General features: G+C 47.6%; 2 protein-coding genes across 2 annotated transcripts in view; one reads left to right on the top strand and one right to left on the bottom strand.

Moving 5' to 3' along the window:
• Nucleotides 1-13,364: 13,364 nt before the first annotated feature.
• GDAP1L1 (ganglioside induced differentiation associated protein 1 like 1) lies at nt 13,365-46,901 on the top strand. Its single transcript, XM_008016737.3, has 6 exons — nt 13,365-13,607; nt 23,574-23,766; nt 24,929-25,102; nt 29,713-29,810; nt 30,948-31,062; nt 45,502-46,901. Exons 1-6 carry the CDS (start codon nt 13,428-13,430, stop codon nt 45,843-45,845), a joined length of 1,104 nt encoding a protein of 367 aa, XP_008014928.1. The 5' UTR covers nt 13,365-13,427; the 3' UTR covers nt 45,846-46,901.
• An 18,835-nt stretch (nt 46,902-65,736) lies between these two features.
• FITM2 (fat storage inducing transmembrane protein 2) overlaps nt 65,737-71,403 on the bottom strand; it is a 7,391-nt gene continuing 1,724 nt past the window's right edge. The window contains exon 2 of the mRNA XM_008016738.3: nt 65,737-70,110. Coding sequence (XP_008014929.1) covers nt 69,495-70,110 — 616 coding nt within the window. The 3' untranslated portion in view covers nt 65,737-69,494. The remainder of the gene's footprint in view (nt 70,111-71,403) is intronic.

Here is a 71,403-nt window from a genome sequence, read left to right as displayed (position 1 = left end):
AAACATCCGGATTTCCAGGTTCGTGAAAACCCAGAATCGCTGGCACCTGGGTTTGCATTCCAGTGGCTGGACGAGGAGCGACTGTCGTGTTGAGAAGAACTTGTGCTCTCCAGTTTGCCACAGTCTCCACCACACAGCATTGCTTTACGCCTGGCTTGCCTCATTCATGGCACTTCTCCCATGCCTGCAGCTTCTCGAGTCAGTGAACCTATAGAATGAGACCACCACTTCTCCTGTTGTCCTTCCCAGCTTTTCCCCATTTCCCCTTTTCCCTAGTTTATAAGACAGGAGAAGGGGGAGAAAGCAAAAAGTTGGAAAGAAACAGAAGTAAAATAAATAAATAAATAGCTAGATGACCTTGGCACCACCACCTGGCCCTGGTGGTTAAAATAATAATAATAATATTAACCCCTGACCAAAACTACTAGTGTTATCTATAAATTCCAGACATTATATGAGAAAGCACTGTAAAACTTTTTGTTCTGTTAGCTGATGCATGTAGCCCCTCGTCACGTTTTCCACGCTTGCTTGATTTATCACGACCCTTTTACATGGATCCCTTAAAGTTGTAAGCCTTTAAAAAGGCCACGTATTTCTTCTTCAGGGAGCTTGGCTCTTAAGACGTGAGTCTGCCGATGCTCCCGGCCGGAAAAAAAAAAACCTCTTCCTTCTTTAATCTGGTGTCTGAGAAGTTTTGTGTGCGGCTCGTCCTGCTACAAACCCTGATGCAATAGATGTAGAAGTGATGCGTTAGCTGTTAAGATTTGTCACAGCAAAATTCAAGTGACTTCTTATTCTCAGGAAAGCCATTCTTGCCCAGAATTTGGAAGCAAAATATTCTGGGTGCTCCTTACAGGCTGAAAGATGTTCCCCACCCCAACCCTACCCATATCTGTGGCCATTTCAGCATCCACTATATGGAGGCAGAGGTAAGAGATGGGACAAGCTCAACTGGATTTGGGGGTCAGATAGCCCTGGGTCCCAACGCCAACTATGCTTGCTTCCTAGCTGGGGATTGGGGGCCAGGCATTTCTTGTTTTCCTTCTTTCTTTCTCTTTCTTTCTTTCTTTTTTTTTTTTTTTTTTTTTTTGAGATGGAGTTTCGTTCTTGTCACCCAGGCTGGAGTGCAATGGCGCAATCTAGGCTCACTGCAACCTCCACCTCCCGGGTTCAAGCAATTCTTCTGCCTCAGCCTCCCAAGTAACTGGGATTACAGGCACCCACAACCATGCCCAGCTAATTTTTGTATTTTCAGTAGAGACAGGGTTTCACCATGTTGGTCAGGCTGGCCTCGACCTCCTGACCTCTGGTGATTCGCCTGCCCCGGCCTCCCAAAGTGCTGGGATTACAGGTGTGAGCCACAGCCCTGGCCAGCATTTATTGTTTACTGAGTCACTGTTTCCATCTGTCAAATGTGGACATTAATGCCCTTTCCATGAGATTTTGGTAACAGGTCTAGCTCAGAAGGACACTCAGACAATGTGAAGTCCCTTCCCTTTTCCTGCAGTGTGAGGACCAGGACTGGCACGGGGAAATCAAGCAGTATCTTTTATTTTTTTTTTTTTCTGAACAACTTAGATTTTAAAAAATTTTAAAAACAATGGAATAATGCATGTCTACAATAGGTATATTAGTCAGCTTGGGCTGCCATAACAAAATATCACACCCGAGGTGGTTTACACATCAGAAACTAAATGAAAGAAGTAGACAGAAAAAAAAAAAATCAGAAACTCATTTTCTCACAGTTGTGGAAGCTGCAAATCCAAGATTAAGGTACCAGCAGGGTTGGTTTCTGTTGAGGCCCCCCTTGCTGACTTGCAGACAGCAACCTTCTCATTGTGTCCTCACAGGGCCTTTCTTCTGTGAGCACTCCTAGGTCTCTTCCTCTTAGAAGAAAAAGAGTCTTGTTGAATTGGGGCTTCGCCCTTATGACCTAATCTAACCTTTATTATGTCCTCAAAGGCTCTATTTTCATATGTAACCACATTAGGGATTACTTCATCATATCAATTTTGGGATGCACAATTAAGTCCATAACAGAAGGAAAACCAGAAACTCCAATTAAGAAAAATAAATAACAGGCCAGGTGCAGTGGCTGTAATCCCAGCACTTTGGGAGGCCAAGGAGGGTGGGTCATTTGAGGTTAGGAGTTCGAGACCAGCCCGGCCAACATGGTGAAACCCTGTCTCTACTAAAAATACAAAAATTAGCCAGGTGTAGTGACATGTGCTTGTAATCCTAGCTACTTGGGAGGCTGAGGCAGGAGAATTGTTTGAATCCAGGAGGTGGAGGTTGCAGTGAGCCGAGATTGTGCCACTGTACTCCAGCCTGGGTGACAAGAGTAAGACTCCATCTCAAAAAGAAAGAAAGAAAGAAAGAAAAATAAACAACAAAAAAAAACCCACTCATGATCTCTTCTTACCCTTGTCTCTACCCATCTCAATATAACCACATGACTGCTATTAAACTTTTATTTATATGTCTTAAAAAATTGAATTGTACATACATTTTTGGTAACCTGCTTTTTTCCTCTTTACATTTTAAAGGTTGTAATAACCTAAGCTAAATAGAATTTTTAAAACACCTTATATAATCAATACCTGTTCTTAAAATTTAAACATATCATGAAATCCTTCCTTATATTTAGTGGATATGAATTATTCCATGGTGCAGTATGATGACTCACACCTATAATCCCAATAATTTGGGAGGCCTAGATGGGCAGATTGCTTGAACTCAGGAGTTCAAGAACAGCCTGGGCAACATGGTGAAACCCCATCTCTATAAAAAGTACAAAAGTTAGCTAGGTATCGTGGCACAAGCCTGTTGTCCCAGCTACTCAGGAGGCTGAAGTGGGAGGATCACCTGAGCTTGTGGAAGTCGAGGCTGTGGTGAGCCATGATTGCATCACTGCACTCCAGCCTGGGCAACAGAGTGAGACCCTGTCTCAATCAATTAATTCATCCAACTGTGTTATAGATATACTCTAATTTTTAAGTCAAATCCCCTATTGTCTGGACACTTCAAAATTCATTTTCTATGGACTTAGTGTTCATTAGCTCTTGACTTTAGGCTACTACCATTCATATCCAGATGAGTCTCAGTTTCCCGATGTATATTATCAGGATAATAACAATATCGCAAGATAATGTCCATAAAGTGCTTAGCGCACTGTCTGGCACATGGAAAACCCTCGTAGCTGTTATTATGATTATTATAAATTTGTACAACCTTGTATACCTAGTCAATAGTTTCTATAGGATAAATTCCTAAAAGGTAAGTACATTTGACAGATTTTCTTTAAATTTCACCAAATTTTCTTCCTGAAAGGCTAGGCAAATCCACAATCTCTTATCTGAAATGAATTTTTGAATTTGGCTTTTGTGGGATTTTAGAAAGGTAATGTAGTGCTATACTAAATATTAATGAAATTCCCAGTGGGGGCTGGGGCAGCACCCCATAATCAAATACATTAATGTTTCTTTAGAGAAAGATAAATAAAAATCATAGTCTCATATCAGTTCAGTGCAGATGTTGCCACTAAATGAGTTTGTCTTAAACTTGTAACTTGTAGTGGGGATAGAGAGAGAAAACTTTTGATTTTATAACTTTGGACTTTAAAATTGCAGTTAGCAAATTATTGGCTTTCATAACTGGCAAGTTTAGTGGGCTGGAGCTGCAGGGTTGCTTAAGACAGCAACTCAGTTATTTCACCCAGAGGTCATTTGCTTCCAGCTCAGTACCCTGTCATTTGGTGTCAGCTTCATTCAAGCCTGGCTCCCCTCAAGAATGGCTGCCAGGAGCAGTGGAGGCTACAGGCTTCCTGGCCAAAGTTTAGCAAAAAGAGCAGCCACATCCCATGACTGGGTGCAGTGGTTCATGCCTGTAGTCCCAGCACATTGAGAGGCCAAGGTGGGCAGATCACCTGAGGTCAGGAGTTCAAAACCAGCCTGGCTAACATGGTATAACCTCGTCTCTACTAAAAATACAAAAGTTAGCCAGGTGTAGTGGCACATGACTGTAATCCCAGACACTTAGAGACTGAGGCAGGAGTAACTCTTGAACCCAGGAGGTGGAGGTTGCAGTGAGCCAAGATCACATCTCTGCACTCCAGCCTGGGCAACAGAGTGAGACTCTGTCTCAAAAAAAAAAGAAAGAAAGAAAAAGAAAAAGAAAAAAAAAGAGCAGATACATCCCACAAGCACTGCACAAAAACCTGAGCTTTGCACTAACAGGACCACCCCTGGACCACCACCAAAATGCTCTGGGCTGACTGGCTCACATATTAGAAACAATCACTGGAACAAGGGAGGATGAGATTAACCTGATTGGCTTTGACCACTGGGGCAGAAGTCAAGGTAAGCCCCACCCTAGTCCCTTGGCTGCAACATGAAGGGGTGGGGTGAGGGGAGGTAGATGTGTGTAGAATGGATGTTGGACAGATAACTACAGTGTCCACTGCAGATTTTAGCATGAATTGCTTGTTTCTAATTTTAACTACTACTTATTGATTTGCAGGAACTCTTTATGTATGACGAATATTATGTCTTGATATGGTTTGGCTGTGTCCTCACCCAACTCTCATCTTGAATTATAGCTCCCATAATCCCCACATGTTGTGAGAGGGACCTGGTGGGAGGTAATTGAATCATGGGGGTGGGTTTTCATGTGCTGTTCTCATGATAATGAATAAGGCTCATGAGATCTGATGGTTTTATAAAGGGCAGTTCCCCTGAACACACTCATCTTGCCTGCTGCCAAGAGAGTACATGTAAGACATATCCTTGCTCCTGTTTCACCTTCACCATGATTGTGAGGCCTCCTCAGTCATTAAATCTCTTTTTCTTTATAAATTATCCAGTCTCAGGTATTTCTTCATAGCAATATGGAAATGGATGAATACATGTTTTTATGTAAATTGTGAATATTTCTCCCAGTCTATTGCTTTTCTTTTAACTTTATTTTATAATTTTCATGGTACAAAATTTGTTAAGCTTTGTGTATCAAATCTGTCAGCCCTTCCCCTACTCTTTTAGTCCAAGCAGGATTTAAAGTGTTTTGGGGTGGAAGGGAAAATGATGGGGAGTAGCAGTGCCCTTCAAGACCTTGGAAATAATGTCACCTCTGGGAATTAAAATGATACCCAGTGAATGCGATTAGTGTTCTGAAAAAGAGAATTGACAGATTGCGTAAAAGTGTGGAATGGAGACTTTAGGGTCACGGCAAACTTCCGTCAGGCTGACCAGAGGTCATCTCCGGGGCAGGCCAGGGGTCATTCATTGATTGACTTGTTTATTTAATACTGGGCACCTACTCTGTGTCAGGCTCTGGGCCAGGAGCTGAAGGCAGCGGTGAACATTACCACGTCCTTACCCTTATGGAGCTTATATCCCTATCAGAGAGGTAGATAATAACTGCACTGCAGGCCAGGTGCAGTGGCTAACATTTGTAATCCCAGCACTTTGCGAGGCCGAGGCGGTGGATCACTTGAGGTCAGGAGTTTTCGACCAGCCTGAGCAACATGGAGAAACCCTGTCTCTACTAAAAATACAAAATAAGCCAGGCAAGGTGGCGCACACCTGTAATCCCAGCTACTTGGGAGGCTGAGGCAGGAGAATGGTTTGATCCTGGGAGGCGGAGGTTGCAGTGAGCCGAGATCGAGCCATTGCGCTCCAGCCTGGGTGACAAGAGTGAAACTCCGTCTCAAAACAAACAAACAAACAAACAAAAAACAAACAGAAAAACCCTGTGTGGCAGACCCCCTGTTGGTAAGTGCTATGGAGAAAAATAAAGTCATGTAAAGGAGTGCTGGGTCAGAGTAGCTACCTCTTTTACATGGGCAGTCAAGAAAGGTTTAGCTAATTCTTTTTTTTTTTTTTTTTTTTTTTTTTGAGACGGAGTCTCGCTCTGTCGCCCAGGCTGGAATGCAGTGGCCAGATCTCATCTCACTGCAAACTCCACCTCCTGGGTTCACGCCATTCTCCTGCCTCAGCCTCCCAAGTAGCTGGGACTACAGGCGCCTGCCACCTTGCCTGGCTAGTTTTTTGTATTTTTTAGTAGAGACGGGGTTTCACCGTGTTAGCCAGGATGGTCTCGATCTCCTGACCTCGTGATCCACCCGTCTCGGCCTCCCAAAGTGCTGGGATTACAGGCTTGAGCCACCACACCCGGCCAGGTTTAGCTAATTCTAAGCTGGCATTTACATGAGCAGAGAGATGAAGGTGCTGAGGGAGACAGCTTGGGGAAAAGAAAAAAAAAAGAGCATGGCAGGCAGTGGGAACAACAAGTGAAGAGACCCTGGGCAAAGTGTGGAGTGGCACCCACTGCCTCCAGGGAAGAGTCGGGAGGCCGATGGGCTGGGGCAGCTGGCAAGGGAGGGTGAAAGGAGATGGGGAGGTGTGATGGGGACCAGATGGGGCCAGATTGGGACCAGACGGGGCCAGATCGGGTAGCACCTTAAGTCATTAGGACTTTGGCCCTCCTCTGTGTGAGATGAGGCACCACTGGAGGATTGACTGTGAGTCACTAAACACCCCTGAGATCTTTGTATTAAACCTGCCTGGAAAAAGACAGGAGACAGAGTCAGTAAAAAAAACTTGGAAAGGCGGCCCCAGAGAGCCAGAAGTCAGCCATGTGTCCTAGCCATGTTCAAGGAGGAGAGACACTGGCTGGGGAATCCCAGAATGGGCCAACTGAACCATCCATCCTCACATCAAGGTGATAACAGTATCGACCTCAATGAGATAATGGCAGTGGGGTGCTTAGCAAGGTATTGAGCACATGGAACATCCTCCTGGCTGTTATTATGTCATGATAACATATGATCATATGTGTTATCAGACATTTTTATTATAGTCTGCCAGTATAGGTCTGGGTGAGATGTTCCCCAGGTGTCCCATCTCATTGTGCCCTGAGTTCACATTCAGTGGCAACCACTTGGTGGCTGAGTCCATTTCTAGGTGTCACAGAAGGAGGGGAGGAGTAGTCCCACCCTGTGAGGAATACGTACTTCAGGACTTTTCAGATTTCTGACACCCAAACTGGACAATAATTTCACCGCTTAAAACTCTCTAGGGGGCTGGCCATGGTGGCTCACACCTGTAATCCCAGCAGTTTGGGAGACCGAGGCAGGCAGAACACCTGAGGTCAGGAGTTCAAGACTAGCCTGGCCAACATGGTGAAACCCCATCTCTACTGAAAATATAAAATTAGCCAGTCATGGTGGAGCACGCCTGTATTCCCAGCTATTCAGGAGGCTAAGGCAGGAGAATCGCTTGAACCCAGGAGGTAGAGGTTGCAGTGAACCGAGATGGCACCATTGCACTCCAGCCTGGGCGACAGAGCGAGACTCCATCCCCCACCCAAAAAAAGAAAAAAACTACTCTTCAGGGACTTCCCAGTGCCCTTGGCACAATGTGATGACTCCTACAGGTGGCCTAAGTGGCCTAACAGTACCATTCAGCCTCACGTCTCCACTCTGCCTCCAGCAGATGAGTGGGCATCAGCCTGTCAAGCACTCCGCCCTTGTCCCACCTCTGGGCCTGTGTCTCTACCTGGAGCATGCATCCTTTCCACCTCCTTCTCCCCAGCTGGCTATGTCCCCCTCATCCCACAAGCCTCTGCTTCAAGTCCCTGAGCAAACGCTGATGATGCCTGTCTGGACGACCCACTCTTCCCACTCAGTGCACATCAGCTGACCCCTAGCTCGCAACACTCATGTTTATTGCCCGAGGGCTTTCTGTGGCCACTGGGAACCACTCTGCCAACTGCAGGGGAGGCCTGAAGGGCCAGGGAATTAAAACTTCTCTCAAGAAGCAGCCCTCAAACAACGACTGACAGGACTTTCTGTGTAAATACCCCAGCTCTCTCCCTCCTTGGGCAGGGTAATGCTGAGGGCCTTTATGCGGCTCTCAGAATTTCCCTTTGGAATTAAGCCCTGGTCACCCACAGTAGTAACTTGCTTGGCAATACACCTTCCTTGGCTGTCTTTCCTGTCTGCCCCACTTGCCTCCCAGGATGTCTTTTTTCTCGAAAGTTAATTATGTGCTCTTGAGTACTTGTCTTAAGGTCTGCTTGGCAGGAACCCATACTGAGAGCCATTACCTCTGAAAAGCCTTCCCTGGCATCACCAGTGCTCAGACGGGGGATCCAGACGTCCCTTTCTGGCTCTACCACACCCCTTTCCTATCCCAGTCACAGCACTTATCACACAGTCCTATCATTGTCCAGGTCCCCACGGAAACACAGATGATTCACCAGGGAAGAAGTTAAGTTGGCTTTTATTTGTTTGTTTGTTTTGAGATAGGATCTCACTCCAGTTGCCCAAGTTGGAGTGCAGTAGCGCAGTCTCAGCTCACTGCAATCCTCCCATCTCAGCCTCCCAAGTAGCTGGGACTACAGGTGCATGGCATAACACCCAGCTAATATTTTGTATTTTTACTAGAGACGGGGTTTTTCCATGTTTCCCAGGCTGGTCTTGAACTCCTGGACTCAAACAATCCACCCACCTTGGCCTCCAGAAGTTCTGGAATTACAGGTGTGAGCCACCACACCCGGCCTGGTTTTTAAACAGTTGAAGGTATGGTGAATTTCACTCATAATGAATGAAATTCACATAAAGAATGCCAGCTGACAAATGCCAACAAAAGGACAAAATTAGAAAATCAGCGTTTTCTAATGATAGTAACTGATTCAGTCACAGACCATCAATGAATGAGGAACTGGACACCCACAAGGAGCTGGTCAGAAGAGAAGTGGACATTTACCTAGAGAGGTGTGGTCACCGCCTGAAGCCCATAATCAAGCTTGGCATTATAAGCAGTGGGACAGTTAGACATGAAGTGAGGTAAAATGGAGCACATAGCACCACTCGTGAAATATAATTACTTTCTTACCCCAAAATGTTCCACCTAAATCTAATCCATCCATTGGATGTAAATACTAGTTTTTGGGAAATATAGGAGAGAGTACAGGAAGTTAAAGGACACCACAGCAAAGCAACGTGACAGATCCCAGAGAGGAACATTGTCCAAGACAACTGGCCCAGTCTCTTCATGAGTCACTGCCATTGGGGGTCAAAAAAAAAAAAAAAAAAAATAGAGTGAGAACCATATTAGATTAAAATAGACTTAAGACTGCAGGAACAAAATCCATTTCGTGGTCCTGGATTGGATCCTGGTTGAAACCACCTGCAAAGACATTTCTGGCAAAACTGGAGAGATTTGAATATAAATATATTTTTTGAGACAGGGTCTCACTCTATGGCCCAGGCTGGAGTGCAGTGGCATAATCTCAGCTCACTGCAATCTCCACCTCCCAGGCTCAAGCAATTCCCCCCGCCTCAACCTCCTGAGTAGCTGGGACAACAGGCACATGACACCATGCCTGGCTAATTTTTTTTTTTTTTTTTTTTTTTTTTTTTAGACAGAGTCTCGCTCTGTCTCCCAGGCTGGAGTGCAGTGGTTGGATCTCAGCTCACTGCAAGCTCCGCCTCCCGGGTTTACGCCATTCTCCTGCCTCAGACTCCCGAGTAGCTGGGACTACAGGCGCCCACCACCTCGCCCGGCTAGTTTTTTGTATTTTTTAGTAGAGACGGGGTTTCACCGTGTTAGCCACGATGGTCTCGATCTCCTGACCTCGTGATCCGCCCGTCTCGGCCTCCCAAAGTGCTGGGATTACAGGCTTGAGCCACCGCGCCCGGCCGCCTGGCTAATTTTTGTATTTTTTGTAGAGATGGGGCCTCACCATGTCACCCAGGGTGGTCTTAAACTCCTGGACTCAAGTGATATGCCTGCCTCGGCCTCCCAATGTGCTGGGATTACAGGTGTGAGCCACCATACCTGGACTTCATATTGCTAATTTCTTAATATGAAAATTGCATTTTATGTAAGAAAATTACCTATGTTAGATACAAATTATATTGATACTTTATAAGTATCGAATACTGATATATTTAGTTGGAGAAATATCATGATGCCTATAATTTATTTCAAAATACGGCAAACTTTTCGCAATGCTTATACCTAGGTGATAGATATATGGATGTTCACTGAGCTACTTTCACATGTTTGAAGTTGTTTTGTAATAAGAAGAAAACAAAAAAGCAAACTAAAGACGTACCATTTTCTACCCATAGATTCACAAAGAAAAAGTTTTAAAATAGGCTGCGTTGGCAAGAGTGAGGGAAATGGGCACTGTGGTACAACCTCTTTGAAGTGATGTTTGGCAAAGCCATGCCCTTCAATTGCTTCTAGGAATTTAGCAAACAGATTATATAGAAATATGGGCAAATATATATAAATAAGGATATTCCCTGCAGCTTTATCTTTATTATAAAAGATTAGAAACAACACATATGTCCATCAGTAGAAGTTAAGTAAATTTTTTGTGATCTATCCATATGGTACAGAGTCCTACAAAGTATAGGGTAGACCTGTTGTGCTGATAGGAAACTCTTTCCAAGATGTCTTGCTAAGTGAACAAGCCAAAGAGCAGGCCAGTGTCTGTCTGTCTGTCTGTCTGTCTTATTGCTATATCTCTGGTGCCTAGCAACGCACCTGGCAATGAACACGTATCTGAGCATGACTGCTGTGAGTCAGGCTCCCTGAATGCCACCAGTTTCAAGACATTGATAGGGGCCAGATTTTCCATACAATCAAATTTCCACCCAACAGGATGGCCGCTCCTGGTCCAACTGCTGGCATGCAAACCCAGGTGCCAGCTATTCTGGGTTTTCATGAACCTGGAAATCCAGATGTTTGCGTGAAATTGCTCATTTTAAAATTTGTCAATAAAATAACACTGGGGTAGGCATAAGAGAACATATCTGCAGGGTGGGTCCAAGCCAACACATTGTCAGTTTGCAACTTCTGCATTAGCGTATTTAACTTTTGCCACACTGCTGGAGGCAGTATGTTCAGTAACACAGCACTTGTTGCTATAACAGATACAAACCTCAGTGACTTCACACAATAGAAGTTTATTTTTCACTCATATAAAGTCCATTTGGCAGCAGGTGTGGGGAGGAACAAGGAGTTTTATCAACTTTCCCTTGGGGCTTTCAAGTTCCTCCAGGCATTGATATTCAATAGGTAGATGGGAAGAGAGAGTGGAGGATCATGGGGGTTTTATGGGCAGCAGCATTCCTCACTTCTGCCCACATTCATTGGCCACAACTCAGTCATGTGGTTGCCCCACCTCAATGCAAAGTGGAGTAGTCCCTGGTGAGTGGCAGCCACTTTCCAACAACTACTGTGTCCTATGGACTGAGAACACTGGGTGACAGTGATCCATCTCTGCCGCGTGCAGTTATCATCATCTCTACTTCACAGATGACGAGTCGAATCTCAGAGAGGGTAAGTGACCTGTGAGAAGTCACCCAACCAGGAGCCCTATCTTACTGCCTCCAATCCAGGGATCTTTCCTCCATCTCAGTGTTTCCCAACTGTGTTAGACCATTCTCACATTGAGATAAAGAAATACCTGAGACTGGGTAATTTATAAAGAAAAGAGGTGTAATTGGCTCATGGTTCTGCAGGCTATATAGGAAGCATGGCACTAGCACCTGCTTGGCTTCTGGTGAGGCCTCAGAAAGCTTCCAATCATGGCTGAAGGCAAAGGGGATGTTGGCATATCACATGGTGAGAGAGGAAGCAAGACAGAGTAGGGGAAGATGTGCCACATACTTATTTTTTTATTTTGCTTTCTTAACCTGTTCCCGACCACACACTTCTAGACAATCAGATCTCACAAGAACTCACTGACTATTGCAAGGACAGCACCAAGCCAAGAGGGGTACACCCCCATGATCCAATCACGTCCTACAAGGCCCCACCTCCAGCATGGGGGACTACATTTCAACATGAAATTTGGTGGAGACACAGATGCAAACCGTATCACCAACCTTGCGTCTCATGAGAATCGCCTATGGCACTTGTTAAACCTGCAAGATTTTGTTAAACCCTGGGAGCATACAGGATTGAATTTTCCTTCAAGATATACCATGCCCTTTTTTGCAAAATCGAACAGTGAACAACAACAAAAATTTCACAGAAGAGTGACAAAAAATGTATGCTGAACGAGGGAGGCTAATGTAGCAACTGAGACTTGATAGAAAATGTAGCTACAGGTTTTGTGGCAGCCAAGGCAAAAGGGAAACCCAGGGGCCACAGAACATCTGTTACCTGGTAGAAGGAGGTTCACTGGTTCCTTTTGAGTGGGGCTTACAGCCTGGGGGATGAGGTACCCAGGAGTCCTTAGCAGCATGATGGATGGGGATGGGTGGTTGGGGGTAAGAGGGAGGACTGAGCTTATCTTCCTAGTACATCTATTTCCATCTGTTGTCCCAGGGTCTGCTTCTGTATTTCCTCAATGGTAAATAAATTAAAACACAGTATTTATAGTAATGGAAGTACAGGTGTATTAAGGAACTTTGCTGAAGTTCTTATGAATGTTTAGGGCAGACTTTGTGACAGCAAAGGCATTATGGGCTTTCTTTGGGCTCACCTGGTTATGCCTTGGTAGAAGAAGCGACCTGGAACCAATGACTTGACATTTCTGAGCCTCACCTTTCTCATCTGTGAAAAATGATGATTGTGCAGATGAAATGAGATGATGCATGTAAGGGGCTCAGGTTGATAAATGGTTGCTGTGCCGTTGTTTATATTCTTACCATATTTTCATGACCTTATGGCTAGGAGCACAGACTCTGGAGCCAGACTGCCTATGTTCACATCAGCCTCAACACCTACCAGCTCGATGACCTTGGGCAAGGTCACTTAGCCTCTCTGTGCCTCAGTTTCCTTCTCTGTAAAATGAAGCTAATAGGACTATTGTGAGAGCTAAATGGGCTGATAGTTGTAAAGCTCTTAGAACAGTGCCTGGGCATACAGTAAGTGCTATGTAAGTGTCTGTTAAATATATCATAGTCTGTTCCCTCTACCCTTCGAGGCCCTTCAGGGGAAAAGTTAGAAGATAACAGCTTCAACGCGAGACAAGTAATTTCCAGACACTAATTTCTAAAGGAACAGATCTCTAGAATCCCAGTTAAGAGGTATTTGCCCCTTAGAAGACCGAGAAGCAGGAAAGCGTTGATGATGGTGGAATCTTTGGCAGGTGCCTGGCCCCACACGCTGAGCTGTTTGGGGGGCACGACCTACTTCCTCGGGTTCCTTCCATCCTTTCAGGGAGACTGACACTGAGGGCTGGCGGCTTTTCTGGCGCGGGCCAGGGGCGGGTCAGGGGGAGGAGAAGGAAGGAGCTCCCGGGATCCCCTTGCCCCCTCCCCCAACTGCCCGGTGAGTAATGACATTCACGGAGCGGGGAGGGAGGGAGGAGAGGGGCAGGCTCGGCGAGGCCATGTGATGCTGGGCGAGAGAGAGCCGCCGCGCCGGAGCCTCCTTCTTTCCTGCCTCTGATTCCGGGCTGTCATGGCGACCCCCAACAATCTGACCCCCACCAACTGCAGCTGGTGGCCCATCTCCGCACTGGAGAGCGATGCGGCCAAGCCGGCGGAGGCCCCCGACGCTCCCGAGGCGGCCAGCCCCGCCCATTGGCCCAGGGAGAGCCTGGTTCTGTACCACTGGACCCAGTCCTTCAGCTCACAGAAGGTAGAGCCGGGCCGGGAGCCGCCTGCGCCGGTGGCCGGGAGGCTTGGGGAGGGGAGCCCCAGGGCTTGAGGGATCTGACGGCAGCGAAAGACTGGAGGGGGAAACCTGGGGTCTGGGGGTCCCGGAGGTCGGGGGACGCGGGGGTTCCTTCCAGGGCTGCTCACCTGGGAGGCGACAGGCCCTGCCTGGGCCCCAGGAGCACAGTTCTCAATTTTAGGAGCATCCATTCTGCCTCTTTCCCTCCCAGAAACAGCAGGTCTGTCGGGGTGCGGGGCGCGGGCGGGTGGGGGGGGGTGCTGAGAAAAGAGACAAAGGCGAGGGGAAGAGAATGGGCACTGCTGGGAAGACGGCCTGGTGGGGTGGGAGGTGCTGCTGCTGCAGGGAGGGAGAAGAAGCGCTTCCTGGGGTCCAGCCCCGGTAGCCCCCTCTCAGTCCCTCCCTGCACGCTGCCTTCCCGGACACTGCAGCCCCCCAGGTCACAGCTCCTCTGCCCCTCTGTCTGCGGGCCTTCTTCTGGCTGGGGTTTGGAGGGTCTGTCCCCAGTCGTCGCCCACCCCCCACTCTGTGTCTTGGGCTGAGAAGGAAGGAGTTAAACTATCCCCTCACACCAGCTCAGCTCAGCCCATCAGGTCTCTGTTTTGCTCTTAAAGGCACAGAGTGGCTTCAGCCCCTAAAATGCTTCTAGGACCTAGGGGAGCTGAGGGGCAGTTGGAAATCCAGTCTTATGCTGGATTCTCAGGGTTCCCGCTTCCTGGGGGTGAGGCAGTGAACTGCACCCCTCAGACAGGGGCGCCTCTAGGGGCGCAATCTCCCATCGGAGGCGGTTGTCCCGTCTCTGGGCCACGGATTCAGCACCATGGCCAGGGCCCAGAGGCAGGTCCTGCCGAGGCCTAAGCGGCACCACTGCCTGACACTCTGACTCCTGTTCTTCCTGGAAGATCCTTTTGTTCCACTCGCTTCTTTTCCCAGATGGAAAAACAGATTCCATGAAGAAAAAGGGCCTTGAAACCCAAAGACTTGGGTTTGAGTCTTGGTCCAGGCTCATTTCATCATCTGGAAAGCCGGATAGTGATAATAACAATAGCTACTTCCAATCCCAACCCCTTCTCAGGGTTGCTGATAGCGTTGTTGAAGAAGGGGTATAACTTAGGAACTTAGTGTTATAAACTGGGACTACTCAAACTTGAGCGTGCATTAGAATCCCTGGAGGATCCTGCTTAAAACTCAGACTGCTGGATTCTACCCCAATGATCCTGATTCAGTGGGTCTGGAATGGGGTCCAAGATGCTGCTTTTCCAACGAGTGACCAGGTGATGCTGATGAAGCTGGTCCACCAATCATATTATCCACTGACTCACTGTGGCACTGTGGACAGGTCCCTTTGCCTTTCCAAAGCCTCAGATTTATAATCTGTAAAATGGGGTGAATGCAGTAACTTCCTCGGAGGGCTATTGTGAGAGTGAAATGTGATATGATGCACAAAAAGTACTGATGGCACTGCCTGGCGAGGGGTCAAGACTATTGATAATGAGTGTTATTATTATTATTATTTTTTTTTTTTTGAGACAGAGTCTTGCTCTGTTACCCAGGCTGGAGGGCAGTGACACAATCTCGGCTCACTGCAACCTCTGCCTCCTGTGTTTAAGCGATTCTCCTCTCTCAGCCTCCTGAGTAGCTGGGACTACAGGCACACACCACCACACCCAGCTAAATTTTTTGTATTTTTGGTAGAGATGGGGTTTCACCATGTTTGCCAGGCTGGTCTCGAACTCCTGATCTCAAGTGATCCACCCACTTTGGCCTCCCAAAGTGCTAGGATTACAGGCATGAACCACCACGTGCTGCCATTATGATGTTATTAAAGCACTAGGTAAAGGAGGGGTCAGAGTTAATTAAGGTCATACTGGAGTCACACACAAATTCTGCACATGCTTGCACATGCCATGTCTCGTGCAAGGAGCCTGGGGATGGGGGCTTTGGAGATGAATCAGACTGCCCTTCAGATTCTAGAATCTCCTTCCACCTAGAACAACAGGAAGTGGGCCCCAGCAGCTGGGACCAGAGGGGGGCAGGGAGGTGGCATCTCCCATAACCATATCATGAGGGAGTCTCCTGTTCTTTGCCCCATGAAATATTTCCTATGTAGCCTGAGCTCAGGGCTGAGGTGGCCCCTGAGTCAGGATGAGACCATCTGCTACAGCCCCACTTTTGACCAAGTCTCTGGCCAAGCTAACCTGGGCATCTTTCTGTCTCCCATACCAGGGCCTTCCCCCTACCCAGGGGCCCATGGTGGATTCTAGAAGCAGTGTAGCTTGGCAGAAAGGGCATGGGCTCTGCAGTCATAGTCCTGGGTTCTATTTTCATCTTGGCTACTTACTGGCTGAATGACCTTGGACAAGTCACTTTACCTCTCTGTGCCTCAATGTCCTTATCCGGAAAAGGGGATTGTACATCCTACCCTGCAGAATTCCTTTAGAAGACATAGGCATATGTTAACTGCCTGGCATGTAGTAGGAGCTGAGCAGGTGAGTTTGCTTCCTTCTTTCCAATCCTGAAGGGCCTTAATTATATAAAGAGGGCAGTTCCCCATTGTCAAGCATCTAAATAGCCTGTCTTTAATGGCACATGAAATGTTAATGGAGAAAAATAGCCCACGTCTAGGAGTGATGGTGGCTCCATTGGGCATCTGGAGATCATTCCAGACCCAGAGGGCAAGAGGACAGTGTGTGGGTCCAGGACCCAGACTCTACGACCAGACTGCCCGACTTCCATCTCAGCTCTACCACTGACCAGCTGGGTAATCCAGTACAAGCTGCTTAACCTCTCATGCCCCAGTTATCCACACCTGTAAATTGAGAATATTAATGGTGCCTCCCCAACAGGGTCGTTGTAAGGATTCTGCAAATGTATCCATGTCAATCACCTAGAATAGCACATGGCACATAGAAAGTGCTCAGTTAAGTGCTAGGTGCTGTTATAAAGGCATGGATTTTGGAATCAGCCAGACATGTGGTCAAACCCCAACTCTGCCATTCCCAGCTATGTGACTTTGTGCAAGTATCTTCTTTATCTCTCTAAGGCAGCTTTCTCATATATTTGGGGGAGAGGGTTGGGGAGATTGAGTGATATCATGCATGTTCACACACTTAGCACAATGCTTTAAATAATTGCCTGTTAATAGTGAGCTTTCAAGCACTATCATAGGTCATGGTTTGGGGCCACAGGGTATGAAGGAGGCTCTAAATGCCTAAGATCAATGTTAGGATGCTTCTGAGGCTATTCCTGCCCCCAGCCTCCTCATCCTTTGTGGGGAAGAGTGAGGTCAGGAGGGCCAGAAATGCAGGGAGTCAGACCAAGGTTCTAGCGCTGCCAGTCCCACTAACTGGCTGTGTGACCTGACCCGCTCTGGTCCTCAGTTTTCTCAGAGGGAAATGAAGCAGATGTTTGATACAGCCTGCCTCCCTCCTCCTTCCCCAGGCAGGAAGAACTGCCCTACCTCTCGGTGCCCCCTGCCTTTGGGGCATCCATCTGTCCTCCTACCCACCACTTTTCAAAAACCAAGATTGCTACTTCCTAGCTGTGTGACTGGGCAAGTTTCTTACAATATCTATGCCTGTTTCCTCTTCTTAAAAGTGAGGGTACTGGGAGGTACTAGTACCAATCTCATTGGAATTCATAGGGATTAAGATCTAATGCGTGTAAAGCTCTACAATAGTGCCTGGCACAGAGGAGATGCTAATAAGAGTTGGCTGCTGTTACTGCTGTTATTTCCACCAGAGTGAGTCTCTGAGGGTTGTCCCTGGCTCCCTGCAGCAAGCCTGGTTCATGGTTCCTTTACTGCCTCCTCTCAGGGTCTGCCCTGTCTTGGATGTACCTCTGGAGGGCCCCGGCCCAGCCTTCAGCTCCCAGAGGCAAGAGACCCAAGTCTGGGGCCTCCCAGAGGCCAGTTCTGACACCCAGGCATGGCAGGAGAGAAGCAAGGGGTGAAGGATGAAGGGTCTCTCTCCCACCCTGCCCTTGCCTTTCAAACTCTTAGGGCTGGTCCTCCAACTTGTCCATGCTGCACTTGACCATTACTGCCTCCCTTCACCTAAGAGGAGCCCCACAGAGGAGAGCTGATGGGGACAGTAACAAGACACATCCTCCTGCTTCTCTGCTCAGAAGCCTGCTGTGCCTCCCCAGGTCCCTCCAGGAAAATCCAGAGTCCTCACAATGGCCTCAGGCCCTCCTGCAGGGTCCTAACCTTACTTGAGTCAAGACCTAAGTTGGGGGAAGTGTATGGGCCCTTCTCAGAATAATGTTAATTGAATAAAATAAAATGCATAGGATTTTTAGATTAGAACGAAAACCAATCGTATTGAAGTATGGCATTATATAATAATATTTATGTTTCTGTATTAACCCCTTATGTAACACGGTCTGGTGGCTGGTCTCATAACAGCTGTCATGTTGGAGTCGTGATGAATGCGCATGATATTTTGAGGCAACTGCAACAACTGTGAAGTGATGAAAATATCTGATTGCTAGTGGTGACAATATTGCAGGCACTGCTAAACGCTACCCTACTTTATCGCCTACATTCATAATTGAAGAAAATGCTAACTGTCAGTTTGAGATTACTGAAAATAAACATGTAATTTTCCCATCCTAGTTCAAGGAGTCTCTGAATTAATTCATGGACCCCTTGGCCTGGGAGTGTGAATTAAAAGATCCTGTGTACAACCCGGCCAGGTGTGGTGGCTCACACCTGTAATCCCAGCACTGTGGGAGGCCAAGGCAGGCAGATCATCTGATGTCAGGAGTTCAAGACCAGTCTGACCAACAGGTGAAACCCTGTCTCTCCTAAAAATATAGGCTGGGTGTGGTGACTCACGCCTGTAATCCCAGCACTTTGGGAAGCCAAGGCGGGTGGATCACCTGAGGTTAGGAGTTTGAGATCAGCCTGACCAACATAGTGAAATCCCATCTCTACTAAAAATACCAAAATTAGCTGGGCATGGTTGTGCGCACCTGTGATCCCAGCTACTCGGGAGGCTGAGACAAGAGAATCGCTTGAACCCGGGAGGCGGAGGTTGCAGTCAGCTGAGATTGCACCACTGCAGTCCAGCCTGGGTAACAAGAGTGAAACTCCAGCTCAAAATAAACAAACAAACAAAAAACAAAAATTAGCCAGGTATGGTGGCACATGCCTGTAGTCCCAGCTACTTGGGAGGCTGAGGCAGGAAAATTGCTTGAACCCGGTAGGCGGAGGTTGCAGTGAGCTAATATTGCACCATTGAACTCCAGCCTGGACAACAGAGTAAGACCCTGTCTCAAAAAAAAAGATCCTGTGTGCAACCCTTTCTGCTCCTACCCTCCTTGTCTATTCCTGACTGCCCTGCCCCAGACACACTGGCTTCCTTGCTGTCTTTTGACTATGTCCAACATGCTTAGAGCCTTAGCACTGGCTGTTCCCTCTGGCTGAAGCTCTCTTCCCCAGGTCCCGGTGTGGACCACTCCCTCACTTCCTTCAAGCCTTTGCTCAAGTGCCACCTTCTCGAGAGGCCTGCCCTAATAGACCACCTTAATTAAAATTGCTACCTTTCTCCCTGACACCCTGGTACCCTGATTCCCCTTCCCTGCTCTATTTTCTCTTTTTTCAGAAGCACTCACCATCTTTTGACAGATCAAATTGCTTATCATCTGCCTGCCCCCACTAACATGTCAGTTCCCTGAGAGCAGGGATCATCGTTTTGTTCACTGCTGAGTTTCCAACAAGACCTGGCACATAGTAAGCAGGCAATAAACAAGTGGTGAAAAGTGATGGATTTGCAAGCTGTAAGGTGTTATGTTAAAAAGCCATTTGACCTTGTAAATCTAAAACTGCTCTAAAAATAAGACCTATTAATTTTTTTAAAAAAAGAATTTGAAATAAACTGAGGTCAGAGATGCTAAGTGTCTTTTACAAAGTCACAACGCAACTAAATGACTAGGCAGAGACACCAACCGAGCCCATCACATAAACAAGGGCCTGGGTGAGGAGCAGCAGAGCCTGACCATGACAACGAGGCACTGTGGGTGATTTTCAAGCACCCACAGGGAAGCTCGTTTACCCAGAGATGGTTGATGTCTGATCACACTAAGTGGTGACCACCTAGCTCTTGTCCAGCCTCCAGGGGGCAGAGATGGCAGATGGCCTTGGTAGCTGAATGCCCTTCCCTTAGGCTTGGCTTCCTCTCTGGGTCCCCCTCCCCCACAGGGTGACACATAGCTGTGGCCTGTAGCTCTGCTAAAGGTGAAAGTCTCCTTGGCTGCCTGCCAGGGTGACCCCAAAGCAGCGCCAAGCAGGATTATCATGCCTCTAAAGATAGTCCCCTCCCCAAATAGCAGCCCTATCTGACAGCTTCATGGGAGACCCAGGGCAGCTCATGGGAGCGGCCCCTGGAGGCAGGTGCCCTGCCAAGATGGAAGGCCAACCGTCTGGCCCTACCAAGGGCAAAGGCCTGGTTTGGGCTGTTTCCACCCATTCAGAGGTCCCAGCCTGGCCTGGAGGATGGAGGGCCAGGTAAAGACAAGAGACGGGGGCTCTCTGCTCCAGCCAAACTCCGGTCTCCACTACTCTGGGCTTCTCCAGGGCACACGTCGCCTATGAGCTCAAATATACACATGCATACATGCTCCCACGCATGCACACTCACACTGACACAGGCACACACATGGCACACACTCATATGTGCACACATGGGCACTCTCACATCCACACTCACACAGTCCTTGAATACTCACACTTACTCATACACTTATCCATGCGCACCCAGACTCACGCACACGCAGACACGCACACACATTTGCTCACTCATACACACGCACTCACACACTCAGACCCAAACAGATGCTGCCCCCAGGCTGCTCACTCTCTGCAACAGTTTTTTCACCTCTCTCAGACAGAACCAGAAGCTCCCTCCCACTGCCGAGGAGGGAGGCAGAGCCAGCCCTGTCTCCTGCCTCCTGCAAGGTTGTGAATGTAGCAGTGTCAGCTTGCAGCAGGGCTGCGGGGCACTCTGTGAACACTGAATTCAGCCCCCTTGTTTTGTTGATGAGAAAAGGGAGGCTCAGAAAGGGGCAGCAATAGCTCTAAGGTCACACAGCATTGCTATAGCATATCCAAGATGAGGACTTGAGTCCCTGCCTCCTAGCTCAGGGTCTCTACCTGCACCATGCTCCCCACCTATAGGACCTGCTCTTGACTAATGGAGCAAATAAGTCTGTGAATGAATGTTGAGTGTTTCAGGGTAAGTTACCTTTCCCTTCCCATGATCCACTAAACAGGAGGAGGTGTTTATGTTCACTGTGAGGGTGGGGCATGAAGTACTCTAGGACGCGCCAGGGTGTGTGCGTGGTGTGTGTGTGTAATAAGTGATGCTAGAACTCATATATTAACCTTCTATGCTGGGGCTGTCTCCACAACACCCCACTTCAACCTCACACTTGCAATTCTCACTTCACAGAAGCTAGAAATCAGAAAGAGCAAGTGACTTGCTCAAGGTCACAGAGCAAATAAGCAGTAGAGCTAGGCTTCCAAGTCAAAGTCTGTCTGCCTCCAAAACCTGCCCTCATACCAGCAGCTAAAACACATTATCGCTACTGTGTTCCAGGCACCATTCCACAGGGACTAATGCATTTAATCCTCACAACAGGCCTCCGAGGCAATTACTATAGGACTTCCACTGGATAAGAGGAGAAACTGAAGCACAAAGAAGTAAAGCTGGCCAGGCATGGTGGCTCACGCCTGTAATCCCAGCAATCTGGGAGGTCAAGGCAGGTAGATCACTTGAGGTCAGGAGTTCAACACCAGCCTGGCCAATATGGTGAAACCCCATCTCTACTAAAAATACAAAAACCACCCAGGTGTGGTGGCACACTCCCGTAATCCCAGCTTCTCGGGAGGCTGAGGCAGGAGAACTGCTTGAACCCGGGAGGCGGAGGTTGCAGTGAGCTGAGATCACACCACTGCACTCCAGCCTGAGCAACAGAGGGAGACTCTGTCTCAAAAAAAAAAAAAAAAAAAAAAAAAGTGAAGCTACTTGTAAAGCCAAGTCATCTAGCAAATAAGTGTAAAGCTGGGATTTGAACCAACGCCATGCAGGTTCTGCCCATGATGCCACTTAACTTGTGTCAAGTTCTGGATGCTTAACTTGTCCCAAGAACCACCATCTCAGCTGTGGGTGGAGACACTGATACTCAAGGGGAATGGGCCTTTCCTCTTTTGGGGATACCCTCCCTCTCCCCTGGACCAGAGTGGAAGGTGGCGAGGAAAGCGTAAGAATGGGGCCACTTGCCATCTTGCCAGGGGATCTTGGACAAGTCCATCCTTCCTTCTGAGTCTCAGTCCACAGGCAGGGGGCAATAGGACTAGGTGATCTCTAACCGTCTTCTAGCTCAGAAATATTGGGCTGGGTCAGGAGCATGCCCCAGCCTCAAGGCTCTCTGGCAGCTTCTACTAGCTCAAGTGTTTGTCTGGGACCCCCTAGAAACGTAAAGACTCAGGAAGGGGCAGGCCCAGAACTCCCTGGAAGGAGCTCTCAGGGCAGAGAGCACTGGTTTGGGAGTCAAGAACCTTGCTTCGGCCGGGCGCGGTGGCTCAAGCCTGTAATCCCAGCACTTTGGGAGGCCGAGATGGGTGGATCACGAGGTCAGGAGATCGAGACCATCCTGGCTAACACGGTGAAACCCCATCTCTACTAAAAATACAAAAAAATTAGCCGGGCGTGGTGGCAGGTGCCTGTAGTCCCAGCTACTCCGGAGGCTGAGGCAGGAGAATGGCGTGAACCCAGGAGGCGGAGCTTGCAGTGAGCCGAGATAGTGCCACTGCACTCCAGCCTGGGCGACAGAGCAAGACTCCGCCTCAAAAAAAAAAAAAAAAAAAAAAAAAAAAAGAACCTTGCTTCCAGTTTTAAGTCTGCTGCTGAATTGCTGTGTGACTTTGGGTAGAATACTTGTCCTCTCTGGGCTTTAGTTTTCTCATCAAAAAAAATCTACCCCACTGTAGGGGCTATTGTGAGTTTCCAACCAGGCAACCAGATGAGAAGGTGTTTGGGGAAAATAAAGGGCTCGACCAATGTTGGCAAATTACTTTTCCCCTCACTTAGTATCCCAAATAATTTGAGGAATTTAGCTATTGATTATGATAATGATAAGAGTTTCTGGCCAGGCACGGTGGCTAACACCTGTAATCCCAGCAGTTTGGGAGGCCGAGGTGGCCAGATCACTTGAGGGCAGGAGTTCAAGACTAGCCTGACCAACATGGGAAAACCCTGTCCCTACTAAAAATACAAAAATTAGCTGGGCGTAAGGGTGGGAGCCTGTAGTCTCAGCTACTCGGGAGGCTGAGGCAGGAGAATCGCTTGAGCCCAGGAGGCAGAGGTTGCCGAGAGCTGAGATTGTGCCATTGCACTCCAGCCTGGGCAACAGAGCGAGACTCTGTCTCAAAAAACGAAAAAAACAAACAAAAAAGATTTTCTGTGAATTTCCTGGCCAGATCCACTCCTGGGGCCAGGCTGAGTGTTCAACTGTGATAACGATGATCACGAATTGAGTGCCAAGCATTTGTCCCAGACACTGGGTTGGTACTGTCAATACTCTCATTTTTAAAATAAGGAAACTGAGGCTCAGAAAGTTTAAGGACTTTGCCTACATTCACACAGCCAGGAATCCTATCCAGGTGTGTCCAGCTGTCAAATCCAGCCCCTTAGCCACCGGGCGGCACTGCCCTTTGTCCCCCAAGCAGAACTGCATTCCTCCCTCCACCAGGCACCTGCCCCTGGGAGATATCCCCCCCAAACCCAGGTGCCCAAGAACGGGCTGAAAGCAATCGTGTCCCCTCCTGTGTGTGACCTCTGACCTCCCTCCCCGCACACCCCCGCCCCACCTGGGCAGAGTGTCCCCTGTGTCCGCCCGCCTTCCCCGCTCTGACCCTGGCGCCTGCAGGTGCGGCTGGTGATCGCCGAGAAGGGCCTGGTGTGCGAGGAGCGGGACGTGAGCCTGCCGCAGAGCGAGCACAAGGAGCCGTGGTTCATGCGGCTCAACCTGGGCGAGGAGGTGCCCGTCATCATCCACCGCGACAACATCATCAGTGACTATGACCAGATCATTGACTATGTGGAGCGCACCTTCACAGGAGGTACGGCTGCCTCCCCACCCAGGGGCCCACTCCATACCACAGATCCCCAGGGGCCCCCACAGGCTCAGACAGGGTCCCAGAACTTTGGGAAGCCTGGGAAATTCACTGGAGCCATGGGCAAGTCCCAGTCTCCCCAAAAAGGATCCACAGAGCCACAGGCAGGGTTCAGATGCCCCCAAGAGTCCCAGAGCCACAGGCGTGGCTACTGATCCATAAGGACCCCAGAGACCTCCCCGTCCCCTGGTACTGTAAGGGCACAACCCAGACACCACCCCCACCAGGAGCAGTGGGGCTATAGCCCTTTCCCCCAAGCTCTGGAGTCACAGGCACGGCCCCTTCAGCATGAGCGGCTCCAGACAACCCTCTAGGTCCCCACAGACAGGGTCCAGATCTCCCAGGGGTTCCAGAGCAAGGGCAGGGCCCAGCTCCCTCTGGAACATAGATTCCCTAGGAACCCGTAGGAACCTGAAGACATGGTCCCAGACACCCCAGAACCCTGAGACGGGGGAGGTCCCAGACAGCCCAGAACCCTGCAGATAGGGGACGTACCCCAGAACCCCGTGGATAGGGGTTGGCCCAGGCACTCCACAACCCTGCAGACAGGGGAGCTCCCAGACACCCCAAAACCCCGCAGACAGGGGAGGGCCCTGATACCCCAAAACTCTGCAGACAAGGGAGTGCCCAGATACCCCAGAACCTCACAGAGCCCCCCATCCTCTCCCCACTCAGGCCCTCATCAGGCTCAGGAACTCACTGCCCGTTACAGAGGCTCAGGCAGACATTGTGAGGGCATCAGGGCCCAGACATGCACTGTTTTAAAAGAATGTGAATTGGTTGCCAACGTTTAAAAGTCAAGGGGACCCAAGCACTGAACACCCAGGTTGCAGCTTCTCTTAAATCCCGCAACACCGGGGCCTAGGCGCTCGCCAGGCAGCAAGTCTGGAGCTGAGAGGAGCTAACCCTCAGGGACAGCTTGGCAGAGCCCAGTGAAGAGAGATGACCGGGCCACCATTAGGACCCCTGTCTGCCAGCAGCCAAGCCCGAGCGTGGGTGGGCCGGGGCCTCTGGGCAGAGACATCTTGGGGCTCAGGGATGCCGGGGGCAGGTGGCCGGGGCAGATGCCCCTCTGGCTGCCCTGCCCAGCCCCTGGCGGTGCCCACAGAGCACGTGGTGGCCCTGATGCCCGAGGTGGGCAGCCCACAGCATGCGCGGGTGCTGCAGTACCGGGAGCTGCTGGACGCGCTGCCCATGGACGCCTACACGCACGGCTGCATCCTGCACCCCGAGCTCACCACCGACTCCATGATTCCCAAGTACGCCACGGCGGAGATCCGCAGTGAGTGCAGGGGCGGCGAGAAGGCCCCTCCGCTTCCCCCATTCCCTGCCACTCCTTTCTTCCATAGGAAGTCCTCCCCCTCCTGGGCCTTTCTCTGTCCTCCCCTTCCTCCTCCTTCTCTCCCTCTTGCATTCTCCGTTTGTCCCCGCCTCTCTCTGAGTGCTCGGGGTTGGTTTCTGACTCTGCTGAACTCTCTCTCACTCTTGCTCTTTCTCTCTGTGCCTCTTGCTTGCCATCCCCTTCACCTCCGACTTCCCAGCCTTCCATCGCATTCACCCAGTTTCTAACAGAATATGTCTCTCTTCCTATCTGCCAGTCTCGCTCCCATCCCCCTCCCCTGCCCCCTACTCTTGTCCTGCCCTCCCATACAGAGACTAGGCGGCTGTTTGACCCCACAAGGTTTGTTCTCCCCGCACGACTTTCAGCCTTAGATAGTCAGGGCTGTGCTCGGTGGCCAAGGGCACTGAGTGACCTCAGGGTTAGGATTACCAAGGAAGGCTGCCCAGATGTGACAAGGCCCCCAGTGGGGTCTTGGATTGAAGGTTACCCATGAGCACGTCCTGTCCTAATGGCCAGCCTGGGCATGCTCACAGCCTGTCCTTTTGTATCTGACACCCAGTGAATGGATGTTGGATTAAATCAGATAATCCCTCAGCAACTGTTTACAGACTACGATCTAGGCTTTGAACAAACACCATGGGGTCCTACAGCCAAAAGACACCTGAAGATTCTCAGTAGATAATAGGTGCTCAGTAAATGGCCATGTCATCCTCCTCAAAGGAACGTGGCTAATGTTCAAAGGCAGGGTTGAGGCAGTGTTAAGTTGTCCCTTGTCCCTGTCCCTTGAGAACCACTGTCATTGAACAAGACTCAGAATATTTTTTTTCTTCTTTTCTTTTTTTTTTTTTTTTTTTGTGTGAGACAGGGTCTCCCACTCTCACCCAGGCTGGAGTACAGTGGCACAATCTTGACTCATTGCAACCTCTTCCTCCCAGTCTCAAGTGATTCTCCCACCTCAGCCTCCCAAGTAGCTGGGACCACAGGCACATGCTGCCACGCCTGGCTAATTGTTTTGTATTTTTGGTAGAGATGAGGTTTTGCCATATTGCCCATGCTGGTCTTGAACTCCTGACCTCAGGTGATCTGCCCGCCGTAACCTCCCAAATTGCTGGAATTACAGGCATGAGCCACTGTATGTGACCAAGACTCAGGATTGACCTATACATCTGGCTCCCAGCGACAGCCCCCTCAACAACATTTATGAGGCCCTGGGCAGGGGACTGGGGACAAACAGAAATAGATACAGCTTCTGCCATCCCAGGGTCAAGTTCCATGGAAGAAAAGACAAGTCACCAGGCAATTACAGTGCAGGACTAAGTGAGTTTGAACAAGCTCTCAGGAGGGCAGCCTGGCGCTCTGTGTCAAACATGAAAAAGCCCACATCTTGGAGATTACCCTGCAGTTACACTCGAACACATGCACCAAGAAGTATGAGCAAAGGTATTCACTGCAGCGTAGTTGGCAAGAGCAAGAATATTGCTGGAAATAACCCAGCTGTCACAAATTGGGAACTGGATAAATAAGTTATGGGTACTTCCATACAATGGAATACTGTGCAGATGTTTTTAAAAATTAATAGGTGTATGGAATGCTCCCTAAGATACATTAGTGAGTGGAAAAAAGTGAAGGGCAAAAAAAAAAAAAAAACAAAACCAAAAACCATCTAGTGTGCTATCATTAGTACTCAGAAGGGGGTTAAATGGATACACAGGTGCTTGCACTGCAAGGAGTATTTCTGGAAGGATACACAGAAGCTGCCAATAGTTTGTGTCTTTGGGGAGTAGAACTAAGAGACTGCAGCTGCGGAGGACAGAAATTTACTTTTATAGTACATTCTTCAATATTGTTTGAAATTCAACAATATACATGTATAACCTGCTCAAAAATAAATTCATTTAAAAATAATTAATCTGGTGCCCATCAGTGTTATGAGCAGATCAGGGAGGTTGTGGACATACACAATGTCCACCCCAGCCTCCGAGCCACAGAAGCCTTCCAAAATGCAGCAGTGACTGAGGATGTGTAGCAGGTAGAAGGGGAGGAAGAGGGAGAATTCTTTCACATTCTGGAGTAGGACAGGGTGTGTTGTGTTTGGGGAATGGAGGATGTTCAGTGTGGTGCAAGTGTAACCCAAGGTGGGGTGGAAACGGTCGTGGTGCGTGTCTGGGGACAAGGGTCTGGCAGAATTTGAATTTTGTCCAAAGAGCAGTGGAGACACGGTGATGGGAAGTGATGTGGTCAGATCTGCATTTTATGAAGATCTCTCCTCTGAGGGAAGAATGAACGGGGCAGGCCCTGGCTGTTGGTAGGCAGGGGCCTGGCCGAGGGCTGGAGGCAGTCCCCAAGGGCTTCTGGGAGTTGGGGGCACTCCCTCAATCTTGCCCTGAGCCAGAGCAGACCCAGCCCACTCCCTCCCTCCCCCTCATTCTCTGAGGAGGCAGAGAGGATCTCAGGACTCCAGCCCCGCTGGGATTTGAGGGGTGGGAGGTCCCAGAGTGCAGAAGGAGTAGAAGCCAGCCTGCAGCGACCCCTTAATCAGTCTCAGATCTTCTCTTGGGCTGGCCTGCCCTCCTGGAGTCTAAAGCCAGCCACATGGGCAGCACTGGTGACAAGCAAGAAAGAAGATGCTGTCCTTGACCTTCACATTCATAAAACATCAATGAGACTTAATATAGCCCTGAAGCTGAATGATCTGGGAGTGTTTACTGGGATTTGTGTCAGGACAGGAGATGGGGCAGTGGGTGGTGAAATCTCAGAGGACAGAAGCTAAACAACCTAAGTTACTAATTCATTTCATTCATTCATTCAGCACTCACTGAGCTCCTGCTCTGTGCCGGGCCTGTGCTGGGTTTTAAGGGAACAAAGATGAATCTGACATACTGACATAGCCACTTCTCTCCAGAAGCTCAAGTGTTAGAGGGAGACATACACATTCAGCGATAACTATGTTAGCACTAAAATCTCCATGTACAGCAAGCAGGCAGGTGGTGGACTGCACAACTCTGGGAGGGCTCCATAACATACAGCAAGGTGAATGGAGTTGTGACTGGCAGCTCTGATTAGTGTGTTTGCATTCCCTGGCCTAACTCTGTAGGGTGTAAATTGGGGAAGAAAGACATTGAGTGGGCCAACGTCCTAGAGAATCAGGAAGGGCTTCATGGAGGAGGAAATCTTTAGCTGAATCTAGAAGGAGGCTTTCAGGAAAGGAGGATAAGGCTAGTTTAGGAAGAAGTAGTAGTATGAGCAGAAGCCTAGAGGTGTGGAGTGGTCTGGCACATTCAGGGAACAGCAAGCATGTAGAGCGGCTGAAATGTGCATCTTGGGACAGGAAGAGCTGAGGAAACTCAGTGAAAGATGGAGTTGGTGAGAGGGAGGGAAGTGGATCCTGAAGGCTCTTTGAAGGCAAGTTGAGGAACTAGGATGTTATCTGAGGGCAGTGAGGAGCCAGGGATGGGTTTTCAACAGAGAGTGGCATGGTCAAGTGTGTGAAGAAGATATCTCTGGCAGGGGTGGGGAGAAGGGCTTGTAAGGGAGAGAGGAGAGGTGGCAGAGGGTGGGTAAAATCATCCAGGTGAGACATTAATGGGGTCTGAACTAAGAGTCAGTTAAATGGAGGAGGTTAAATGTGAGAAAATATGAGAAAGATGGAGGAGGAAGAATCAACAGGACCTGGGAATGACTTGATGTGGAGTGAGGCAGTGGGAGGAGCTGAGGGCAAATCCAGGAATCTAACTGGGCTTTGTGTCGGGGAGGGGATGCTGCAATTTGGGAAGAATGCAGGGGGAGAAGCAGTGAGGCAGGGAAGATGACCAGGTCTATGGTCGGGTCTATCAGTTTCTGGCATCTACTACTCGTCCTCAAGGGTAGAGTCTCCTCCTCCTTTAGGTTTCTCATCCCCTTGTGCCCCAGGCAGGCAGCCCCTAGGTCCCTCTGCCTTGTGTTCATTCTTCCCTACAGATTAATCATGCTGTACCATAGAGTTTACTTTTATTTTTTTTAATATGTATTTTATAATATTGCTGAAGTGTATTATTTATTTATCTTGCCTTTTTTTAGAGAAGGGGTCTCATTCTGTCACCCAGGCTGGAGTGTGGTACAATCACAGCTCACTGCAGCCTCGACCTCCCAGGCTCAAGTGATCCTCCTGCCTCAACCTTCTGAGTAGCTGGGAGTATGGTGTGCGCCACTACACCTGGCTAACTTTTTTTTTTTTAAAGATGGGTTCTTGCTATGTTGCCCAAGCTGGTCTTGAACTCCTGGACTCAAGTGATCCTCTCACCTCAGCCTCCCAAAGTGTTAGGATTACAGCAGTGAGCCATTGGCTGAGATTTCTTTATGTGCCTGTCTCTCCCACCAACCTGAGCTCAGGGCAGGATGGCATCTCATCCGTCACTATAGCGCAGCCTGCAGTGCTCCCCAAGTGTTGGCTGTTGACAGTATTACTCCTCTGACCAGCGTTTGGATGGGGCCTACTTCAAGTTGTGTAAGGGAAGTGATGGGGGAGCAACCCAGGTATCAGAGGGATAGGACCTTTCCTATTCTCTCCCCAGGACATTTAGCCAATGCCACCACAGACCTCATGAAACTGGACCATGAAGAGGAGCCCCAGCTCTCCGAGCCCTACCTTTCTAAACAGAAGAAGCTCATGGTGAGTACCTCCAGGCCTGCTGAGTCCACCTCCCTACCAGCTGCTCCATGGAAATGAACAATAGGAGAAGCTAAATAGAAGATAAGCAGTTCTAAGTAGAAGATCAGCTGATGATATGAAATGGAAAAGCCCCTGGCTTGCTTTTCCAATCCTGTCCCCTGCCATTTACTAGCTGTTAGACCTTGGGTAAGCCACTGCTGCCCTGGGGCCTCAGTTTCCTCATGTGTTAGGTTGTGTCTTTAAAAGCAGAGCATTGGCCAGGCATGGTGGCTCACTCCTGTAATCCCAGCATTTTAGGAGGCCGCGGTGAGTGGATCACTTGAGGTCAGGAGTTCGAGACCAGCCTGGCCAACATGGTGAAACCCCATCTCTACTAAAAACACAAAAATTAGCCAGGCATCATGGCGGGCACCTATAGTCCCAGCTACTCAGGAGGCTGAGGCAGGAGAATTGCCTGAATCTGGGAGGCAGAGGTTGCAGTGAGCTGAGATTGGGCCATTACACTCTAGCCTGGGCAACAGAGTGAGACTCTGTCTCAAATAATAATAATTACAATAAATATATAAATAAATAAAAATAAATGCAGAGCACTGAACAGGGGTTCTTGGGAAAAGGAGGTATTGAAGGATTGCTCTGAGGGGGACCCCAGAGTGATGGGGGGGATAAGGAAGAGGAAGCAGCTAAGCCTCATTTGATTCCACAGGAATCTCTGGAGCACAAATGGCACCACAAAGGTGATCAACCTTGAAGTAAGGGGCCAGCCTTTTATCCCCTCATATCAGTGGGACATTGGCTACAGATTATTGGAAGGAGGGGTGAGGGCAGGTAACCTCCCAAGTATTTGTGGGCAATGCAGCTCCTTATTGGCTGAGAGAAGGGGCAACTGTGAGCCACTAGCAACCAGCCCTCCCAGCATTGGCGTATAAGAATGTACCAGGGATCTAGGTAGGACAGTCAAGCTCACAGGACTGTTGTAGGCACCAGATGAGGGTGCTTCAAAACGGGGGCATCCTATACACTTGGGGAGTATTTGGAGGCTGGGTTTGCAGAAGAAGTTTAGCAAAGCTCCTTCCATCCCTGAACATCCTGGCTCTATTGAGGCCAACTCAGCTTCTCTTGGCCCTGTCCTGCCCCCAGGCCAAGATCTTGGAGCACGATGATGTGAGCTACCTGAAGAAGATCCTTGGGGAGCTGGCCATGGTGCTGGACCAGATCGAGGCCGAGCTGGAGAAGAGGAAGCTGGAGAATGAGGGTGGGTGCCAGCCCTGGGGGAGGTGGGGGCTGCAGCCAACCTAGCCTACTCTGCCCCTGCCCAGTCTCAACCTCTTTTTTCCCCAAAGGTCTCAGATGACCTCCCCAGGTGGTTAGGAGGATGGGCTATGGAGTCAGACTAAGGTTCAAGTCATAACTTGGCCACTTCCTAGCTGAGTAACTGTGCTTAGGTTCTGCCCTCTCTGAACTTTAGTTTCCCATCTATAAAATGGGGATAATAGTAGGACCTGCATCAAAGAGATGTTGAGACATTGTGTGAAATAATACATGTAGAGTGCTTAGATGAGGGCTTAGCGCATAGTAGGTGTTTAATAAAGGTAGGTGAAGATGATGATGAGAGTGGTGATGGCCACTACCCACCACACCATCCCACTTTCCCTGCCCAAGAATGCATTATGGCTCCTTCGTGCTCCAGCCAGACATCCAAGTTCACCCAGACTCTCCTTGTCCTTGACTCTTCCTGCTCCCAGCTGGGCCTCTAGACTTGGACATGCCAGCTTCATTCTACCTCCACACTTTTGCCCCCACAGCCCCTCCCTCCTGGAGCACCCTTCTTATACCACTCCACTCCATTTTGCCTGTTACACACCATCTTTGCCACAGCCCTTCTTCAAACCTCATTCTGAGCCTTCCCATCTTGCTCCGTTTAAGACCTGTGAGTCTTGTCTCCTGAACAATGCAAATTTATGGAGCATTTGCAACAGCCTCCTGCATAGGCATGACTATGTGTACATACATATCTCCATGTATGTTAGAGTAAGAACAACTTGAATTAGAGTTCCAACTTTGCTGCCTGAACTATGTAACCTTGGACAAGTTGCTTTCCCTATTGGAGCCTCAGTTTCCTCATCTATAAGATGGGATGGTAATAATACAACTTAACCCTCTCTTGCTGGACTCTTGTGAAAATTCAATGTACTCAACACACTGCCTGTGCCATTACTAGTTTAATACATAAGGCAGCTAAAGGCACGCCCATTCTCCAGATGAGGAAACTGAGGCTCAGAGAGATGAAGTGAGTTGTTCAAGGTTAGGCAGCTCATAGACATCATGGTTAGGGCCAGAACTTGTTCCCTCTTGATGGGTCCAGTGTTGCTTCCAGCATCTCACAACTGATGCCACAAGCACAAGACACACACAGAGACCTCATGTCTCGAACAGAGACATCATCATGCATACTGAAGCCAGCTGCCTTAAATCTTTTCTGGAAGCAAAGCCTGGTATGACTAAGTGAGTAAAAAATAATAACACATCTCAAAGGGGAACTTTTGGCTGGGCTCAATGGCTCATGTCTGTAATCCCAACACTTTGGGAGGCCGAGGCAGGTGGATCACTTGAGGTCAGGAGTTCGAGACCAGCCTGACCAACATGGCGAAACCCCGTCGCTACTAAAAATACAAAAATCAGCTGAGTGAGGTGGTGGGTTCCTGTAATCCCAGCTACTTGAGAGGCTGAGGCAGGAGAATCACTTGAACCTGGGAGGCAGAGGTTGCAGTGAGCCCAGATTGTGCTACTGCCCTCCAGCCTGGGGGACAGAGAGAGACTCCGTCCCCCACCCCCCATCACACACACACACAAAAAGGAACTTTCCTGTTTCTATCCTAATGGTAGCTAAGGGGAGCTGTTGCAGAGTTAATGGCTCTCACAGGCCAAAAGGCTTGGTAGTTCAGAGATGGGCCTTTGAGGGACAGAGTCCCAGCTCTGCCATTCTCTTGGTGGGAGACCTTGGACATCAGGTATATGTTATTCACTTATGCATTAGTTTCTTAGGACTTCCATAACAAAATACTAGAGACTGAGGGGCTTAAAGAGCAGAAACCTATTGTCGCACAGAGCTGGAGGCTAGACATCTCAGATCAAGGTGCCTTGGGGTGGGTTTCTCCTGAGGCCTCTCTCCTTGGCTTGCAAGTGGCCGCCTTCTTGCCGTGTTCTTACATGGCCCTTCCCCTGTGCTGCACAAGCCTGGTGTCTTTGAGTCCAAATTTCCTCCTATAAATACTTTAGTCCGACTGAATGAGGACCCACCTTAAGGTCTCTATTTTAAGGTAATCATCCCTTTAAAAGCTCTGTTTCCAAATACAGTCACATTCTGAGAGTTCAGGGGTGTCCAATCTTTTGGCTTCCTTGGGTCACACTGGAGGAAGAATAATTGTCTTGGGCCGCAAATAAAATATGCTAACACTGACGATAGCTGATGAGCTTTAAAAACATCGCAAAAAAGTATCAGAATGTTTTTAAAAAGTTTATGAATGAGTTTTGGGCCACATTCAATGCCATCCTGGGCTGCATGTGGCCCGCGGGCTGCAAGTTGGACAACCTTATTCTAGGGCTTAGGGCTTCAACATGTGAATTTTGGGAGGGTCACAATCCAGCCCAGAAAAATCTATGTATTTAATAGACCTTACTGTGTATCAGGCACTGTTCTAAGTGTTTCACAGATTTCAACTCACTCAATCCCCATAACAATCCCAGGAGGTGGGTAATACCAGCGATCCTGTTTAACAGATGAGGATCCTGTTTAACAGATGAGGAAGCACTAGCTCTGGGCTCTTTCCTGTTCCATAAAAGGGTGATAGGCTGGGTGCGGTGGCTCACGCCTGTAACCCCAACAGTTTGGGAGGCTGAGGCAGGTGGATCACTTGAGGTCAGGAGTTCGAGACCAGACTAGCCAACATGGTGAAACCCTATCTCTACCAAAAATACAAAAAATTAGCTGGGCATGGTGGTGGGCACCTGCAAGCCCAGTTATGTGGGAGGCTGAGGCAGGAGAATCACTTGAACCCAGGAGGCGGAGGTTGCAGTGAGCCAATGTCACACCACTGTACTCCAGCCTAGGCACCAGAGCAAGACTCTGTCTTGAAGAGAAAAAAAAAAAAAAAGGCAGGGGGTGATAGCATGAGTGCCTACGTCCCAGGGCTGCTGCAAGGACCAATGAGCAAATGCATGTAAGGGGCTTAGCACAGTGCCGGGCACACAGTACAGAAGTGTCCATATATATTGTGATCCAGAGAGACACAGGGTCTGATCTGGATGGAGGCTAGGGTGGATGGTTCTGGAAAGTAGCCTCGGACATGCATTCCTTGTGAGATTCCTAGACTGGGATCCTGTGGCTGACCCCTGTCCTGAGGTCTTCTGAGAGGAGACAGCACTGCACTGTCCCATGGTGAGATAAGTGGGGTTGTTCAAGATGGAGAGGTGTCCTTGCAGCCCTCTGGGGCTGGGGGAGGTAGCAGAAGCCCCAGGGAAGTGGTTATGGATTTTAAAGTTCTGACTGGTTGGGCCCACATGGCCTCTGTTGCTCATCCAGGTTCCCTGAACCTGACTGGGTGAAACACTTGTATGCCTTTCATCTTCTCTTGTGGGCACAGCCCAGTTTTGGAAGGGATTTTAATGTCACAGTTGAGACCCCTTGCATGGAGCCAGATGGCTTTGATGCAGATTCCTGATCAACCACTACCTAGCTCTGTGACCTTGTGGAATTCACTTCACCTCTCTGAGCTCATCTGTAAAATGTTGATAATAATAGAATCAAAGTCATAGCAGGATTGCTGGTGGAGGATTTGTTAAGATAGTAAATGTTGAGTACTTTGCACAGTGCCTGGCTCAAGGTAAAATGTTCTAAAAATAATTATTATTACCATTCTCTTTCATTCATTTAATCAAATATTTATTGAACACCTACTAGATGCTAGGTCCTGGGGATAAATTAATGTAAAATTCAGACCTCATTATTGCTTTCATGGAGTTTGCAGTCTTACAGAGGAAAAAGACATTAGTCAAATAATCCCATAAGTAAACACAGAAGTGCACACAGCGATAAATGTTAAGATTGAGAGTAAATGAACAGGATTAAGTGGATAAAGTTTCCCTGAGAAGGTGATATTCAAAGTGAGACCTGAAGGATGAGAAGGAGCCTAGAGAAGAATCAGGGAAGATATGACCTAGACTGAGGGATGCCATGGAGTGGGAGAGAACTAGGAACTCTTCAGGAATGGGCTGCTGCGTGGGGAGTCCTGGAGAGAGTGGTGGGAATGAGGGGAGAGCTGCACCGGGTGAGGTGAGATCACGGGCCTCAGAGCCTACATTTACAAGTTTGGATTTTATACTAAGTACAATGGGAAGTCTCTGGAGGGCTTTGAGGAGGGGATTGTATCAGTTAGTTTCTGCTGTATAACAAACCATTCCAAATCTGAGTGACATAAAAGAAGGGCCTTTTATTTGTTCATGATATATGGCTTGGCAGTGTGGGCCTGGCTTAGCTGGAATGGCTTGCCTCTCACACATGGGGAATGGCTGACCTCATTCCTGCATTTCGGGCCAGCAAATTTAAGACAGTAAATGTTGATTACTTTGCAAAGTGCCCAGCTCAAGGTGAAATGTTCTAAAAATTATTATTATCACCATTCTTTTTCATTCATTTATTCAAATATTTATTGAACATCTCCTAGATGCTAGGTCCTGGGGATAAATTAATGAGCAAAATCCAGACATCATTCTTGCTCTCACGGAGTTTGCAGTCTTTGAAAAAAAAACCATGAGTCTTAGATGGCAGGAGGAGCAAAGCCATCAAGATGCACACATTACAAAGTGGCGTGTGTACAGGAATGGGAGGAACTCATGGCCCTGTTTGCAGTCTCCATGGGGCTGAGTAGTTCTAGTTTTATATTTGAGAGGATTCCAATGGCTGTGTGAAAATGGACTTCAAGGGAGACAGAGGGGAGGCCGGTGCAGCAGCTCAGGTGACAGAGGATGTTGGCGTGGACCGAGATGGTTGCAGTGGAGATGGTGAGGTGTGAATGGACTTGCGAGGTAGTTTGAAGATAAAATGAGCAGGAATTTACATGGGGGTTGGCAGTGAGGTAAAGGGAATCAAAGGTAACTCCTGGGCCAGGCATGGTGGCTCATGCCTGTAATCCCAGCACTCTGGGAGGTCAAGACAGGTGGATCACGAGGTCAAGAGATCAAGAACATCCTGGCTAACACGGTGAAACCCCGTCTCTACTAAAAATACAAAGAATTAGCCGGGCATGGTGGCATGTGCTTATAATCCCAGCTACTTGGGAGGCTGAGGCAGGAGAATTGCTTGAACCTGGGAGGCGGAAGTTGCAGTGAGCTAAGATTGTGCCACTGCACTCCAGTCTGGGCGTTTGGGAGACAGTGAGTTTGTGACACCCAAGAGAGGATGTCACAGAAACCATTAGATATTCCAGCCTGACTCTCAAAGGAGAGGTCAGAATTTGGAGATTCAGGAGTCCTCAGCCAATACATGGTGCTTAAAGCTATAGAATTGGACATTTTCATCGAGGAAGAGAGCAGAGTGAGACAAAAAGAGGAATCGGGACTTGCTGTATTAGTTATCTATTGTGGCATAAGAAATTGCTGTCAACCTCGGTGTCTTGAATTTTAAAATCGTTTATTATGTCACACATTTTCTGTGGATATGGAGTTCTGGAGCAGCTGAGCTGGGCAGCTCTGAGTCATGGTTGCATGATGCAGGTTGCCTTCAAGCTGTCAGGTGGGGCTGCAGTGATTTGAAGGTTTGACTGGGGCTGGAGGATCCACTTCCAAGTTGCCTTATTCATGTGGTTCTTAGCTAAAGGCCTCTGCTCCCTGCTGGCTGTTGGCAGGAGGCTTTAGTTCCTTACTCAACATCCTATTGAGATGGGCCTCTCAATAGGCTGCTTGCGTTTCTTTACAGCATGGTTGCTGGCTTTCCCTGAGCAAGTTATCCCAGAGAAAGAGAAGACACAGAAGCCACATGTCTTTATTTTATTTTATTTATTTATTTTTTTGAGACGGAGTCTGGCTCTGTCACCCAGGCTGGAGTGCAGTGGCGCAATCTCAGCTCACCGCAACCTCCACCTCTCAGGTTCACGCCATTCTCCTGCCTCAGCCTCCCACATAGCTGGGACTACAGGCACCCACCACCACGCCTGGCTAATTTTTTGTATTTTTAGTAGAGACGGGGTTTCACTGTGTCAGCCAGGATGGTCTCGATCTCCTGACCTCGTGATCTGCCTGCCTTGGCCTCCCAAAGTGCTGGGATTACAGGCGTGAGTCACCGCGCCTGACCAATCACATGTCTTTTATGATCTACTGCTGGAAGTCACTCTGCCCCATCACTCATCAGAAGTCACGAAATACAGCCCCATTCAAGGGGAGGAGACTTGGGCTCTGCAGAAGGGAGGAGCATATCAAGTAATTTGTGGCTGTACTTTAAAACTATCATACCTGGGCCAGGCATGGTCATGTGCACTTGGGAGGCTGAGGCAGGAGGATTACTTGAGCCCAGGTTTCAGACCAGTCTGGGCAACATGGTGAGACTCTGTCTCTACAAGAAAGTACAAAAATGAGCTGGTGTGGTAGTACATGCCTGTAGTCCCAGCTACTCAGGAGGCTGAGGCAGGAGGACTGCTTGAGCTTGGGAGGTTGAGGCTACAGTGAGTTGTCTTCTGGGAGACAGTGAGACCCTGTCTCAAATAATAATAATAATGATAATAATAAAAAAACATAACTACCATATCTATGCAGAGGTTCTCCCACACTGAGCGGGGATCAGGGCAGAGGAATCAGCAAAGTGTACTGAGGAGTGGCCAGTGAAGTAGGAAGACCCTCATGTTAGGAGGAACCATGGGAGGACTGGGTTTTAAGGAGACAGAATGGTGTCAGTGCTGCTGGGAGCTTGAGCAAGCCAGGATAGGAAAGCGTGCCCTTGGCTTTCTACCATGGATGCCGGCGGTGACCTCGCCAAAAGCATTTCACTGCAACCTGGGGCAAAAGCCAGACTGTAATGGACTGAAGACCGCATGGGAGGCGAGGAATGAAGGTGGTGAGTGTAGATACCTCTTTTGAGAAGGGTAGAGGTGAACAAAGAAGGTGGTGGTGGCTGAAGAAGGACGTGGGGTGACAGGAGGAATTGTTTTTGGACAGGAGATGTACAAATGTGTTCTCGTGCTGGTGGAAACAGTGCAGTGGAAAAGAGGAATCGGGGGTTCAGGACGGCGATGCAGACGCCACGAAGACAGGAGGGGTGTGGTTCAGGCAGGGGCCCCGTAGAAAACAGAGGACATCTGCAAACGGGGGAAATGGAAGAAGGCTCAATAAAGGGACGGTTTACCCAGGCACAGGCGGGATGCAGGGACATCCCAAGGCAGAGAGGAATACCCCAGGCCTGAAGTCTTGAGATCACAGGGTCATGAGAGCAGATTCAGGAATCTGGACAGAGGTGGTTGCTGGCAGCCCATGGTGACTCGCAGAGAGGAGCTGAGGGAAATCAGTCCGACGTCACTGTTGCCCTCCCTCCTTTCCCGCCCCTGTTTCCTACTTGCCTAACTTTCTGAAGCCAGAGGGCATGAGCCCTGGGGATTGGAGCCAACAAGTGAGCTTCTTGGGGTGCAGAACAACATGGAGAAGGGGGGAGGAGAACTTAGAAAGGCAACCTGAAGAGATGTGGAGATGCGGCGCGGAGCAGGTGCAGAGGGCCCATGGAGGGCTTGGCCATGGGGTTAGGACACGCCCTGTATTGTGTCCGCATCAACAGCATGGAGCGGTTTTGCAGCATCGAGGTGGGGAGTGTGGGCTTTCATGTCTGAAAGCTGCTATCTACTGAACGAAGCATGAGGTGATGTCATCGGCTGAGAGGAAACTGGGGAAAGAGTGTGAGAAGTGTGAGAGGAGAGGATGAAAAGATGCAATTGTCTCCACAGGGAGCAGGAAGCACTCAAGAAATATAATAGGATTCTGGGCAGCACGGAGTGCCCTCCTGGGCTTTGCGGTCCGACATTAAAGTGTAACAAGTTGGCCTCATTGTGAGATCACCTCCAGCTGGCAGACCCAGAGAAGTGCAGAAAGGGCTCATCCAGGCCTGGGGTTTGCAAAGGGAACACACAACTGGAGAAGAGAGAACAGGGAAGGGGTCAGATACCAGATCGCTGCCCAGGCGCACACACAAACACGACGCACATAGAAGGCCATCAGCATCTGCCTGCAAACATAAACACAGGCATGAACATAATAGTGAACACGTCTAAGGCAAACATCCAGATGCACCTGGGCTGATGCTGCACTCACATATGTGGTAATCCCACACCATGTGGACACAGATGCCCATGGGAGCAGATATCCACGTGCATATACACAATTGGCTGCATGGGTTTGTGCAAGCAACCATGGGGCAAATATGCAGCCTATGCAGGATACAGATGCATGGAGAGATCTGCACACAGACCTGAGTAAAGAACGCACATACTGAAGGGGGCCTGAGTGGTCATGGAGATACCTGCTGTGTCCATGCTCATTTGTATGTGGAAATAAGTAGCTTAATAGAGCGGTTACAACCACAGAATCTGGAACCAGATAGCTTTGACACATATTAGCTGAGGCTTTGACCAAGTTACCTAACCTCTCTGTGCCTCAACTGCCTCATCTGTGAAGTGGGGATAATAACATCACCTACTTTATAGAATTGTTGGAAGGTCCAGGGAATTACACCATACTTTCCTGGTTCATCTCCTATCTCTCGGGCTGCTCCTTCTCACATCCCTTGCTGGTTTCTCCATGTTGCCCAGTATCTAAACCTAGTCCCTGGGCCCGTTCTCTGATCTGTCTACCCACATTCCCTTGCTGGTAGCATGCAGTCTGCAGCTGGGGACTTATGTCACTTGATCCCTTCACTGTCCCTCACTCCCATCACGATCGCACCTCCCTCCATACCTAGTGGTGATTCCCTGGTTCATCATTAGGAGAATTTTGTGCCTGCACATTCGACTCCCTGGCCCTCCATACTCGCTCTGCAAAACCTCAAACCTTGTTGAACCCAGCTCTCCACCTACTCAGCACCTTCACCTGTGAACCTATATGTGGCTGGAGAAACACATAGGATGCTGGCAGGACTTACTTTGTATTCACGATTGCAAGCCTTAGGTGACCTCAATGCTGCCCCAGGCCTCCCCGCTTCACTCTCTAGATGACTCCTTTATGCCTTCTCCTTCCTCCTCAGCCCTCCAGCCACCTCCTCCACATCCTCACTCAGAGCTGATCACTTTAGGTTAGCATAAAAATAATTGTGGTTTTGGCCATTAAAAGTAAGGCAATATGTCATAGAGAAAATCAAAGCATTAGAAAGAGATCTTCACAGCTCTGATCCCTACAATGACCCACCACTGTATCTATCAATTCTAAGATGCATCTTTGTTAGAGCACATCTTAGCATCTCTGACACTGGAATGCTTCTTCTAGTCAGTAGTTTGATTCTCCTTTCTTACTTTTGGATAGGTACTTACATTTAATAGTAACTTAGATTTGATGAAATATGGTAGCACATGTGCTTTCTTGTTACCAGGGATGGACTGTTCTTGTCCTTGTCCAAGGATGGAAGGGGTTGCCCTTTAAAACCAATCCCTTTCCTAGTGCACCAGATCCCATCCACTCTCATCCCTGTAAGAACACCACATCTGTCATTCTATCCACTCTTCCCCAAGGAATCTTTCCCTTCTCTGCGGCATCATCTACAAACACATGCTATTTTATTCCTCCCAGCTTATGAAAATGCTCTTGACTTGTATCTCACTACTGGCCCATCCTCCCTATTCTAGCAAAACTCCGTGGCAGAATGATCTTTGTTCCCCGTCTCCAATTCCTCTCCTCCCTTTCTCTTTGAACACCCTCCAAACCGGCTTTTAAGTCAGCATTCTACTCCAGCTCCTCTTGCCAGGGTCGCCAGTCGGTAAATGCAGTCACCAGTTCTCAGGCCTCCTATTTGACCTCAACACAGCGTTTGAACACAGTTGAGCACTGTCTCCTCCTCAGAACCCTGTCCTAAGTTGGCTTGCTGGACACCACACTCTCCTGGTTCTTCTCCTACCGCAAAGGCCGCTCCTTCTTGTCATCTTTGCTGGTTTCTCTTGGTGTCAATATCTAAAGTGTGTGGGGCGACCCAGGGTTCAGTCCCTTGCCCTATTTCCAAGTCTGGCTATACTGATACTGTCCACTCTCCTGGCTTTAAATACCACCTCCACATTGATGGTGCTTCTCTGAGCCTAGAACCTGCATCACTAACTCCCAACTCATTATCTCCCCTCGGGGGCCCATCAGGTGTCTTCTTTGTTTGTTTGTTTTTGAGACAGGGTCTCACTCTGTCACCCAGGCTGGAGTGCAGTGGTGTGAAAAAGGCTCACTGCAACCTCAACCTTCAGGGATCAAGCCAACCTCCTCTTTCAGCCTCCCTAGTAGCTGGTACCACAGGCATGCATGCTACCGATTCGGCTATTTTTAATTTTTTTTTGTAGAGAAGAGGGTCTCGCCATGTTGCCCAGGCTGGTCTCAAACTCCTGTGCTCAAGCAATCCTCCTGCCTTAGCCTCCTAAAGTAAGGGAGAGAGATGTGAGCCACTGCGCCCGGCCTCATCAGGTGCCTTGAAGGTTACCTATTCACGGATAACCTTCTGATGAGAGCCTGCATTACACTTTAGCCCTTCACCGTGACGGTGACCCTCTTGAGGGGAGACATTGTATTGTGTCATGTCTTCACGCCCAGCACATACTGCCAGGTAACCACTTGCTGAATGAATGAATCCGTGACCCAGAAGATGCAGAGCGGAAGGAGGGGGCTCAGGTTTTGATGGTAGGGAGCACTGGATTCATGGAATTCCTGAACTGAAAGGAGCAACCTGTTCAAAGGTGTAGAGGCAAGCCTCCCAGGAAAGCAGCCCTCACAGGAAGGGAAGGGAGAGGCATTCGGGCATGGGGTACAGCAAGGACAAAGGCCCGGAGGCTGAAGCGGGCAGCTTGTCGGGGAAGACAGTGGACCAATGGGCAATTCATGAGAAGTTAAGATTAGAGACGTATATTAAAGCTAAACTCACTCTTGAAAGGGCTTAATAGCTAGGCACAGGAACTTGGACATTAAGGTGCAGTCAGTGGGGAGAATTAAAGATTTTTGAGCAAAGGGGCGATGTAAGAGACCAAAGGGGCTCCAGAATTTCAGGTCAAAACAACTAGGAGAAAATATTGCACAAACAAGTGTTTCCTAAAAATGAGGCTAATTGTTTCTTAATCCCAAATGCGAGAGTCAGGCTAAATTTAGATGACACAAAAACATGGTGATAAATAATGTAAAACCACGTCGTGAGAGTTATCCTCTTTTGATTACATCAAAGAAAGAGTATTAGTAAGATATTAGTGCTTAACCCCTTTATAACATGTGTTTAATATCTGCCCCTTTCTTAAAAACAAAATGAGGCCAGGTATGGTGGCTCACACCTGTAATCCCAGCACTTAGGGATGCTGAGGCAGGCGGATCATCTAAGGTCAGGAGTTCGAGAACAGCCTGGCCAATGTGGCAAAACCCTGTCTCTAGTAAAAATACCAAAAAAAAAAAAAAAATTAGCCAGGCATGGTGGTGCACACCTGTAGTCCCCGCTACTTGGGAGGCTGAGGCTGGAAAATTGTTTGAACCCTGGAGGTGGAGGTTGCAGTAAGCTGAGATTGCACCACTGCACTCCAGCATGGGTGACAGAGTGAGACTTTGTCGAAAGAAAGAAAGAGAGAGAGAGAGAGAGAAAGCAAGCAAGCAGGGAGGGAGGGATGGAGGGAAGAAGGAGAAAGAAAGAAAGAAAGAAAGAAAGAAAGAAAGAAAGAAAGAAAGAAAGAAAGAAAGAAAGAAAGAAAGAAAGAAAGAAAGAAAGAAAGAAGGAAGGAAGGAAGGAAAAGAGAGAGAGAGAGAGAAAGAGAGAGAGAAAGAAAGAGAAAGAAAGAAAAGAAAGAAAGAGAAAGAAAGAAAGAAAAGAAAGAGAAAGAAAGAGAGAAAGAAAGAGAAAGAAAAAAAGAAAGAAAAAGAAAGAAAGAAAGAAAGAAAGAAAGAAAGAAAGAAAGAAAGAAAGAAAGAAAGAAAGAAACAAAGAAAGAAACAAAGAAAGAAAGAAAGAAAGAGGAAGGAAGGAAGGAAGGAAAGAAAGAAAAAGAAAGAGCAAGTCTTGGGTGCAGAGACCTTGACAGGCAGTAGTATCCAGCTGGAATTTAATTACATTTGTTTTGTTTTTGTTATGTTTACTTTTACCATTGTAGTTTATAGCGAAGCATTTAATACTACAGTTAATGATAGTTTATTTTTTCATTCATCAATAATTCAGTAAAGATTTATTGAGCACCTATTGTATGCCAGGCACAGTTCTAGATGCAGAGGATACAGCCACAGACAAGACAGACCAAAATCCCTGCCCTCATAGAGTTTCCACTCTAGTAGAGGACAACAGACAATAAACAAAATGAGAATGTCAAGTAGATGGTGAAATGTTGCACTACGTTCTACGGAAGAAAACAAAGCAGGGGAGGGGAGAGTGACTGCTGGGTAAGGTCTTCCTCCACCTCCTTCACATCTTTGCTCACATGCCAGCTTCTCCTGGGCTTCACAGACCACCAATTTATAATTTCCATTTAAAACTTCCATTTTATTTTTTTATTTTTATTTTTATTTATTTTGAGATGGAGTTTTGCTCTTGTTGCCCAGGCTGGAGTGCAGTGGCACGATCTCGGCTCACTGCAACCCCTGCCTCCTGAGTTCAAGTGATTCTCATGCCTCAGCCTCCCGAGAAGTTGGGATTACAGGCACCTGCCCCCACGCCCGGCTAATGTTTGTATTTTTAGTAGCGACACCTCTGCCTCCCAAAGTGTCGGGATCGGGATTACAGGTGTGAGTTCGAAGCCCATGAGAAAATGGCATGTGAGTAAAGATGTGAAGGAGGCAGAGGAATGAGCTCTGAGGCTGTGCAGGAGAAGACTGAGGCAGAGGGAACAGCAAGGGCAAAGGCTCTGTGGTAGGAATGTCCCAGATGTGAGGAGCTGCAGGAGTCCGATGTGGCTGAAGAAGAGTGAGGAAGTGGGAGAGAAGCAGACTCTGATGTCTGAAAGGTACCTGGGGGCCAGATCACACAGGGCCTTACAGGGCTTGGAAGGATTCCCGCTTTTACTCTGGCTCCAACAGGTGCATAATCATTAGAGGGGTTTGAGAAGGGAGAAGTGACGTTATCCGACACTTAAATTTTAACATGACCACTTTGGATGCTGTGCCAAGAATAGATTCTAGGGGACAAGGGCAGAAACGGAGAACTTTTAAAAGGACATTATGATAACTTAGAAGATAATGGTTGTTTGGACAAGGACGGTACAAGTAGAGATGGTATCAGATTATGGATGTATTTTGAAGATAACACTGTTGGAAATTGCTGACAAATTGTATGTGGGGGTGAAAGAGAATTCATGGTGGGCCCGGGCGCAGTGGCTCACGCCTGTAATCCCAGCACTTTGGGAGGCTGAGGTGGGCAGATCACCTGAGGTCAGGAGTTCAAAACCAGTCTGGCCAACATGGTGAAACCCCGTCTCTACTAAAAATACAAAAATTAGCTGGGCATGGTGGTGCACGCCTGTAATCCCAGCTACTAGGGAGGCTGAAGCAGGAGAATTGCTTGAACCTGGCAGGTGGAGGTTGCAGTGAGCTGAGATCGTGCCACTGCACTCCAGCCTGGGTGACACAGCAAGACTCTATTTCAAAAAGAAAAAAAAGAAAAGAAAAGAAAAGAAGAGAAGGGAAGGGAAGGGAAGAGAAGAGAAGAGAAGAGAAGAGAAGAGAAGAGAAGAGAAGAGAAGAGAAGAGAGAAGAGAGAAGAGAATTGATGGTGGCTCTGAGGATTTTGGGCAGAGCAACCAGAAGGGTGGAGGTTCCATTACTGAGATGGGGATGAGCATAGTGGCTCTGGGGGCGACAATCAGGAATTCCATTTTGAGTTTGAAATGCAGAGCGTACACCAAATGAAGCTGTCAAAGGGGTAGTTGCATATGTGTCTGGAGTTTCATGACACATATTTGCACTTTATTTATTTGAGATAGAGTCTCTCTCTGTTGCCCAGGCTAGAGTGCAGTGGCACAGTCTTGACTCACTGCAACCTCCATCTCCCAGGTTGAAGCAATTCTCCTGCCTCAGCCTCCTGAGTAGCTGGGATTACAGGTGTGCACCACCACAGCCAGATAATTTTTATATTTTTAGTAGAGATGGGGTTTCACCATGGTGGCCAGGCTGGTCTTGAACTCCTGACCTCAAATGATCCGCTCGCCTTGGCCTCCCAAAGTGCTGATTACAGGTGTGAACCACTACACCTGGCCACGTATTTGCACTTTAAAAGTCAGCTGATGTATCAGCTATAAAATGAGGATAAGAAAAGAAAAGAGAAAAAAAAGTCAATTTAAAGAAAAAAAAAATAATAGAAGTAGCAAAAGGATATGGCAAAAATCACTGAAGTTGTACAGGAATGAGTAACCCTCAGAAAATACTGGGGCAGGCGTGCAGAAGCCAGAGGAGCTCGTGGAGAGAAGTGAGTGTGTGTGTTAGGGGAGGTTGATCCCCTTGCCTCCTCTCTCTTCCACTCTAGGGCAGAAATGCGAGCTGTGGCTCTGTGGCTGTGCCTTCACCCTTGCTGATGTCCTCCTGGGGGCGACCCTGCACCGCCTCAAGTTCCTGGGACTATCCAAGAAATACTGGGAAGATGGCAGCCGGCCCAACCTGCAGTCCTTCTTTGAGAGGGTCCAGAGACGCTTTGCCTTCCGGAAAGTCCTGGGTGACATCCACACCACCCTGCTGTCGGCCGTCATCCCCAATGCTTTCCGGCTGGTCAAGAGGAAACCCCCATCCTTCTTTGGGGCGTCCTTCCTCATGGGCTCCCTGGGCGGGATGGGCTACTTTGCCTACTGGTACCTCAAGAAAAAATACATCTAGGGCCAGGCCTGGGGCTTGGTGTCTGACTGTTGGTGTCTCTGTGCTGTGTGATTCCCCGTGAGCTCTCAGTAACTCACTGTCTCATGAACACTTGGACAGCCCTCCCCGCCCTTTGTTCTGAGTAATAATATCGTCAGTGTGAAAACATTCCATAGTTTAGAAGTAGACATTGCCAATGCTGTGACTCAAGGCCACGGCTCTACTAAAAGAGAGGAAGCAAGAGAGAGAAAGACAAAAACCAGAAACAAAACACGAATGCCTTTTCTTTCGATTCAAGGTCTCAAGATGGAACTGTGGGGACTGGTTAGAATCTGAGATGAGTCCCAGGATGTTTCATCCACCAGGGCCCAGATTCTGGGAGGTGCTGGGGACTCAGAGGGCCTGACCCCTCGCCTCCCCTTCCCTCTTGCCCAGGGAACTCTTCCACAGGACAAAGCCAACATCAAGACTCAACTCCTCTAACCGGTACCTCTGAATGGGGCTGGATAACCGGAGACCCCATGGGAAGTCCCTGAAGATCAGAAGGGGCTTCATGCTTCTCCTGGACATGGACTGGCTTGAGCCAAGGCAGTGGCACTCCAAAACCAGGCCGCAGTGGGGACGGACACCATGAGCACACCCTCTCATTGCCCTTCTGATTTGGCCCATGTGTTGGGTTTGGCGTTAATAGAAATCTCTGAAGGCAGCAGCCATCATCCTCTTCCTACCTTGAGTTTTTCTATCGTGTGAAGTGGGACTTTCAGTAAAAGCCATGTTGACCCTCTCTCAGAAGGTCAGTCCAGCCCAAGTGCAGGGGCGGATCTGGAGGTGGACAAACCTAGGTCCCCCTTCCAGCCTCCGCCCAAGCCATCTCCTTCAATACCCCCACTCCCAGGGTCGCCCCCGTGCTACACCGTGCCATGGAGCCGGCGGGAGGGGGGAAGTCTCTGCATCCACACCACCCACCCCAGTTGGGTCTCACTTTCCTGTGCCTTTTGCATGTTGGGAAAGGGTCTTGGTGTCACTGCCGCTCACGCACAGAAACCACTGAAAGCCCCAATAAAGCATCCAGGAGGAGCAGTTGCTTTTCATTTCTAAACCTGTGTGGTCCATCTAGTTCTCATTGCCAAGCGCTGGAGCCAGAAGGGTAGAGATGTGAGGTTTCAGTCTCAGTTCTTCACAAGAGCCAGCAAGAGTTGACTCCTAGTCTCAAGTTGCTGGGTCTAGGGCTGGCTTCCAGATTGACTTTCCAGGGCTCTGACCTTAACATCAACCCAGCTTGTTTAGGCACAGCATTTTACAGGTTACAGGGCATGTTTACAACCCTTTACTCTCATTAACCTGTGCAAGGGCCAGGTGTAGTGACTCACATCTATAATCCCAGTGCTTTGGGAGACCAAAGTGGGAGAATTGCTTCAGGCCAGGAGTTCAAGACAAGCCTGGGCAACATAGCGAGACCCCATCTCTAGAAAATAAAATAAACCTATATATGGACCTCAGGGGGCACCCAGGGCACATGTCCCCCACCCCAATTTCCCAGAGGGAAAAATGTATTTTAAATGCCCAAGTAACATTAAATCAGGAGTATAATGTATAGAATATAAGGCATAGTTTTACTTTATTTTGAAAAAAAAAAAAAAGGATTAAGAATTTGCACATCTTTTTCATCAAGGTAAAAAGAAAGCTTAGTCATCCAGGGCCAAGACAGGGCAAAGGTGGAACTTACAGACCATGAACACTGTCTGGCACCATCCATCCCCTTGGCTAATCAAACATTCACACAGGCCGGGTGTGGTGGCTCACACCTGTAATCCCAGCACTTTGAGAGGCTAAGGCGGGCGGATCACAAGGTCAGGAGTTCGAGACCAGCCTGGCCAACATGGTGAAACCTCGTCTCCGCTAAAAATACAAAAATTAGCTGGGTGTGGTGGCGCGTGCCCGTAATCCCAGCTACTCAGGAGGCTGAGGCACGAGAATCGCTTGAACCCAGGGGGCAGAGGTTGCAGTGAGCCGAGATCGCACCACTGCACTCCAGCCTGGTGACAGAGCGAGACTCCATCTCAAAAACCAAAGAAACAAAAACATCAAGCATTCACACAGATCCTCCCCATTCTTCATTCAATTTCTGCTCAAGAACAACAACATACTCAATCCTCACAGGATCTACTGCCCTCCTGCAGTGAGGATGTGCTAACCATCTCTCCAAAAATGAGACTCACAAGCCCTATCAGTCAGTAACATCGCTCTAGATAATGGTGGATTCTCTTCTCATTCCTCCTCTAGCTCTAGAGATCACACCCATACCTCAATCTACTATAATATACAGATGAAAACATAAATTTGACCATCACTAGCATTCCCTATAGTCAATTACACACACACACACACACACACACACACACACACACACACACACCACCCCCAAGCAAAGAAGAAAATACTCAGAACCGCTATAGGTCTCATTTCTGTAATTGATTCCAAGGACACTGTTGATATTTATAATTTCTCTTTTCTCACTAGCTATTCTAGGTTCTCTTTGCCCTCAGCCAGCACCTCAGTTAGTTAGGGTATTTTACCTGGTGACATGACTCAGACTCTGGTGGTCTTTGGATTGCTACAGTCTTCCATTACTATCGGATGTGGAAGTATTATGTGGCACCGCAGACAATCCCCTATTCTTCCATGCTATCGTTGTGCAGGAGTAACCCAGTTTAGCCCTGGTAATCAGCTCAATCATCCCAGCCTGTAGAGAAACACACTGCAGTTTCAAGGGTATGAGGAGCTCAAAATGGCCAAGTGGCAGTCTCAACTTCTAACTTAATTGAGCCACTGAATTATTCCTCAATAGATGGACTCCTCCCTTAGGAGCTATAATTTCTAAACTATTAAAATCCAAAGCTTCAGGGATGTGAAGCAACAGTTTTAGGAATGGGTTATTTGTATAATAGTGAAAGTCTCTTCCACCTCAGCATTGCTAGACTTGACTCGTGTTCTCTGGTAGTGGGAGAAACAGCACTGTGGTTGGTTCAAAGTACATACTGTATCCTGTAGGACAGCACTCCACATTGCAGTGTCTCCTGGCTGTCACCGTAACAGTCTTCAAGAGGTCATTTCAGTATTCGATAAGACCAGCTCCTTCTAGATAAGAGAGTGCATGGTAAGGCCACAATATCCCATGGGTATAACTACATTGCTGAATTTCTTTTGTGGTAATATCAACTCTTTGGTCAGAAGCAATGTTATCTGCAATACCAACACCGGAACCAAGGCATTCATAAGTCCATGGATATAGTGGTCGGAGAAGTCAAACGCATACAGAGAATAAGTGAGTACAAACTGCTGCTTCCTTTGTGATGGAAGGGGTTCAATGTGACCTATCTGCTCTCAGATAGCTGGTTCCTATGGCGAGCGGTGTCATATTAGGAATTGTGCACACTGGGCACTCTGCAGTGGTATTCACTAAATCAGTCTTAATCAGAGGAAGTCCATGTTGTTGTATCCATCTATAACCTCTAGCTCAATTACCATGGCCCTTTTGTACATCAGCCTATTGAGCAAGCACTAGAGTGGCTGGGGAAAGAGAATGACAGACAGCTACAGAACAAGGCATCTTGTCCATTGGTTTCTTGAACAATGGTTTCCTCTGCAGTGGGTACTGTTTGGGGGAACATGTGCATAGGACACAAATACCCTCCCATTCTGTGTCCATTGTTAGGGGCCCATCCACATTCCTTCTCCCACAGAGCTCCTTATTATCAGTCTTCCAATCTTCTTTCCATGTTCATGAGCATCCACCCAAACCATCCGTCCCACGAATATGTACAGATTTGTATTCCTGGACTTCTGTCTCTAGCTTGATAGAGCAGACAAGCAGACATACTGCTTGAAATTCTGTTCACTGCGAGGATTTGCCTTCTGCAATGTCTTTCGGGGCATTCCTGTAGTGCTGCAACTATCCACTTCCAGGTGGTGCCAGGCCTGAGTTTTTTCTTCCTCCCCAACTGATCATAGAGCATTTGCCATAAGGCCTCTGGTGTTGACTGAGGAAGAGGCAGCAATGTGGTGAAATAGATGCCATCGTCTGAGCTATGTCACTTTCACTTGATGGTAGAATGATGCTACTGTATATGCCTAGCTTTATGGCTTGATGGATCAGATGATACCCAGTTCATGATGGGGAGATCAGGTTGCATAGTCACCTGGTGTCTCCTGGTCAGGTGTGCAGTCTCTACCAGGGCCCACTAGAAAGCCAGATGTTATTTCTCAAAAGGACTATTATTGTTTGCAGAAGAGGACATGACTTTGTTCCAAGTCCTAGGGATGTGCACTGAGATTTTCCTATTAGTGCTTGCTGGAAGCTCCATACTGGATGCCTACATCACAGGTGATTTAAACACCACTGGATCTGCTGGGTCATAAGGCTGAACTCGCAGAACATCTTACACGGCAGCCTGAATTTGCTTTGGGATCCATTCAAAACTGGCAGTCTTATGGGTTATTCAGTAAATGGTTTGGAGCAGTGTACACAAATGGATATACTGCCAGGTACAGTGGCACATGCCTGTAATCCCAGCTACTTGAGAGGCTGAGGCAGGAGGATCACTCGAGCTCAGGAGTTCGAGACCAGACTGGTCAATTTAGTAACACTCCCACCAAAAACAAAGACAAAAATAAAAACAAATGGGTGTATGTTGCCTCCCAAATCCAAAGAGGGCCACCAATTGTGCCTTTTTCTTAGTAGGAGGTGCAGCAACTTATCTTTCACTTGGATGGGATATCCTGACATTTCCTAGATCCCTGGGTTGCTAAAAACTTTACCAAGCTTCCAGGACTCTGAATGTACATGGGGTTTACATGCCACCCTCTGACGAGCCTGGATCTTAGTGAATCATCTGGTGTACTTGATGCATCCTGCTCATTAGTTACAGCATGATGTCATCAATGTAGTGGATCAATGTTTTGTTATAGATAATCAAGGTCTCTACACACTAGATGATAGAAAAAGAAAAGCTGATATAGTCCTGTGGAAGAAAGTGATATGCTACTGCCCTGTCAAGTAAAAGCAAATAAGGTTGGGCACGGTGGCTCACACCTGTAATCCCAGCACTTTGGGAGGCCGAGGCAGGTGGATCCACCTGAGGTCAGGAGTTTGAGACCAGCCTGACAAATATGGTAAAACCCTATGTCTACTAAAAATACAAAAACTAGCTGGGCGTGGTGGCATGTGCCTGTAATCCCAGCTACTCGAGAGGCTGAGACAGGAGAATTGCTTGAACCCAGGAGGCAGAGGTTGCAGTGAGCTGAGATTGCGTCACTGCACTCCAACCTCAGTGACAGAGCAAAACTTCATCACAAAAAAAAAAAAAAAAAAAAAAGACTTTTGGTGATTCTTATTAATTTGATGTATAGAATAAACGTTTTCTAGACCAAGAGCTGGATACAAAGTGCTGAAGACTGTGTTGATTTGCATTAATAAAGAAACCACATCTGAAAAAACTGCAGTTTGAATTACCACCTGAGGGGGTTCACAGTAAAACCTTATCCTTCTTCTGGACCCATCCCTTTTACAGTATTGCTTTTAGTTTACTAGTCTAGTGTGTGAGGTGGTGGTGGTGTGAAGTTCCAGGAGCTTTCTCTTGGCCCTTTTACCCTAAGTAGTTCTTATTCCATGGGTCAAGCAGACCTGTGTAGGCTCTGCTAGTTGTTAAATTTGTTTGTTCCAATAACATATGCAGGACCTGGGGTAAAAATCACAGGTGGGTTCACAGAGCCACTGGTCCACTCACTATGAGATGGTTTCAAACCAAAAGTCCATTTATCACTTAATCCCAATAAGCCTCATTAAAAATTATTTGTTAATTTATTTACTTTTACATTTCTGTGGTATATATGGGGTACATGAGACACTTTGATACAAGAATACAATGCATAATAATTATAACAGGGCAAATGGGGTATCTGACACCTCAAGAATTTATCCTTTCTTTGTCTTACAAACAATCCAATTATATTCTTTAGTTTTTTGTTTGAGATGGAGTCTCACTTTGTTACCCAAGCTGGAGTGCAGTGACACAATCTCAGCTCACTCCGCCTCCCAGGTTCAAGTGATTCTCCTGCCTCAGCCTCCTGAGTAGCTGGGACTACAGGCATGTACCACCACACCTGGCTAATTTTTTGTATTTTTAGTAGAAACAGGTTTCACCACATTGGCCAGGCTGGTCTCGAACTTCTGACCTCAAGTGATCTCCCCACCTCGTCCTCCCAAAGTGCTGGGATTACAGGCATAAGCCACTGTGCCTGACCTCTTTAGTATTTTTATTTCAAAATTTTGTTTGTAGAAACAAGGTCTCACTATGTTGCCCCAGCTGGTCTCAAACTCCTACACTCAAGCAATCCTCCTGCCTTGGCTTCCCCAAATTTTGAGATTACAGGTGTGAGCCACCATGCCCGGCCTTTTAGTGCTGACACCCTTGTTGAAAATTAGTTCGGTGTAGATGTACTGATTTAATTCTGGGTTCTCTATTCTTTCCCATTGGTCTATCTGTCTGTTTTTATGCCAGTACCATGCTGTTTTGGTTACAGTATCATTTGAAGTCAGGTAATGTGATTTCTCCAGTTTTATTCTGTTTGCTCAGGATAGCTTTGGCTATTCTGGATCTTTCGTGGTTCCATATAAATTTTAGGGTTATTTTTTCTATTTCTGTGAAGAAAGTCATTGGTATTTTGATAGGGATTGCATTGAATCTGTATATTGCTTTGGGCAGTATGGACATTTAAACAGTATTAATTCTTCCAATCTATGAACATGGAATATCTTTCCCTTTTTTTTTGGTATGTTCTCTTCAACTTGTTACATCAATGTTTTGTAGTTTTCATTGTAGAGATCTTTCACTTCTTTGGTTAAATTAATTTTCATGTATTTTATTTTACTTGTAGCTATTGTAAATGAGATTATTTTCTTGATTTCTTTTGCAGATTGTTTGCTGTTGGCATACCGAAATGCCACTGGTTTTTGCATGTTGATTTTGCATCCTGCAACTTATCAGTTCTAAATTTATCAGTTGTAATAGTTTTTTGGTGGAGTCTTTTGTTTTTTCCAAATATAAGCTCATATTATCTGCCAACAAGGATAATTTGACTTCTTCCTTTCCAATTTGGATGCTCATTATGTCTTTCTTTTGTCTAATTGCTCTAGCTAGGACTTCCAGTACTATGTTGTATAACAGTGGTGAAACTGGGCACCCTTGTCTTGTTCTAGATCTTAAAGGCTTTCAGTTTTTCCCCATTCAGTATGACACTGGCTGTGCATCTGCCATACATGGCTTTTATTGTGTTGAGATATGTTCGTTCCTTCTATCCTGTTTTTTTGAGTTTTTTTATCATGAAGGGTTGTTGAATTTTTCAAAAGCTTTTTCAGCATGAGTTGAAATTGTCATGTGGTTTTTGTCCTTCATTCTATTGATATAATGTATCACACTGATTGATTTGCATATGCTGAACCATCCTTGCATCCCTGGGATGAATCCCACTTGGTCATGATTAATGATCTTTTTAATGTGTTGTTGAATTCTTTTTGCTAGTATTTTGTTGAGGATTTTTACATCAATGTTCATCAGGGATACTGACCTGTAGTTTTCTTTTCTTTTCTTTTCTTTTTTTTTTTTTTTTTTTTTTTTAGTGTGTCTTTGTCTGGTTTTGGTATGAGGGTAATACTGATCTCATAGAATGAGTTTGGAAATAAGCCCTGCTTTTGATTTCAGTAGCATTTTAGGTCCCCAGGGAGTAGCTTCAACTCAGAGCCAGTGTAGAATACACCTTGAAAGCTCTGGGTATTTCTCTCTTTCTTGAAATTTCTTCCTTTTCTCTGGGATACACCCAGGTAAGTGTCAGGCTTCTCCGAAGAGCTTAAAGGAAGATAGTTTATACTTGTGACAGTCACAGGAACTTTTCTCAAGGAGATCTAGCCTTCCCTACATTTCATGGGCCCCAGGACACTCAACTGGGTAAGAGATTACTTCTGCAGGTCACTTCTGCAGGACAGTTCTCTGGGTGTCCTTGGACTGACCCAGTTCTCCCCACTTTCGTGTTTACAATTCTCTAAAATAACAGTAGAATGTGCTGGAATGTAATATCTTCACATAAGAAGGGACTAGCCAGAACTTCCTGGGCTCTGTTCCAATCCCCCCAAAGCCCGCCCAGAACAGGATGCCCTTCAGTGCTTTAGCCCAGTGATCACATTGCCCTGGGGCATAAAACCCAAGCCAAGCTACTTCCAGGTTCCCACTGCTGCAGTGCAAGTGAGGCATATACAGTCAAGACATTATCCACCTTGGGCAGCATTCCTGAAGCTTGGGGGACCAGGCTTCTGTTGTCCTTTGCTGCCGATCTGTAACTAATAAATCTACTTCATGTAACTTGTGAATATGAGTGTTCTGTCCCATCGGATTCAGACAAGTTGGTAGCCAGTGCATGGTGAGCCTGTTTCACCACTTTATTAGTCTGTTTTCACACTACTGATAGAGACATAGCCAAGACTGGGCAATTTACAAAGGAAAGAGGTTTAATTGGACTAACAGTTCCACGTGGCTGAAGAAACCTCACAACCATGGTGGAAGGCAAGGAGAAGCATGGATGGCATGCTTACATGGATGGCAGCAGGCAAAGAGAGAGCTTTGTGCAGGGAGACTCCAGTTTTTCAAAACCATCAAGTCTTGTAAGACTTACTATCACAAGAACAGCACGGGAAGGACCTGCCTCCATGATTCAATTACCTCCCACTGGGTCCCTCCCACAACACGTGGGAATTCAAAATGAGATTTTGGTGGGGACACAGCCAAACCATATCTCCACTTAAAGTTAGGTCTCTGCTCACTGGACCCAAAGTTTTTCTGACTATACAGAGCAAGTAAGACTTTAGTAAACTGCTCAAATGTTTGATTTCTAGGGACAATATGATGAATTTACCTCCAGTAAAAGTCCTTGTGGGTCAAAATATTCCATTGGTTGCTATGGCTCTGCTGCCATGGTGGAGTATTTGCACCCAACTCATCTCTGGCAGTAAGTGCTGCCACTTAGACTCTGCCACTCCTCATCAAAACCAGGAAGCCCATTTCAGTGGCAGCACTTCCCACCGTCACACCTGGCTATAGAGGAAAGTACTCCAGGCTTTTGAATGGTACTAGTGCTTTCTCTGCCAGTGCTTGCTCAATGCCTTAGTGAAAGGAGTGTCCTCGGGGCCCTCCTGGTGGACTTAAAGTAGCTGATAGGGTCAGCGTCAAGTCCTACATAATGACTGGGTGTGTTGGGGCGCCTGTAATCCTAGCTACTCTGGAAGCTGAGATGAGAGGACAAACTGAGGCCAGGAGTTTCAGACCAGCCTGGGCAACATAGTGAGACCCTGTCTCAAAAAAATTAAAATTAAAATTAAAAAAGAAAGATGTTACCCCATGATATTTTTTAAAACCACACATAGTAAATCCATCCCAACATTTCTATTTCCTTAAAACTTTGAATTCCTCCCCTAACAGTATCTTAGGGAAATTCTGGCATCTCAACTTCAATGAACGTAGACCACCACTAAGTCCAAGTTTCAGTTAATCAATCCAGGAAACCATTAGAATCACTTGCAAATGCTGGGATAACATATTAAATCTAGACTCTCCAGAAAATGCATGAATGTCCATAAATTTAACCCAGCCTAACATGGTTTGTTCTTCTTGGTCTGGCATGTTCATATTTCATTGCCACACATACTCCCCCAGGTCTCTGTCAATATACATCAACAAAGCATTTTTATTCTTTGGTGTCATAGACTCTCTTCTGGGTCAGACTCTGAACTTGCTCTCCTGGGGTATGTGTGGGTCTGGAAGCAGTGAAGAGTGCTGGAGTTGGCCTTGAGATGAGGCACCCCCTTGCAAGGAAACTGTCTTGGATCAGGTCATTACAAGTCTTCAAGCAAAAGAATGATCTTCTCAGAAGAGGGGGAGGGCTGCTTCCACTGTTAACGAGGGCCCGGTTTGATTTGGAGGTTCAAGGTTGGCAGATTCATCTGAGTTCACCCACAGGGGTCCAGACTGTATCTGAATAATGGAATGGAGCCCATGAGCCTGCCATTGCTACTGCATGACTGGGGGCACTGCTGTCGCTACTGAAGCTCATGGAACTTCACCACTGCTGCTGAAAGAAAACCTGGAAACCCCTACTCCTGTTGATTGCTAAAATGCTTTTCATATTGTTAGAGCCCAGGACCATCTACAGTCACCTTCAGTCACCCACTGCCACTGTCAGAGCCCATTTCTAGAATCAGAGAAAAGATTTAAAATGTCCTTGTTTCCTCCACCTCCCAGTCTCCACCAGTGTCTTCCACTGGCAGAGCCCAAAGGAAAGCAGGATGAGAAATGCACAAGGTAGGCTTCCCATCCTGGGGATACAGAGGAGCATGCGGAGGGGATGGGTGGAGGTCAGAGACAATGGACATCACCCAGGACACTAACCTTGCTGAACTTCAGGTCCCTCACCTCTTGTTAAATACAAGATATTGTATTTAATCTTTTAAATACAAGGTTAAAAATTCATCCCCTACTTACCTCAGCAGATTAGGTTGAGGAATGAAGATAATGATTCTGCCATTACTTTATAAATTAATCAAGTGCTATACATTTGCAATGGAATGTTACTATTCCAGTTATTATTACAGTTGCATGGATTATTAATATTGTTGTTGTAAAAGGTACTGGGACTGCCACCCTTGTTTCCCCAGTGACTGGGAGGACTGGCTGTTAATGGCTCACAGCTGAGTCCCTCTTGGGACACTGCTTCAGCTGAAGGGAGCTGTCTCATTCAAGGTTACTCCACTTCCCTAAGGGTAGCTCACATCCAACGACTGGTAGGTGCAGAGATAGAAAGGTCTGACCCTTCTTACTTCAATTTAGGACATCTCTGAAGGGCCATCCCAGACCCACAACTCTCCACAGGATCGGCTAAGGTTCTGGAACAACTGAGTCATAGTTCAACTTCTCTCTCTGCCCTTCCCTGCGTGTCTCACTCCCTTGCAGGTGACGTTTCCAAGAGCACTTCCCAATAAACCTTCTAAATGTAAATCTCATCTCAGAGTCTGTTTCTGAGGAAACCATCCTAAAGCGATTATCGTGGTGCTTTCAAGCACCGTCACAAACATTTGACCCTGAAGACCACCCTAAGGTGTGGAAAGGGCGCAGAGTGTTACACATACTCCTCGTTCAGATGAAGAAGTTGAGGCTCAGAGAGATTAAATAGCTCACCCAAGGTTGCTCACAAAGTCAGGGTAGAATCAGATCTGAGTACAGCTCTCTTGACTCTCTGACAGGTGTTTTGACCATTTCACTTCCAGGGAGAAAGCAGAGATGCCTATTTGGGGGGAGGTCAAGGATTAGAGCTGGGAGGATGCTTCGAGTCAGCCTCTTCTGTCTGCTGGAGCAGAAGCAGATTAGCCTTGCCCTGGGCTTGGGATCCCTAGCAGGAGGACGAGGAGGAGAATCCATTCACAAACACTCCTGAAGCACCTACCCTGGGCCAGAGTCATTAAATAGGACCCAGTCCCCAACCCCAGGGAGCCTCCAGCTTTGGGGCTGAAGAAGAGAGCAATATTGAAGGTAAGAGGAACTCTGGAAGCAGGATGGAAAGCAATTTTGGCCAGAACAATAAGTGAAATACTGATCAGCAGGAAGAGGGGGAGGTTGGTTTGGTCCTGCTGAGATTTGGAGATGACTGCCCACAGCAAAGACAAAGAAACTCCCATCTCGGTTTGGAGACAGGGAGGGTCTTCAGTTGTTAGAAGAGCTGGCAACTCTTCCTAGAACCTGTGGAAAGACTGTTGCCCAACTGAGTTTTCTCCATTAAATAGCCAATACACTGTAGCTTTTCTAAGGATATCTGCATGAAGAGAAAGAGCAACGTATCACTTCTGCTCACATTCCAATGGTAAGAATGGAGGGCCTCACTCAGCTGCAAAGGAGGCTGGGAAACGTATTCTCTGACTGGGTAGTCTATTGCTAAGGAAAAAGAGAACAGATTTTCGTGGACAGCTAGCAGCCTCTAGCATAAGGAATAACTGTGAATGAGAAGAAGATCAGGTAGACTGCTGGAGAAAATGGTAGACTCTGGCTGGGTGTGGTGGCTCACGCCTGTAATCCCAACACTTTTGGAAGCCAAGGTGGGTGGATCATCTGAGGTCAGGAGTTTGAGACCAAGCTGGCCAACATAGTAAAACCCTGTCTCTATTAAAAATACAAAAGTTAGCCAGGCATGGTGGTGCGTGCCTGTAATCCCAGCTACTGGGGGAGGCTGAGGCAGGAGAATTGCTTGAACCGGGAGGCGGAGGTTGCAGTGAGCCAAGATTGCGCCAGTGCACTCCAGCCTGGGCAACAAGAGCGAGATTCCATCTAAAAGAGAGAGAAAGAGAGAAAGAGAGAGAGAGAGAGAGAAAGAGAGAAAGAGAAAGCAAGAAAGAAAGAGAGAGAGAGAGAGAAAGAAAGAAAGAAAGAAAGAAAGAAAGAAAGAAAGAAAGAAAGAAAGAAAGAAAGAAAGAAGAAGGAAGGGAGAAAGGAAGGAACAGAGAGAGACAGAAGGGAGGGAGGAAGGAAGGAAGGAGGGAAGGGGGAGGAAGGAAGGAAGGAAGGAAGGAGGGAGGGAGGGAGGGAGGGAGGAAAGAAGGAGAGAAAGAAAGAGAAAGAGAGAGAGAGAAATAAAAAGAGAGAAAGAAAGAGAAGAGAAGAAAGAAAGAAAGAAAGAAAGAAAGAAAGAAAGAAAGAAAGAAAGAAAGAAAGAAAGAAAGAAAGAAAGAAAGAAAGAGAAAGAAAGAAAGAGAAAGAGAGAAAGAAAGAAAATGGCAGACTCAATATGGGCTGGAAGACATTAGAAACCCCTCACCCACCTGTTCTACATATGGGACACCAAGGCCCTGCATGGGGTGATGTCTGGTTTGGTCAGGATCTCACTGTAAGAGGGATAGAGCTCCAGGAGTCCTTTCCCTGGTCCCATTATTTTTATTTTTATTTTTGAGAGACAGAGTCTCACTCTGTTGTTGCCCAGGCTAGAGTGCAGTGGTGAGATCATAGCTCACTGCAGCCTCAAACTCATGGGCTCAAGTGATCCTCCCACCTCAGCCTCCTGAGTTGCTGGAACTACAGGCGTGCACCACCATGCGTGGCTCCTGGTCCCATTCTGTCTCTCAGAACATCATGGAGAAAATCGAGTGGGAGACAGGAAATGTCAATACACAGGCATTTACTCAGAAATCTGTCAGCTGCCTAGTTTTCTATGAGTTGCCATCAGGTGCTTCAGAAATGAAGAGGATGGGGGATATCAGAGTTCAGTAGTCACGAAGATGGACAACACTGCCAGGACTGTGGTAGCAGGTGTCCCCAAAGTTTAGACTGTTAAGAAAGGTCTCTCTGTCATTACAGGATTCCTGCTGGGGAGGGCAGTAGGGGCTTCTAAACGGCATATTTTCTTTAGCTCGTTGGTTCCTCACTGCCAAAGTCACAGACTCAATTGCCCAGATCACATCAGCCTATCTCCAAAGACCTGTTTGGTTCCTTTCTAGCAACCTACATTACCCAAAGGCCTTAGTTTTCTCATCTCTGAAATGGAGCTGATGATAATAGCTTCCATTCATTGACTACTAACTATGCACTCTGAAATTTACATTAAAAAACTCTGTCAAAAAGAAAAAAGAAAAAAAGACAATTAAAGCCTAGTGCAGCAGAAAGTATTGTCCTCACTTCGTAGTTGAGTAACCAGCTCAGAAAAACTAAGTGATTTGCCCAAGATCACACAGCTGAGGAGCTGACTGGCAGAACTGGAAGGTGGTCCACTTGGCTCCAGGTCGAGTGCTTCTAATAACTTCAGATGAGAGTCCACTTATGTCCCCATCCATTCACTCCACATCACTCCCAGCAGCACAGCGGGTGCCTGACAGATGGAGCATGATCAGGAAATGCAAGCAGAAGGCAGGAAAGGCGGAGAGGAGTGGAGGGTGGGAAATTAGCAACAGCAGCTTGTTAGGGCAGGGCCCCAGTAACTTTTTCTTTCTTTCTTTTTTTTTTTTTTTTTTGAGATGGAGTCTCACTCTATCGCCCAGGCTACAGTGCAGTGGCGCCATCTCAGGCCACTGTAACCTTCACCTCCAGGGTTCAAGCGATTCTCCTGCCTCAGCCTCCTGAGTAGCCGGGATTACAAGCATGTGCCACTGTGCCTGGCTAATTTTTGTATTTTCAGTAGAGACGGGGTTTCACCATGTTGGCCAGGCTGGTCTTGAACTCATGACCTCAAGTGATCTACCCACCTCGGCCCCCCAAAGTGCTGGGATTACAGGTGTGAGCCACTGCACTCAGCCCCCAATATCTTTAGAAATTAAGAGACTAACTAGAGGTGGCTCCCAGGCTCCCACTCACCTACCTCCTAGGCACTCCCACACCCCAGATGCACATGCCCTGGGCAGCCACACCCTGACAGAGAAGACATGGCAAGTGGCGGGGCTCAGTGAGAAGGTCCCCAGCCTGGTCCCCAAAACTAACCAGCCCAGGAACCAATGCCAGGCAGCTCTTAGCTCACCTTTGGGCAGATAGCACCTCAAACAAGATGGGGACCTACTTAAGCCGAAAGGACACCACAGACACAATGTGCTCTTTCCTTTTACAGCTCTCCTGAAAAACAGTTCTTACTCTCCCTCATCCCCTAGTGAACCCCAAGACCAGACTGCAGAGTCTCAGAAACTCCATTCCCATGCTGGAGCACTGGAACCTGGCCATTCACTGACTACACTTTTTTCTTTTTTTGAGACAGGGTCTCGCTCTGTCACCCAGGCTGGAGTGCAGTGGCGCTGTCTTGGCTCCTTGCAACCTCCACTCCCTGGGCTCAAGCCATCTTCCCACCGCGGTCTCCCAAGTTAACTGGAACCACAGGTGCATACCACCATGTCTGGCTAAATTTTTTTGTATTTTTAGTAGAGACAGGGTTTTGCCATGTTGCTCAGGTTGGTCTCAAACTCCTGAGCTCAAGCGATACACCCTCCTTGGCCTCCCAAAGTGCTGGGATTACAGGCATGAGCCACTGAGCCGACCCTGACAGTACATTTTGACTACCCATGAGTCTTTAAAATTTAAAAGTCATATGCATGGGTTTTTCCCCCCTGATTTTAAAGTAAGTTATGGTTCTGGTGGCACATCAGAGACTTACTGAGCACTTGAAAGACATTTATCTAGTACCTCCCATGCGTTAGTTCCTGTTCTTTTTATTTTATTTTTTTATTTATTTATTGAGAACCAAGTCTCACCCTGTTGCCCAGGCTGGAGTGCAGTGGTGCAATCTCGGCTCACTGTAACCTCTGCCTCCTGGGTTCAAGTGATTCTCGTCCCTCAGCCTCCTGAGTAGCTGGGACTAAAGGCACCCACCACCACGCCCAGCTATTTTTTTTTTTTTTTTCATTTTTAGTAAAAATGGGGTTTCCCCCATGTTGGCCAGGCTGGTCTCGAACTCCTGACCTCAAATGATCCACCCACCTTGGCCTCCAAAAGTGCTGGGATTACAGGCGTGAGCCACCATGCCTGGCCTCACTAGTTCCTGTTCTGAGTAAAGTGTTAATTCATTTAGTTCTCACAACCCTTTAAGTTCTAACACCCATTTTACAGATGAGGAAACTGTGGCCCAGAGAGGTCAAGGAACTTGTTAAGAAACAGCCAGAGTGTGGCAGAGTCAGGATTTAAACGAACGCAGTCCATGTTAATCTCACCATTCCTCTGCTTGTCTAAATGCTTTATATAAACCATCTCTGCCTGAGCTGGTAACAGTGTCAGGGTAGATTAGGGAAACACCTGCTTTTGACCCTCAGCCCACTTTGGGGTCTCTCCTTTCACTGTCTATGCCCAGTTAGACTGTAGACCTGCTGAGGGCAGGTCTGTATTTCTCTGAGTTAATGGTGTATCCCCTGTGCCTAGCACTGAGCCTGGTACACCTGGTGCTCCTCAGCTGTCGGGGCAGTGAAAACTGAGTAAGTTAAGGCACATTAACCCCACCACATGCTTCAGAAACTGACGCTCAGAGACACTGACTTGGTCGAGGACACACGGCTGTGAGTTCTAGTCAATATGAGCCCAGGGCTTTCTGCCTCCAGGTTCTACACTAGACATATACCACTTACCTTTTTTTTTTTTTTTTTTTTTTTTTGAGACAGAGTCTCGCCCTGTCGCCCAGGCTAGAGTGCAGTGGCCGGATCTCAGCTCACTGCAAGCTCCGCCTCCCGAGTTTACACCATTCTCCTGCCTCAGCCTCCCGAGTAGCTGGGACTAGAGGCGTCCGCCACCTTGCCTGGCTAGTTTTTTGTATCTTTTAGTAGAGACGGGGTTTCACCGTGTTAGCCAGGATGGTCTCGATCTCCTGACCTCGTGATCCACCCGTCTCGGCCTCCCAAAGTGCTGGGACTACAGGCTTGAGCCACCGTGCCCGGCCACCACTTACTCTTTTTATTCCTCTTCACCTTCCTTGTGATGGTAAGATCACTTATTCTTTGCAGTGACTGCATTTATCACTAAAATGGAGTTGCTATAATTTATCTAACTGATTGGCATTTAGGTTCTTGATAATCTTTCACTCTTACAGCCAGCTGTAATAAAACCTTTGTCCTTAGCTTTGCTCACTTCTTGAAGCATTTCTAAAGCCCACATCCCTAGATTGAAATCACTGGGTCTACATATTTTAAGTGTGTTTTGTTTTATTTTGTTTTTTGAGAAGGAGTCTCACTCTATCGCCCAGGCTGGAGTGCAGTGGCACGATCTCGGCTCATTGCAACCTCTGCCTCCCGGGTTAAAGCAATTCTCCTGCCTCTACCTCCCAAGTAGCTGGGATTACAGACGCGCGCCACCACGCCCGGATATTTTTTGTATTTTTAGTAGAGACGAAGTTTCACCATACTGGCCAGGCTGGTCTCAAACTCCTGTCCTCAAGCGATCCACTGGCCTTGATCTCCCAAAGTGCTGGGATTACAGATGTGAGGCACCGCACCCAGCCTACTACTAGGTCGCCATCTAAACAGGTGGAACCAACTTACCTCCCCTTTTAAAGTATGAGAATACTTGTTTTCTGTACTCTGTGTGTGTTCAACTTTAAAATTCCCCAGAGACTGTATTCAAGGTTTCTGGGACAGTTTCTAAAGGTGTTTAAACTGTAAAGAGTTTCTCCTAACAGAACCTACCTTCTTGACAGTTATCAAAAATATTTTTATTTTGGAGACTTTTTAAAAGACCTGGCCAGTCACGGTAGCTCACCCCTGTAATCCCAGCACTTTGGGAGGATGAGGCGGGTGGATCACCTGAGGTCAGGAGTTCGAGACCAGCCTGGCCAATATGGTAAAACTCCGTCTCTACTACAAATACAAAAATTAGCCGGACATGGTGGTGCATGCCTGTAATCCCAGCTACTCGGGAGGCTGAGGCACGAGCATTCCTTGAAGCCAGAAGGCGGAGGTTGCAGTGAGCCGAGATGGCACCACTGCACTCCAGCCTGGGTAAGACAAGACTCTGTCTCAAATAAATAAATAAATAAATAAATAAATATCACAAATAAATAAATATTACAAATAAATAAATATTACAAATAAATAAATAAATAAATATTACAAATAAATAAATAAATAAGACCTCTGCAGTTTATTCCTCTGGGAACTAGGTCCAGCTCCCCATGTCCAGTAAACCTATGTGAACACGCGCAACCAGGCCTGAAGTACATTTGTATGTTGATGTAGAGAAAAAGGAGGCAGGGCTGCAACAAAGTGCACCCAGAGGTCTGCTCCCCCATCACTCACCAGGAAACCAGCTGCCACATCAGCTGTGAGTGGGAGTTTCTTTTCATGTTGTTTCCAAAAATAAAAGCCATAGTCAGCTTGGGAAGAACTTTTCATCAAGCAGAACAGAGAAACAGAGTAGAAAAGATTCGAAGACTTGGTGAGATTATACAGTCCACCCCCATCGTTTATTATAGGAGGAAATTGAAACCCAGAGACATTGAGTGACTAGTTCAAGGTCACACAAATGAGTGGAAAAACCAGCAGCAGAACCCAGTTCAAACCCAGCTCAAAGTCAGGTGCTCTAACTTCCAGCTGAGCATCTTAGTCCATTTTGTGCTGCTATAGCAGAAGACCATAGACTGGGTGACTTATAAAGAACAGTGACTTATTTCTTACTGTTCTGGAGGCTGGGAAGTCCAAGATCAAAGGGCTGGCATCTGGCTAGGGCCTTCTTGCTACATCATCCCATAGTGGAAGACAAAAGGGTTAAAGATTTTGGGGGCTGGGGGGACAAACTCATCCTTTATAAGGATGCTCCTCTCATGGTAACAAACCCACTCTCCAAGTAATGGCATCAATCCATTCATGAGGCCAGAGGCCTCATAACCTGATTATCTCTTAATGGTCCCACCTCTCAATGCTGTTACATTGGGGATTAAGTTTCCAAGACATGAACTTTGGAAAACACATTCAAACCACAGCACTGAGTGCTCTTTATGTTATAGCAGGGAGTATCTATGATCTCCACTCACAGTCCTTTAAGGCTGCCTTTCTTCCAATCTCAGCTGCTTTTAAAAATGACAGGAAAGTGAGGCTTCTTGAAAATGGATATCTGCATAAAAATCATGGTAACATATCTATGTGCCTTTGTGTGTGCTGTCCCCACTGCCGTGGATTCCTTTTTCTGCCTAACTGTTAGAACTCCTCCTCATCCATCAAAACCCAAAGAATTGCAGCCTTCTGTGAAAATATTCCCTGACTCTCCAGGGCCTCTGGTTGTTCCCTGCTCTATGTTCTTGGCCCTGACCCTGCCCCGACACTCAGAACACTTTACGGCGGGACTGGTTCTTCTCCACGAGAGGGAAAACTCTTCCAAGGCAGAGATGGACCAAATTCAACTTTGCAACCCCAGCACACAGCTTAAGCTACAAAAGGATGGACTTTGAACCATAACCTCCATGAGGAGGGGAGTTTATCATTCCACCCCAGCTCCCAGCTCACAGTGGGAGCCCAAGGAGGGTGTGTTGCTGCCGAAGGAATCTGCACAGGGAAGTTCTGCAACGGGAGGAGATTCTAATCCTGGAGCCACGGAGCTTTCGACAGACACTTCCTGGACGTGCCAAGCAGGTCAGGCTGACAAACGAGTGGGCACTAAAAGGCACAAGAAGCTCTCACATGTGAACAGGCCTCCAGGGCTACAAAGCACTTGCTCAGGTGACCTCATCTGAGTAAACTTTGAAAGTGCTCTTCAGTGTTGCTTCTGTGAGGCCTACTTCACCTTTTACCAAGAGGACTGCTCCCAAGTCTGGCTGATCCTGGCCTCAGGACTGTAAGACACGAAAGTGGCACAGAGGGAAGGAGTAAGTCAAGCTAAGAAATACATGACTGAACACGCTTTTTTTTTTTTTTTTTGAGACGGAGTCTCGCTCAGTTGCCCAGGCTGGAGTGCAGTGGTGCGATCTCGGCTCACTGCAAGCTCCACCTCCCGGGTTCACGCCATTCTCCTGCCTCAGCCTCCCGAGCAGCTGGGACTACAGGCACCTGCCGCCACACCCGGCTAATTTTTTGCATTTTTAGTAGAGACGGGGTTTCACCGTGTTACCAGGATGGTCTTGATCTCCTGACCTCGTGATCCGCCCGCCTCGGCCTCCCAAAGTGCTGGGATTACAGGCGTGAGCCACCGCGCCTGGCCTGAACACGCACTTATGTTACAAGACCTGGGGGAAAAACAGGAGCAACTCTAGCCATAAAATAACCTGCACATGACAAGTTAAATTGAGAAAGAATTACCTATTTTCACCAAGTGGGCTGAGGTTTACTGGGCTCTGTACTTCCTTAAGAGTATTAGAAAAGAACACACAAAACGCTGAAATGTGGGATTTCATTATCTCAGTTTACTTTCATTTGCTTGTTTACACACACGATCTGTGTGTATATAACAGTGGCAAAAGTCATTCTCTAAATACAGTCTGGTACCCAGACTATGACAGATGCACGTGGAAAATGAGGCGTCAGTGAATTAATCTCAACATACAGAGGCAAAATAAGCGTGGCAGTATTCTATGATCACAGATGTCCCCAGAGCCTGGGGGTGACAGACACTTTTCAACACAATACAGTTTAAACAAAAGACCCAGACTCCAAATGGCACCCAAAATATATTCGTTTCTCTGCTTCTCTAAAGGAGTGAGAAAGTTCTAAAGGCTTACTCAAGAACAAGGAGGCAGGGAGATTATGGCCTGCTAGGCACAGACGCTGCGCACTTTACATGCCCCGTTTCCCTTCATCGTCTCCACCTGACAATGGAAACAAGGTTTGCCACGATCACACAGCTATCAGGAATACTGCCAAGATATGAACCCACATCTCATGTTTGCTTGAGCCCAAATCATTTCACTTATGTCAGGCTGTCTCACATAGGAACAGAAAGCATGCTCCCAAGGAAAAGGCAAGGGGGCTAAGCATGGACAAGTGGAAGCCTCATCGATACAGAAGGCTCTGCAATGGACACTTTCCACATAGAATTAATTTAGTGCTGAGCCTGAATCAGACCCACGTGGGATAAATATCTGGAGATTTAAGTGTCACAAATGAATTTCTGGGGTCACCCTGTGCCTGTTCCCTTTTAGTGCTGAACACAACACTTAGGAGAGGCTTTTCTTTTTTTTTTTTTTTTTTTTGAGATGGAGTCTCACTCTGTCACTCAGGCTGGAGTGCAGTGGTGTGATCCTAGCTCACTGCAACCTCTGCCTCCTGGGTTCAAGCAATACTCCTGCCCCAGCCTCCCGAGTAGCTGGGATTACAGGCGTGTACCACCACACCTGACTAATTTTTGTATTTTTAGTCGAGACAGGGTTTCACCATGTTGGCCAGGCTGGCCTGGCCTCAAGTGATCCGCCCATCTCGACCTCCCAAAGTGCTGGGATGACAGGTGTGAGCCACCGTGACCGGCCTAGGAGAGCTTTCAATCCCTTCAACAAGCCCCTGCCATCTACTCCACGGCCACTCCCACCACTGGCTTATGGGTGTACAAAACAAGGGTCACATCTTGCCAACGCCTCCAAAGCACCATGGTGCCACCTCCCATAGCTCATCACCTGTGTTTCTGCTCCTTTTGGGTACAACAAATCATGACTCATTGTGACTGATAAAGTTAACCTGCAACCTGATGGGATATGAAATATTTAAAATATATCTTTATAGTAAAAGATTTTACGCCGAAGATTCACCCTCAACCACCTAAGCGTGTGTGAAGCCAGTCAGGTGTAGTGCTTCTCAGTTAATGCTACTATTAGGCTTGACTGGAGAGAGGGGCATCAAGGCGGCTTTAAGGGTGATTACCCCAACAGCAAGGGGCTCAGTTTGAAAGGCTTAAGGAGACAGTCTGGGAGAGAAGAGGGGACATCTTATCACAGGGCGTGGAACTGTGCCTTTGTGGATGGAGATGACAGGATTTCTAACCCTTCCCAGCATTGTCACAGCAAAGGCCACAGAATGACAAAGCTGGAAACTGAAAAGTGCTGCAAAGGGGAGAGAAAAAGGAAACTGATTTCAAGACCAGTTCAACAGGCCCAAGCATGGTTTGGTTTAATTCAGTTGGTGATGCAGGTAACAGGAGGGAGGAGCCACAGCCATGCCACCCTTTAATAAGGGTGATTTTGCAAACAGGTTGGCTTTCTGCCATCAGAGGGAGGCATTTTACTTCACTTCTGAATTATCATAATCTTGTCCAAAAGGAACAGATGCCCTGGGCCACAGCAGAGTGATCAATGCACTCAGCACACGACCCTGAAGCACACTGTTCAGCCTATACCACTGATACACGGTCAGGGAAGTTTCGGTGAAAGAACGCATTCTGCAAAATTACTCTGATTCACCTTACAATTCATCAGGTTGCTACTAAAATGCCTGCTTTCTGGTTTGATTATCTTATTTATTTACAGAAACGGGGTTCTCACTATGTTGCCCAGGCTGGTCTCAAACTCCTGGGCTCCAGTAATCCTTCTACCTCAGCCTCCCAAAGTGCCAGGATTCCAGGTGTAAGCCAGTACACCTGGCCCAGGTTTCATTGCTAACAGAGAAAACAGCCCCATGAGGTGGAATTTAAGATCATAATCCCAGAGTTTAGTTTATAACAAGCACATTAGTGTTCTAAACCAACCAACCAACCAACCAACAAACCCTCAAAACAACCTACATGTGCCAGAGTGTAGCACTGGTGTTGTGAGTTATTTTCAGGAGTTTTATCAACAAAGAACAAATGCCATAGTTCTTATCAAAAACTGTAAAAGGTTCACTCAAAATAAAACAGAAAAAAAGTAATCTTATTGCTCCAAAAAACCAGCATATAGTAATTGAAACATGGACAGAAAATGATCATAACCCACTACGTACAAATCATCCAATACTTGGTCAGAGAGGCACTGCATCTAAAAGGGCCTGTTTTGGTGGCTAATCACAAGTCATAAACATTTCATGGATGAAACAAATATTACAACCAGAGAGTGTCCTTCAGGCACCAGGGTGTTGTTACAAAGAATGCTGCCTGAGCTGGGCGCAGTGGCTCACGCCTGTAATCCCAGCACTTTGGGAGGCCGAGGCGGGCAGATGACCTGAGGTCAGGAGTTCGAGACCAGCCTGACCAACATGGAGAAACCCTGTCTCTACTAAAAATACAAAAATTATCCGGACATGGTGGCGCATGCCTGTAATCCCAGCTACTCAGGAGGCTGAGGCAGGAGAATCGTTTGAACCTGGGATGCAGAGGTTGCGGTGAGCCGAGATCGCGCCATTGCACTCTAGCCTAGGCAACAAGAGCGAAACTCCATCTCAAAAAAAAAGAAAAAAAAAAGAACCCTGCCTGAAACAGATGCCTATGCAAAATTGACCAGTGGGAAACACTGTTTTGTTTTGTTTTTTCTTTTTTGAGATGGAGTCTTGCTCTGTCACCCAGGCTGGAATGCAGTGGTGCAATCTCAGCTCACTGTAACCTCAATCTCCTAGGTCCAAGCAATTCTCCTATCTCAGCCTCCTGAGTAGCTGGGACTACCAGCGCCTGCCACCACACCCAGCTAATTTTTGTATTTTTAGAAGAGATGAGGTTCGCCATGTTGGCCAGGCTGGTCTCAAACTCCTGATCTCAGGTGATCCACCTGCCTCAGCCTCCCAAAGTGCAGGGATTACAGGTGTGAGCCACCATGTGGAAAATACTGTTAAGTAACAGCAGTAAGAGCCATGAAAATCTAAAGACTACCAGAACCAGGGAGAAGGCAGCAAAGGAGTCCCAAGGCTCTGGGCTCCCCTTGAGTCACACCATAGAGGTTTTCCTGATTCTGCCATTTTGCTGAGCCTTAGCTCCCCACTCCAAGGACAAAAGGAGTGTTCCAGATAAAGAGGGTTACCAGGGACAAAAAGTGCCTAACTGGGAATGGTGGTGCTTGCAACACTGGTGACGTTGCCAAGAATAGTCTGAGGACTAAACTCACTCCCCAGACTTCAGCACTACCCACCAAAACTGCCTGGTAACACTTTCCCTCTGAAGTAGGATCAATAATTTAGCCAAATAACTAAGCAAAATATATATTTGAAAAATCGATTAGCCATTGTCCTTCTGTTCCCACCCTGTTACTCTTTTATTTCTTGTAACTATCTTGCTTCAAATTCAAACTACAGCTCTGGGGAGGAAGTCCTGGGGAAAAGGCTTTTGGATACCAAAACCCGTATGTCCCGTACCAGCCCAGCAAACCGAACAAGGTGCCAAACACCTTCTGGGACAAGTTGTGGAAATAAACAGCTGTGCACAGAAACATCAACACCCAGATGAAAGTCAGAATGCCCAGGGCCACAACCAAGGTGGTGATGGCAGTGTGGAGGCAGTGGCTTCGGTCCGTCTTCACCTCATGCAGCACGGACATCTCTTCAACAATCATGAGGGCGCAGAAGGTCAGCAGGAAGGAGTGACCTGAGATGTCAAAGCCATGCCAAAAGCCCCCTTCCTGGTGGCACTGCTGCTTGCTCTGGTGTTCCTTTCTGACCCCCTCCAGGGCCGGGGACTGGTAGCAGCTGCCCGTGTAGTGTTCGATGTTGGAGAAGATGGAGGTGCAGATGTACCAGATGGCCGTGCCCACAAGCAGGGTGCTCAGCCGCCGCAGGACCAGGCCAGCCTTGCCGGTCAGATGGTAGTTGGTGAGGGCAATGAAAGGCAGGAGGAGACAGAACGTCCAGGCCCAGGCCATTTTGACAAAATACCTGACAGAGGAGGAAAGTGGAAGTGAAGAGAGGGAACACGGCGGAGAGGACACCATGTCAGGACTCAGGTCTCTAGACTGCCAGGGGAGGGAAGATGAGAAAACCGATCAAAGCTATAGATCATAGCAACTATCATGCTTTAAGTACTTACCATATACTTCACTTACTAAGAACTTCATTTATTTATTTATTTATTTATTTATTTATTGAGACAGAGTCTCGCTCTGTCACTCTGGCTGGAGTGCAGTGGCGCAATCTCGGCCCACTGCAACCTCTGCCTCCCAGGTTCAAGTAATCCTCCTGCCTCAGCCTCCCAAGTAGCTGGGATTACAGATGCGTATCACCCCGCCTGGCTAATTTTTGTATTTTTAGTAGAGATGGGGTTTCACCATGTTGGCCAGGCTGATCTCGAACTCCTGGCCTCAAATGATCCGGCCACCTTGGCCTCCCAAAGTGCTGGGATTACAGACATGAGCCACCGCGCCCAACCCTCCCCTCCTCCCCTACCCTACCCCTGTGTAAGTACTTTAAATGTATTAACCAGGTAATCCATTCACAACTCTGTGAGTTAAGTACTGTTATTATCTGCCTTTAACAGAGAAGAAAACTGAGACAGAGGGAAGTGCTCCACCCAAAGTGGAGGCCAGAAGTGGAAGAGCTGGATTCAAATCCAGGATCTGCGGTGTCAAGCACTATGTTATTTACTTAGGAAAATAATAAAAATATATAATAATAATTGAGCATCTAATGCCAGGAGCTTTCACACACATTCACTTTCCCGTAGAGCACTCACATTTACCCTGGAAGGAAGGTGCCATTGTTCCATTTTATAGACAAGAAATCCAAGGCTCAGGAAAGTTTAGTACCTTGCCAGGGTCACACTCACAGAACCAGCATGCACAGATTAAACCACAGTTTGGACAGCCCCCAAGCTCATGCTCTTTCTCCCATACCATATGTGGTTTTTTATTTTTTATTTCTATTTTTTAAACAGGGTCTCACTCTGTCGCCCAGGCTTGCATGCAGTGGTACAATCACACCTCACTGTAGCCTCAAACTCCTGGGCCCAAGCAATCCTCCTGCCTCGGCCTCACAAATAGCTGGGACTACAGGTGTGTGCCAACGGCCTGGCTAATTTTTTTTTAATTATTATTTTTGTGGAGCTGGGGCCTTGCTATGTTGCCCACACTGGTCTTGAACTCTAGGCCTCAAGCAATTATCCTGCCTCAACCTCCCAAAGTGCTGAGATTACAGGTATGAGCCACTACACCCAGCCTGGTTCTTTCCTAATGG

Source organism: Chlorocebus sabaeus, chromosome 2 (assembly GCF_047675955.1).
Source record: "Chlorocebus sabaeus isolate Y175 chromosome 2, mChlSab1.0.hap1, whole genome shotgun sequence".
Taxonomy (NCBI): Eukaryota; Metazoa; Chordata; class Mammalia; order Primates; family Cercopithecidae; genus Chlorocebus; species Chlorocebus sabaeus.
The sequence above is the reverse complement of the archived record's forward strand: the minus strand, read 5'-3'. Positions and strand labels throughout refer to the sequence as shown.

Excerpts from the sequence above, each read along its gene's own strand:
- GDAP1L1 (XM_008016737.3), top strand. The coding sequence starts at position 13,428 with ATGGCGACCCCCAACAATCTGACCCCCACCAACTGCAGCTGGTGGCCC. Across the intron at positions 13,608-23,573 it reads AGTCCTTCAGCTCACAGAAG|GTGCGGCTGGTGATCGCCGA; the intron begins GTAGAGCCGGGC and ends TGGCGCCTGCAG. Across the intron at positions 29,811-30,947 it reads CTAAACAGAAGAAGCTCATG|GCCAAGATCTTGGAGCACGA; the intron begins GTGAGTACCTCC and ends TCCTGCCCCCAG.